A 72,089-nucleotide genomic window follows, 5' to 3' on the forward strand; every position below is an offset into this window, starting at 1 on the left:
CTAGAGAGTTTTACAGACGTATGAGAGGCGCAAAAACAATGCATTGCACACGGACCAATGATTCTCTATGGGGCAGCTTCTATCTGCCGTATATTTTGCAGCCGTATTTTACGGGCTGAGAAAATCGCAACATGCTGCGTTTGTCAGCGTATTGCGCAAAAAAATCCACCAATGAATGTCTATGGGGGTGAGAAAAATACGGATTACACACGGAGCACCAGTGTGACCTGCAAGAAATACACATCGGTGTTCTATAGAAAAGCCGGTAATTCAGCGCGGTGTACAGTAAAATCACAGTGACAGGTTAGGATAGTGTCAGTGAGAGACACACACATATATAAAGAATTATATATTTATATTTAATACAGAGCTAGATAGCTTAAAAGCCGATAATTCAATTGCCGGCTTTTGCTATCTCCTTATCAAACCCGACAGGATGATACATGGTTTACATACATAGACTACTTTTTATTTTTTTGTATAAACGCCTTAAGATATCATCTATTGGGGACAAAAAAAATATACAATAGAAGTGACAACACAGAAAATTATCTTATGAAAACAGAAATTTTTTTATTAATTCATACAAAAACAGTAATATTTTTAAAATTCAGAAAATAGGTACTGGAAAAACCGAGGTTAATCTATATACTATCCATCCATTAATCTAAATAGCATCTATACAAATATGTCAATTTTCATCATCAATCCATCTGAAATACATTTCATGATTAAATAAAGCAAGGAAAGTGCTTTGTGCTAATAAAGTGCAGATATAGAGTGTAATGCTTATAACAGACGCTAGATGGCGATGTTACTCCATTATTCAAATTACTATGTCACAGAATGAGATTTATTATAAAATACTAAATACTTGAACAGATGCTATCGATTCTAATTTATTAAATATTTTCTCTATGGAAATTAGGATATGAGGTCACCATAATAATCATTTCAAAGAAAATCTGTTATATAGTGTATATCAGTATCTCATCCTAATATAATATTTATAAAGATACAATCAGAGATAACATAGGTAATAATCACAAAAGTATCTAAAGAGTTAAGGGGTATTATCGTAGAGATCCAGTTAATGCCGCTGGTGGGATATAGAAAAAGGTTTTCTATATCCCACCAGCGGCATTAACTGGATCTCTACGATAACTTGGTAAATTATACCCCTTAACTCTTTAGATACTTTTGTGATTATTACCTATGTTATCTCTGATTGTAATGTAAAAGGTATCAACCACTGAGGACTCTCAATTCTAAATATTCTGTGACATAGTAATTTGAATAATGGAGTAACATCGCCATCTAGCGTCTGTTATAAGCATTACACTCTATATCTGCACTTTATTAGCACAAAGCACTTTCCTTGCTTTATTTAATCATGAAATGTATTTCAGATGGATTGATGATGAAAATTGACATATTTGTATAGATGCTTTTTAGATTAAGGGATGGATAGTATATAGATTAACCTCGGTTTTTCCAGTACCTATTTTCTGAATTTTAAAAATATTACTGTTTTTGTATGAATTAATAAAAAAATTCTGTTTTCATAAGATAATTTTCTGTGTTGTCACTTCTATTGTATATTTTTTTTGTCCCCAATAGATGATATCTTAAGGGGTTTATACAAAAAAATTAAAAGTAGTCTATGTATTCTGGAAGTGTTGCCCATTTTTGGTGGGTTAAATAATTTATGTAGGGACTTTTGGTCTTGATGGTTTACATACAGTAAACGATTTCATATCCGTTATATTTTTACATATTCCTCACTAATAATGTTAGAAGTGTGTGTGTGCAAAATTTGGGGGCTCTAGGTGATAAAATAAAGGGTTAAATCACAGAAATAACTGGCATGGGCTCCCGCGCAATTTTTTCCACCAGAGTGGGAAAGCCAGTGACTGAGGGCTAGAGAGGGACCATGGTTATTGGCCCCCCCTGGCTAAAAACATCTGCCCACAGCCACCCCAGAAAAGGCACATCTGTAAGATGCGCCTATTCTAGCACTTAGCTTCTCTCTTCCCACTCCCGAGTAGTGGTGGGATATGGGGTAATAAGGTGTTAATGTCACCTTGCTAATGTAAGGTGACATTAAGCCTGGTTAATAATGGAGAGGTATCAATAAGACACCTATCCATTATTAATCCAATAGTAGTACAGGGTTAATAATACACACACACATTATGAATAAAGTATTTTAATGAAATAAATACACATGAGGTTTTAAAATCTTTACTGTACGCTTAATCCACCTGAAGACCCTCGTTCTGTAAAAAAAAAAAAAAAAAAATCAATATCCCATACCTGTCCGTCTTATAGTCATGTCCCACGCTGTAAATCCATCTGAAGGGGTTAAATAATTTTACAGCCAGGAGCCTGCTAATGCAGCTGTTGCTCCTGGTTGTAAAAATTGGGTAATTAATGGAATGCAGGGGAATGTACTGTAGCTTCGTAGACTTGCGGTGATGCGCCCCCTGGTGGCATAAACTCATGAACTGTAGCATGGGAATTTTTCTGAATATATTCCCACACTAGAGTTCATATGAGTTTATGCCACCAGGGGGCGCATCACTGCAAGTCTACGAAGCTGCATTCCATTCATTCCACAGTTTTTTAATGGCCTTTTTTTAATCCTTTCGAGGCTGAAGTTATCCCAGTTGCTTGTGCACCTTTTTCTACCACACTTTTTTCTTCCACTCAACTGTCCATTAATATGCTTGGATACAGCACTCTGAACAGCTAGCTTCTTTAGCAATGACCTTTTGTGGGTTACCCTCCATGTGGAATGTGTCAATGACTGCCTTCTGGACATTTGTCAAGTCAGCAGTCTTCCCCATGATTGTGGAGCATACTGAAACAGACTAAGGAACCTTTTGAATCACTGTTTTTTGTTAATTATTCTAATTTACTGTGATAATGACCTTTGCATTTTCATTGGCTGTAAAGCCATAATCAACATTAACATAAACACTTGAAATAGTTCACTCTATTTGTAATGACTCTATATAATGAGTTTCTCTTTTTGTATGGAAGAAATTAAATTTACTTTTTGATGATATTCTAATTTAGTGAGAAGCACTTGTAGTACTACCTTGCTTACATGTACCATTGAAACAGCCACTAAAAATTGTATTTAAAAATGGTCTTCTATACACAGTATGCAAATTAAAAGGTGGCATGTGTAGCATTGTTCAACACATATTTTCCCCAAAAATGTGCTAAAAAAGAATAAAAAAGAAATCCTGTTGGTAACGTTTCCAAGTCATTTCCTTGTACTACTACATGAGGTTAAACATTTGCTTCAGTTTGAACAGTAAAATGGCTCCGCTTTTTATGTTGAACAAGAGTGGATCTATGATTGTAGCATTTCCCACAATCTGAACATGAAAATGGCTTCTCCCCTGTATGGATTACATGATGTTTAACAAGATCAGACTTCTGGCTAAAACATTTTCCACAATCCAAACATGAAAATGGCCTTTCCCCTGTGTGACTTCTCATATGTGTAACAAGGGATGATTTGTGACTAAAACATTTCCCACATTCTGAACATGGATAAGGCCTCTCTCCTGTGTGAATTCTCTGATGTTTGACAACATCAGATTTATGTCCGAAACATTTCCCACATTCTTTACATGAAAATGGCTTCTCCCCTGTATGGATTACGTGATGTTTAATAAGATTGGACTTTTGATTAAAACATTTTCCACATTCTGAACAGGAAAATGGTTTCTCTCCTGTGTGAGTACTCTGGTGTATAGCAAGAACAGATCTCTGGGTGAAACATTTTCCACACTCAGAACAAGAATATGGCTTCTCTCCTGTGTGAGTTTTCTGATGTGTCACAAGGGATGATCTCTGAGTAAAACATTTCTGACATTCAGAACATGAGTATAGCTTCTCCCCTGTGTAAGTTCCTTTATGTGCAATGAGATTGTATATTGGTAGGAAATCCCTATTGTATTCTGGACTAGAAAATGAATCTCCCTTCCCATGCTTATTTTGATGCACAAGAAGATCTGATCTCTGTCGGAAAAATTTCCCACACTTATAACAAGAATATGGAGTCACCCCTGTGTGGGTTCTCTGATGTGTAACAAGGGTTGATCTCTGGGTAAAACATTTTCCACATTCTGAACATGAAAATGGCTTCTCCCCTGTATGGATTACCTGATGTTTAACAAGATCGGACTTCTGGCTGAAACATTTGCCACATTCAGTGCATGAAAAGGACTTGTCCCCTGTGTGAGTAATCTGATGTATGGCAAGGACTGACCTCTGGGTGAAACACTTCCCACATTCAGAACATGAATATGGCTTTTCCCCTGTGTGAGTCCTCTGATGCGTGATAAGGGATGACTTCCGACTAAAACATTTGCTACATTCAGAACATGAATATGGTTTCTCTCCTGTGTGAGTTCTTTGATGTGCAAGAAGATCATATTTCTGTAGAAAAGATCTTTCACACTCTGGACACGAATATGGCTTTTCTCTTCTGTGCCGCCTTTGATGTACATTGAGATCAGATTTCTGGCGAAAACATTTCCCACATTCTGAGCATGGAAATGGCCGCTCATCTCTATGAATTCTCTTGTGAATGGACAAAATAGATTTCTTTTTAAAATATTTCCCACATTCTGAACATGGAAATGTTTTATCTTCAATCTCGCCTGTACTTTGCTTAACAATCTCTGATTGCCGAGGTTCAGGTTCCTTGAGATTACTGAGATCAGTAGCTAGACTTTCGCTGTGAAGTTCTGCTGGTATATTTTTTGTAAGGAGTAATATGGAATGTTCTTCAGGATAGTCTTCTGTGATACGGTTATATTTTACATCATGGTCTGGAGATATAAGTTGACTTTCCATATTCTTGGGGTATTCTTCTGTTAGGAATAGAAACAATTTTGATTACAATTTTTGCATAAAACAATTACTTGAATATTTTAAGACATGCCAAGGAACATCATATAAAATACTGCCAATGAATTATGCACAGTCATAACATCTTGATCATTTTGCATTTAAAGGGTTTAATCCAAGATTTTATGTTATCCCCCAATCCATAGAATTTGGGAATAAGTTACTGATCGATGAGTGTGTTATCACCTTAAATAGATTTTTTAGGGAAGTCTGATGACCTATGATTCACAATTCTGGCATTTCAATTTTTTTTCTCTTTATGAAGCATACTCTTTACATGTCAATTTTATGTTTTGATAGACAGGAATTTTATAAACACAGCGATACCAAATAAGCTTTTATTTATTCTTTTTTATTCCTTTCTTTACTTTTAACAAGGTAAAATGTTTACTTTATTCTTTAGTTTCCTTAGGGAACTCAAACCTGTGATTTTTGTTTGATTGCTTTTACTATATACTGCCATAGTGATGTATAGTAGTTTTGGCTATTTTGCAAAAAAGTAAAATATCTTATTTCTTTTAATTATAGTCTCTGTCTCCTGGCGTTCAGCAATAAACTTATCACAGGAGATTACTGCAACCACCAATGTGTTGCTATAACACAATGCCATCAGAAAGAATTGGACGCAGCACAAAAGTTAGAAAACAAATACAATGGTAATAGTAATGAAAATAAAAGGCATAATATAAATCAGTCCTTGCCATACAACAGTCAAAAATTAACCCCTTTCCGACATTGGGCGTAATAGTACGCCCACGTTGGAAACCCTCCATTTGATGTAGGCTCCAGCGTTGACACATCTTTCCCGGCACATGTCAGCTGTTTTGAACAGCTGACACGTGCCTTTAAAGGGACTCTGTCACCTGAATTTGGAGGGAACAATCTTCAGCCATAGAGGCGGGGTTTTCGGGTGTTTGATTCACCCTTTCCTTACCCGCTGGCTGCATGCTGGCTGCAATATTGGATTGAAGTTCATTCTCTGTCCTCCGTAGTACACGCCTGCACAAGCCAATCTTGCCTTACGCAGGCGTGTACTATGGAGGACAGAGAATGAACTTCAATCCAATATTGCAGCCAGCATGCAGCCAGCGGGTAAGGAAAGGGTGAATTAAACACCCGAAAACCCCGCCCCTATGGCTGAAGATTGTTCCCTCCAAATTCAGGTGACAGAGTCCCTTTAACAGCCGCGGGTGGAATTGCAATCCACCTGCGGCTGTTAACCTGTTAAATGCCGCTGTCAATCTCTGACAGCGGCATTTAACTCGCACACCAGATATCCCGCCCATCGGTGACTCTGTCATGTGATCGCGGGTCACCGATGGGTTGGCATGACAACCAGAGGTCTCCAGCAGGCCTCTATGGTTGTCATAGCTGGCTTGCTAGGAGCGCTGCCCGATGGTCAGCGCTCATAGGAAGTGAGCATTTCTGCTACATACAGGCGACCTGATCGTCGCCTGTGTGTTACAGAGGCAATCGGGTTATTGCAGCTTCTAGTCTACCATGGAGACCATTGAAGCATGAAAAAAGTAAAAAAAAAAAAGTTCAACCCCCCCTTTTTCACCATTCAAAACAAAACAATAATAATAATAAAAAAAAATACATACACATATTTGGTATCGCCGCGTTCAGAATCGCCCAATCAAGCTATAAAAACAATTCATTCGATCGGTAAACGGCATAGCGAAATAAAAAGTCAAAACGCCTAAATTACGTTTTTTTTGTTGCCTTAACATTGCATTAAAATGCAATAACAGGTGATCAAAAGATCGTATCCACATCAAAATGGTATCATTAAAAACATCAACTCTGCACACACAAAGAAAAAAAAAAAACACTCCCCTAGCCACAAATCGTCAACGAAGCTGTGGGCGAAACGCGCGTATGGGCGCGTGTTGACACACATGGACAAGGAGAAGGGTAAGAGGACAGCATGAGACTAGCTCTCTTATATTGTTAGGATGACGGTCACTGGACTATAGGGTATATCCCTTCCTACTTTGTAATTATACCTACTACTGTGGTATATTAAGCACTGGCACTTTAAATTATAGATTCCCCTCTTTGTCCATGGTGCAACACTGGTTCTGGTGCACCCAGTTCTCAATATTCATATGACTCTGTGGTAATTATTGCCTATTTTTCTGGATTGTAATTATTTTTTGTTTTGTTTGTTTTTTCCGTATATTAATTAATAAACATATATACTTTTATACTTTCATGAGTTATATACTTCGTGTCTTTTGGTTCTGGGCTGATATTCATAGCCTGGGAAACTCCATGGGTATTAACGCCTTCCCAGGCTACAAACATCGGTCCGCCAGTCGCTGGCTTTCCCTCTCTGGCGCAGAAAATTGCGCAGGAGCCCACGCCATTTTTTTTTCCAATTTTTTATTAAAATTAAACAGATATTGCTTTTAAGGCTGAGGTCACACTTACGAGAAACTCGCACCTCAATACCTGGCACTGCCGCCAGCACTCGGACCGGAGATTTCAGCTGCATAGAAATACATGCATCCGCACACTCGGCTCCCAAGTGCTGGCAGCAGTGCCGGATACGGAGTTGTGAGACTCGTGCGAGTTTCTTGCAAGTGTGACCCCAGCCTAAAGCGTGTCTTTATTTAAGGCCAGGATCACACATGCGAGAAACTCGGACGAGTCTCGCTTCTTAAAACCCGGCACTGCTGCTGTCACTCGGGAAATAAATGCAGCCGCAAGCTCCGCTCCAGAGTGCCGGCCGCAGTGCCGAGTATTAAGATGCGAGACTCGTCCGAGTTTCTTGCATGTGTGATCCCGGCCTAACTCTTTATGTACCATTTTATTATGTTTATTACTAAACAACGGGGTTGGTATTTTCTACAGATATATCTATTATCTATCGATATATCTATCTAGCCATCTATAGATAATAGACAGAAATATCGATAGATAAGATAGATTAGATAGATAGATACGATAGATCTATCTATAGCTATATCTATCTATTATCTATCGTAGCTATTATCTATAGATCTATCGTATCTATAGCTATATCTACCCATTACCTATAGATCTATCAATCACCTATCTATAGATGTATCTGTGTGTGTAAACATTCTTCAATGGAGTATGTAAAAGAAGAAGAGGTTGGACAAGCAAATTACAATCACAATTCTTCAATTCTTTTTGTATAAATCTGCATGAAAAAAACCGCATGAAAAACGCAGATGTACGCAGCGTCCAACCCACAGAGTTTACTGACTGTGGGAACATATCCCAATATATCTGCAAACAGGAAATCACATTTTTTTTTCCTTCCCAGAAGCCAACTTTCAATTAGCTTTATTTAAAGTGACAAAATGCATGCAATGAAAAAAACGCATGAAAAACACATGTAAAAAATGCATCAAAAACGCAGGTGACCTGCCAGTGACCGGAGATGCAGATTTAGTGCAGATTTTACCTGTGCCAAATCTTGAGCCATGCCTGACCATGGAAACATACCCTTGGGGTATGTTTCCACGTTCAGGAAATGCTGCGTGTTTGATGCTGCGTAGAGCCACAGCATCAAACACGCAGCGTCCAGAGTGGAGGGGATTTCAGGAAATCCTGTCACCACTATGCGGTAAAACACGCAGGCGGCAGACCCGCGTAAAAGGACATGCAGCGCGTCTTTTCAGAACGTAGCATGTCTGTTTACAATGCGGCGACGCTCCGTCGCCATGCCGTAAATTTATCATAGACTATCATTAGATGCGGTAAAACGGCATCTAATGATTAGTCACATGCGTAGAAACTGCATAACCGCAGCTTACTAGGCATGTCTGCTGGCTCACCTGTCCCGCCACCGGAAGTCCCTCGTCCACTGCAGTTCTCGCGATAACTTATGTTATCGCGAGAACTGCCGTGCACGTGACCAGGAGTTATCTCCGGTCACTAGTCTGGTTCTCACAAACAGCTGATCAGCTGATTGTGAGAAAGCTGTAGTGTAGGTGATCGCTGGAGAGTTATCTCCGGCGATCATCTACAGGTTCTGCTACATCTGGATGTCAGGCATCCAGATGTAGCAGAGCCGGACTCGTCTAGACTGTGTGCACATACACCATACGGCATACAACAGAAAACATACCACATACGACGGACAACGTGCGACGGACAACGTGCGACAGACAACGTGCGACAGACAACGTGCGACAGACAACATGCGACAGACAACGTGCGACAGACAACGTGCGAAATACCACATGCAACATACTGTACATACATACAGAACATGCAACATTCATAACATACATACAGTACGTACACGCATACATACATATAGACATACAGTACATTAAACATAGAGTACATACTCACCATCACCTTGTCACATTGATCCCGAAGCCATTGTCACCTGTAACAAATAATAAACAAACAATATACTCCCTGATCCGCAGATATCCAATTAAAACGAGTGTCCCACGACGATCTCCCGTGGAGAGCAGCCACATCAGCTGATGTGACCGCTCTCCAGGGGCTCCAGGAATACAATGGTGGAAGGTATCCTTCCACAATGTATTCCGCACAATGTAATCCTCCGCCCCTGTGAGAAAATAGTCCGTAGTCTCACTTGTGGCACTGCTGTATGGGAAAATTCCCACACAGCTTTGCCATAAAGTGAGCCTCTGAACTAAGGTAACCTCAATGATACACTGCAGGAGCCATTGTCTCCTGTCAGCGTGTCACTGGAGGGCCTATAGAGCGGTCACATCACCCGATGTCACTGTTCTATAGGGAAGATCGTCGTGGGACATTCATTATTAATTGGACTACGGCGGAAAGTAAGTATACGGTTGGTTTATTATTTTTACTGTTTTTGCAGGCTTTCAAGTATGGTAAGTATGGTTAAATTAAGAATAATAAAATACTTTTTTCTGGCTGTGTCTTTATTTATTTTTTTTACACTTTTATTACAATAGGATTAGTAATGGATAGACGTCTTATTGACGCCTCTCCATTATTAACCGGGCTTAATGTCACCTTATATTAGCAAGGTGACATTAACCCCTTATTACCCCATATCCCACTGCTACAGGGGAGTGGGAAGAGTGGGGCTAAGTGCCGGAATTGGCGCATTTTACAGATGTGCCATTTCTGGTGCGGCTGGGGGCTGGTATTTGTAGCCGGGGTGGGGGGGAAGCAATATCCATGGCCCCTCTCTAGGCTATGAATATCAGCCCGCAGCTGTCTGCGCAGCCTTTCTGGCTATAAAATATAGGGGGACCCAATGTCATTTTTTGAGGGGTCAGTAAAAGCTACGCAGACAGCTGCGGGCTGATATTCATAGCCTGGGAAGTTCCATGGGTATTAACCCCTTCCCAGGCTACAAACATCAGTCCCCCAGGCTTTCCCTCTCTGGCGCAAAAAATTGTGCGGGAGCCCACGTCAATTTTATATTTTTTTTTTTATTAAACATATTGCGTTTAAGGCCGGCGTCAATACCCGGCACTGACGTGGGCACTCAGGACAGGAGCGTTCAGCTGCATAGAAATACATGCAGCCGCATGCTCCCGAGTGCCGGTGGCAGTGTCGGGTATTGAAGCGAGAGACTTGTGAGTTTCTCGTGAGTGTGACCCCGGTCTAACGTAGATTTTGTGTGTGTGTCATTATTTAAGGCCGGGATCACACATGCGAGAAACTCGGACGAGTCTCGCATCTTAATACCCGACACTGGCACCGGAACTCGGGAGCGGAGCGTGCAGCTGCATAGAAATACATGCAGCTGCACGTTCCGCTCCCGAGTGCCGGAGGCAGTGCCGGGTATTAAGATGCGAGACTCGTCCGAGTTTCTCGCTTGTGTGATCCATCTATCATATCTATCCATCGTATCCATCTATCGTATCTATCAATCATCTGTTTATCTATTATCCCTCTATCGTATCTATCTATTGTATCCATCTATCTATCGATATATCTATATATAGATAGATATATTTATAGTTAGAAATATCGATAGATAAGATAGATGGATACAATAGATAGATAGATAGATATAGATGGATACAATAGATAGATACGATTAGATATCTTCCCTGATGAAGGAGTCAGCGACTCTGAAACGCGTAGGATTAGTTGGTCCTGTGTGCTATTTGTAGCTCCGTAGCTTTGTAGCTGGTCACGTGTACACATCACGTGACTGTGACGTCACACAAGGTCCTGCACCTTGTCGGCTTCAGCTCTATACACGCGGCCGCCACTGCCTGTGCACGGCAGTTACCAAGCTTTGGGGGAGTACGCTAGTCACCGGCTGGGACAGCGTCTCCTATACTACTATTTGCTCTGCAACACATTGGATATTTTTGGAACAGATTCAGAGAAGGCTTCAGACACCAACCTTTCAGCACATGAGTGAAGGACCTTTCCGCATGCCAGCACTGGACACAGATCTCCTTCTCTTTGATATTAAGGTAAATACATCTTGTTAATCCTGGTCCTGTATGAGGAACCTAGTTTATGACATTCCCCAGTATTTTAACTATTTATGGCTTAGGTGCATTTAGCGCAAATATCACATATAGTTTTCTACGATTTGATATCTATCGTATCTATTATCTATCTATCAATATATCTATATTTATCTAAATATTTATAGATAGATATAGATAGATAGATACCATAGATAAATACGATAGATAGATCCATAGATAGATATGATAGACAGATACGATAGATATGATACATATCTATCTATTGTATCCATCTAACGTATCTATCTGTGTGTGTATATTCTTCAATGGAGTATGTAAATGAAGAGGTTGGACAAGAAATGACATCACAATTTTTTTTTGTATATCTTTATTGAGCTTACAAAACACACAAATCCGCATGAAAAAAAAGCATGAAAAACGCATCAAAAAATGCGTCAAAAACGCATGAAAAATGCAGGTGACCTGCCAGTGACCTCAGGTGCAGATTTGGTGCAGATTTGACCAGCGTCAAATCCTGAACGTGGAAACATACCCTTAAGGGGATAATAAAGTGAAAAGTAAAGAAAAATTTTCTTAAAGTGAAAAAAATATATAAAAGTTCAAATCACCCCCCTTTTCTACAGATTCCTCATAAAGAAAGGTTAAAAATAAAGTAAAATTAAAAAAAAAGTGGTAACGTGTGCAGAAAATATGAAAATATAAAATTAACCCAATCTGTAAACACTATAAAGAGTTTAATAACATAATTAAAAAAAAAAAATAAATAAATTATATTATATATATATTCTTGCGAGAAATACGTGCGAGTCTCGCATGTTAAAACCAAGCTCTGGCGCCGCCACTCCAGAGCGGAGTGTGCAGCTCCATGTATTGCTATGCAGCCGCACGCTACACTCCGGAGTGCAGGCGCCAGAGCTTGGTTTTAACATGCTAGACACGCACGTATTTATCGCAAGTGAAAAGCAGCCCTTAAGGTACCTTCACACTAAACGACTTTGCAGCGATAACGATAGCGATCCGTGACGTTCCAGCGTCCTGGATAGCGATATCGTTGTGTTTGACACGCAGCAGCGATCTGGATCCTGCTGTGATATCGCTGGTCGTTGCTGAAAGTCCAGAACTTTATTTGGTCGTCAGATCGGCGTGTATCATAGTGTTTGACAGCAAAAGCAACGATGCCAGCGATGTTTTACAGTGGTAACCAGGGTAAATATCGGGTTACTAAGCGCAGGGCCGCGCTTAGTAACCCGATGTTTACCCTGGTTACCATTGTAAATGTAAAAAAAACAAACAGTACATACTCACCTTCTGCTGTCTCTCACACGTCCCTCGCCGTCTGCTTCCCGCACTGACTGTGAGCGCCGGCCGTAAAGTGAAAGCAGAGCACAGCAGTGACGTCACCGCTGTGGTGTGCCTTACGGCTGGCACTCTTTTTTACATTTACAATGGTAACCAGGGTAAACATCGGGTTACTAAGCGCGGCCCTGCGCTTAGTAACCCGATGTTTACCCTGGTTACCCGGGGACCTCGGCATCGTTGGTCGCTGGAGAGCTGTCTGTGTGACAGCTCTCCAGCGACCACACAGCGACGCTGCAGCGATCGGCATCATTGTCGATATCGCTGCAGCGTCGTTTAGTGTGAAGGTACCTTTACAGTTGTTGTAGAGATGTGTCGGCTGCTAGAACTCTGTGTGGCATTGACCTGGTCTCTAATCTGAGCTGCTGCTAACCTGCGATTTCTGAGGCTGGTGACTCGGATAAACTTATCCTCAGAAGCAGAGGTGACTCTTGGTCTTCCTTTCCTGGGGCGGTCCTCATGTGAGCCAGTTTCTTTGTAGCACTTGATGGTTTTTGCCACTGCACTTGGGGACACTTTCAAAGTTTTCCAAATTTTTCGGACTGACTGGCTTTCATTTCTTAAAGTAATGATGGACACTTGTTTTTCTTTACATAGCTGCTTTTTTCTTGCCATAATACAAATTCTAGCAGTCTATTCAGTAGGACTATCAGCTGTGTACCACCAGACTTCTGCAAAACACAACTGATGGTCCCAACCACATTTATAAGGCAAGAAATCCCACTTATTAAACCTGACAGGGAACATCTGTGAAGTGAAAACCTTTCCCGGTGTCTACGTCTTGAAGCTCATCAAGAGAATGCCAAGAGTGTGCAAAGCAGTCATCAAAGCAAAAGGTGGTTACTTTGAAGAACCTAGAAAATAAGACATTTTCAGTTGGTTCACACGTTTTTTGTTCAGTATATAGTTCCACATGTGTTAATTCATGGTTTTGATGCCTCCAGTTTGAATTAACAATTTTCATAGTCATGAAAATACAGAAAAAAATCTTTAAATGAGAAGGTGTGTCCAAACTTTTGGTCTGTACTAATATGTATGTATGTATGTATGTATGTATGTATGTATGTATACACACACACTCTGTGTGAAGAATTATTAGACAAGTTGTATGTTAGAGGATTACTTTTGTTATTGATCAACAACTATGTTCTCAATCAACCCAAAAAAGACTCATAAATATCAAAGCTTAATATTTTTGGAAGTTGGAGTGATTTTTTTTTTTTTAAGATTTGGCTATCTGTTTGTGCAGGTAACTATTACTGCTAAGAATTATTGGGCAACTTAATAAAAAAACAAATATATTCCCATCTCAATTGTTTATTTTCACCAGGTAAACCAATATAACTGCACAAAATTCACGAAATTTCTGACATGCAAAAACAAAACTCCCCAAAATTAGTGACCAATATAGCCACCTTTCTTTATGATGACACTCAACAGCCTTCCATGCATAGATTCTGTCAGTTTCTAGATCTGTTCACGATCAACATTGCGTGCAGCAGCCACCACAGCCTCCCAGACACTGTACCAAGAGGTGTACTGTTTTCCCTCCCTGTAGATCTCACATTTTATGAGGGACCGCAGGTTCTCTATGGGGTTCAGATCAGGTGAACAAGAGGGCCATGTCATTTTTTCTTCTTTGAGACCGTTACTGGCCAGCCACGCTGTGGAGTAGTTGGAGGCATATGATGGAGCATTGTCCTGCATGAAAAAGGAGATTTTTGTGTACTCACCGTAAAATCTCTCTCTCTTTTTGGGGGACACAGGACCATGGGTGTTATGCTGCTGTCCACTAGGAGGCGACACTATGCATAATCTGAAAAAGATTAACCATGGCTCCTCCTCAGCAGTATACACCCCTGGATGGCGTCAGCCTTCTCCAGTTTTGTGCAAAAGCAGTAGGAGGAATGGAACATGAATAACATAGACATGCCTATAAGAAGGCCACTATGTACGAGCTCAAAAGAACAATATGAGAACTCAAACAGTAACAACGGCCCGAAAAGGGCAACAGGGTGGGAGCCGTGTCCCCCAATTAGAGGCTAAGAGAAAGAGATTTTACGGTGAGTACACAAAAATCTCCTTTACTCTGTCGCCTCATTGGGGGACACAGGACCATGGGACATCCCAAAGCAGTCCCTGGGTGGGAAGCAATGGACGAATATTGTGCAGACAGGCCCCTATACTTGGGGCACCGCCGCCTGCAGAACACATCTACCCAGGCTCGCTTAAGCTGAGGACTGGGTATGAACCCTGTAGTGTTTAGTAAACGAGTGTGGGCTAGTCCAAGTGGCCGCCTTACACACTTGTTTTGCCGAAGCCTGGAGCCGAATGGCCCAGGAGATCCCTACCGCCCATGTAGAGTGTGCCGTAATACCGGCTGGAAGAGGAGAATTCTTAAGGCGGTAGGCCTCTTGTATGGTGGATGTGATCTTCCTGGCAAGGGTAGCTTTGGAAGCTGGCAGACCCTTGCGGCCGCCTTCCAGAAGAAGGAAAAGGGATCACACCTCCGGAAGGACGCAATGCCCTGACAAGGTCAAGCGCATGCAGAGTCTTCTCCACTCTATGAACCGGGACCGGACAAAGGGAAGGCAAAGAAATTTCCTCATTGAGGTGGAAGTTGGACACAACCTTCGGAAGGAAGGATGGGACCGTACGGAGAACTACCTTGTCCTGGTGAAAATCCAGGAAGGGCCGTCGGCAGAAGAGTGCTGTCAGTTCAGACACCCTGCGTAGCGAGGTGATTACCAGCAGGAAAAAAAACACCTTCTGGGAGAGAAGGCGGAGCGGGACCTCCTTAAGGGGTTCAAAGGGTGGTTCCTGCAACGCTGTCAGTACCAGGTTGAGGTCCCACGTTTCTAGTGGTCGTCTGTAGGGGGGAACCAATCGGGAAACCCCCTGAAGAAAAGTCCTTACTCGCGGCTTGGTAGCAATGCGCCATTGAAATTAAAGCACTAAGAGGGCTGACACCTGGCTCTTAGGCGAACCCAGGGACAGCCTGGCCTCCAGACCCGATTGGAGAAAAAAACAGGTAGTTTGGGGAGGGAAGAAGGGAATTGGGTCTGGCGGCGATATTCGCACCAGGTAAAGAGAACTTTCCAGGTATGGTCATAGATCTTGGCAGATTCTGGCTTCCGTGCCCTGATCATTGTCCTAATGACGTCCGTCGAGAGCCCTGCCTGGGTTAGAACCCAGGTTTCAAGGGCCACACCGTCAAATTGAGAGCCCCAGAGTTCTGGTGGTAGAACGGGCCTTGTGATAGAACATCCGGGTGGTCGGGGAGGCGCCAGGGGGCGTCTGCTGAAAGTTGTACGACGTCTGCGTACCATGTACGTCTGGGCCAGACCGGTGCGATTAAGATGGTTGGAACTCCATCTTGCTTGATCTTCCTCACCACTCTGGATAACAGGGGGAGAGGTGGAAAAATGTACAGAAGATGGAACTGGGTCCAGTCCTGAACCAGAGCGTCTGCTCCGAGCGACCGCAGATCGTGTGCTCTGGCCATGAAGTTGGAGACCTTGGCATTGAAGTGGGATGTCATTAGGTCCACATCTGGGGTCCCCCAGGGATGGCAGATCTGGCAAAAAAATTCGGGATGGAGAGACCACTCTCCCGAATCTATTCCTTGTCGTCTGAGGAAGTCGGCTTCCCAGTGGTCCACACCCGGAATTTGGACCGCCGAGAGAACCGAGCCTGTGTCTTCCACCCAGTGAAGGATGTGTGACACTTCTCGCATCGCCTGGGTACTGCGGGTCCCCCCTTGGTGATTCACATATGCCACAGTGGTGGCATTTTCCGATTGTATTCTGATGTGAGAGGCTGCCAGTAAGTGATGGAAGGCCCTCAATGCCAGGAGGATGGCACGAATTTCCAGGATGTTGATGGGCATGGTCGCTTTCACTTGGGACCACTTGCCCTGTGCCCTGTGGTGTAGGTGCACAGCACCCCAACCCATCAGGCTCGCATCAGTGGTCAGACCCTTCCATTGACCTGTGAGAAAGGATTTCCCCTCACTTGGCTTGAGCAACCAGTGCAGGGACCTCCTGGTTGACGACATTAGCTGGAATTCCCCGTCGAGAGGAAAAAAGGATTCCTGTCCCAGGACTTGAGAATGGCTAGTTGGAGAGGCCTGAGGTGAAACTGGGCCAAATGGGACAGCTTCTATTCCTGCCTCCATCCTGCCGAGGACTCTCATGGCAAACCGGAGAGATCGAGGGGGTTTGTGGAGGAGGATGCGAACTCCTAGGCGGAGAGCCAGTGCATTGTCCCTGGGAAAGAGCACTAGACCCCTGGAGGTGTTGTATAGCATTCCCAGGAAAGTCAGAGACTGGTGATGACCTTTGTAGGTTGACTAACCAGCCCATGCGACTCAGAGTGTCGGTTGTGATTGAGACGCTGAGCTTGCAGTCCTTGAAGGTAGGAGCCTTGAGGAGTAGATCGTCCAGGTATGGAACGACTACTATGCCTCTGGAGTGCAGGACGTCCATGGTGGCTGCCATGACCTTGGTAAACACTCTGGGAGCCGTGGCGAGTCTGAACGGGAGATGTTATGAACTCTATTTTTAGGCTCCCTCTAGTGGTCACAAGCGGTACTGTGTAGTGTTGTCTTTCTGCAGGTTGGCTGCATCAGCTGGTTTGTTATCCTTGGTGGGTTTCCTATTTAACTCACCTGGATACTCAGTTCCTTGCCTGCTATCAATGTATTCAGTGCTCTTCAGATTCCTTGTGATTACCTTGCTCCCAGCCTCTCCAAGACAAGCTAAGTTTTTGTCCGTTCATTTTTGATTATCAGCATTCATCATGTTTCTTGTCCAGCTTGCTAAGATGTGATCTCCTCGCTTGCTGGTTGCTCTAGGGGACTGAGTTTCTCCCCCCACACCGTTAGTTGGTGCGGGGGTTCTTGAAATCTCAGTGTGGATATTTTGTAAGGGTTTTTTACTGACCGCACAGACCCCTTTACTATTTTCTGCTATCTAGTATTAGTGGGCCTCATTTGCTGAATCTGTTTTCACCCCTGTGTATGTGCCTTCCTCTTACCTCACCGTTATTATTTGTTGGGGGCTTCTATATCTTTGGGAATTATTTCTCTGGAGGCAAGAGAGGTCTTTCTTTCTCTCTAGGGGTAGTTAGTTCCTCAGGCTGGCTCGAGACGTCTAGGATTTTTAGGCACGTTCACCGGCTACTTCTAGTGTGTTTGGGTAGGTTCAGATTTGCGGTCAGTCCAGTTTGCCACCTCCCTAGAGCTTGTCCTATGTTTGTTACTTAGCTGGAGTAATTCGTGATCCTCAACCACTAAGGATCATAACAGGGAGAGCCACGAACTGGTAGTGGTCCTGGTTGATTGTGAACCTGAGAAAAAAACTCTGATGAGCAGGTGCAATCGTTATATGCAGGTATGCGTCTTGTATATCTATAAAGGCGAGATATTCTCCCATCTCCACTCCATGGACGCAATGATGGACCGAAGAGACTCCAGCGGAAGTGACGAACCCATACGTATTTGTCGAGTTGTTTTAGGTCCAGTATGGGCCGTACTCTGCCTCCTTTCTTGGGGACTACGAATAGATTGGAGTAGAACCCTCGGAAGCACCTGGCCGCGGGAACCGGTACTATGACTCCTGCTTGAAGAAGCGAGGAAACCGCTTGGTGGAAGGCACGAGCCTTGGCTGGCGGTTTTGGGGGAACAGAGAGGAAGAATCGGTTTGGTGAGTTGGAAGTTGAACTCTATCTTGTATCTGGAAGACACTAGTTCCCTGACCCACCTGTCTTCTGTAGTAGGCATCCAGACTTGCTGAAAAGAGCAGTCGCCTACGGGTGGGATGTCTTCCGGGGTCCGTGAGTCATGAGGAAAAAAGTCTGAGGTTTTCCTCCTTTGGGCTTTGACTGGCCTGCTTTTAACTGCCAGGTCTTGTCTGACCTTTGCGTCGACGGTCTTGTCCGACCTTTGCGTCGACCGTGAGTTGTCCCTGTGTGCGGAACGGTTACGTGCTGGACGCGAGACGGACCAGCCCGAGGAATTCCGAAAGGATCGGAATCGGGTTTGTTACACTTCTTGTAAAGTGCGTATAGGTTTCAGTTGAGGGAGAGAGGTACTCTTACCCCCAGTGGCGTTGGATATCATTGTGTCCAACTCTTCACCGAAAGTCACCCACTGAGATACGGGAGGTGCATGAGGGACTTCTTTGAGGCTGCGTCCGCTTTCCATTCCGCAGCCAGAGGATACGCCGAATCGTGATGGCGTTTGAGGCTATCCCCACTACGCCCCTTGCTGAATCCAGAGCTGCATGAAGCATGCAATCTGCTACAACTGCTATTTGAACCGCTTGGTCCGACAGCTCAGGAGCAGATGCTTGGAGGCCAGCTTGTAAATTTTTGGCCCAAGCCAGGATGGCCTTGGCAGCCCAAACTGAAGTGAATGCGGGAGCCAGGGAGGCCCCTGCCGCCTCGAAAAATTGAATGAGCCATGCGTTCTACCTGCCGGTCTGCTGCGTCCCTGAGGGTTGAGCTATCTGGCAGTGAAAAGAGGGTCTGTGCTGCTAGTCTAGAGACTGTGGGGTCCGCTTCGGGTGGATCTGTCCATTCCTTGGTGTCCTTCTGTGGGAAAAAGGTACTTTGCCTCCAGATATTTGCGATTAGTGAATTTTTACTCAGGCTGTGAGAGCTGCTTTTTAAGGATCGCTTTAAACTCTGGGTGGTTAGAGAAAACCTTAGGCGGCTTCAGAGGTCCTTCAAAGGAAATCTTGTTCTGGGGCCTCTGGTGGCAGATTAGAAACCGGCCCCCCCCCTGGATTTAAAGGCAGGATAGCGATGGGGCTATAAGCGGAAGGGGGGCCCTGTGAGGGGTCCCCCTGAGGCAGTATAGAGCTGGTGCTGCCGCAGAGACAGGGGCGCAGGGAGCCCTGTGTCTGTGTGTGCCATGCCTGCCTGCACTCCCCCCGGCCCCGACAGGAGCCCGCAGCTGGGCTGGGGTCCCTGGATGCAGGCGCAGTGTGCTGGCCCATTGCTGGGAGCTGCAGAATGCTGCCTGTACAGGCCCTACCTGAGGCGTCTCAATCTAATGCCCCCAGAAGGGGAATAGGGAGGGTGCTGTTATCACCTTCAGGGGCCTTTATCCTCGCCTCGACCTCAACCCAGAAACCAAGAGGAATTGGGGAAGGAGGGGGGGTCTCGACTTCGAACCAGCACCCGAGGGACTGGGGAAGGAGCGACATGGGGAATAGCCATCTCTACTTCAACCGGGCACCCCATAATAGGGGGCCGAGGAAGGAGCCATGCCGGGAGTCTCACAGGAGACCCACTTTTCTTCATCTGTAATCCGTCGGAAAAAAAAACGGAGTAAAAAAATCTTAGGTGAGCCTCCTATGCGACACTAAGCAAAAACTGGAGAAGGCTGATGCCGTCCAGGGGTGTATACTGCAGAGGAGGAGTCACGGTTAATCTTTTTCAGATTATGCATAGTGTCGCCTCCTAGTGGACAGCAGCAGCATAACACCCATGGTCCTGTGTCCCCCAATGAGGCGACAGAGTAATAATGGTTTTTCTTGAATGATACCGACGTCTTCCTGTACCACTGCTTGAAGAAGTTGTCTTCCAGAAACTGGCAGTAGGTCTGGGAGTTGAGCTTCACTCCATCCTCAACCCGAAAAGGTCCCACAAGTTCATCTTTGATGATACCAGCCAATACCAGTACCCCACCTCCACCTTGCTGGTGTCTCAGTCAGAGTAGAGCTCTCTGCCCTTTTCTGATCCATCCATCTGGCCCATCAAGAGTCACTCTCATTCATCATTCCATAAAACCTTTGAAAAGTCAGTCTTAAGATATTTCTTGGCCCAGTCTTGATGTTTTATCTTATGTTTCTTGTTCAAAGGTGGTGGTTTTTCAGCCTTCCTTACCTTGGCCATGTCCCTGAGTATTGCACATCTTGTGCTTTTTGTTACTCCAGTAACGTTGCAACTGTGAAATATGGCAAAACTGGTGGCAAATGGCATCTTGGCAGCTTCACACTTGATTTTCCTCAACTCATGGGCAGTTATGAAACGCTTGATTGTTCGGTGATCACACTTCAAAAGTTTGACAATTTCAAGACTGCTTCATCTCTCTGCATGACATTTCACAATTTTGGACTTTTCAGAGCCCGTCAAATCTCTTCTGACCCATTTTGCCAAAGGAAAGGAAGTTGCCTAATAATTAAGCACACCTTATATAGAGTTTTGATATCATTAGACAACACCCCTCCTCATTACAGACATGCACATCACCTGATTTACTTAATTGGTAGTTGGCTCTCAAGCCTGAATAGCTTGGAGTAGGACAACATGTATATATAATTAATGAGCCCTCACACAGCTCCATCAATCGAAAAATAAAAATGTCACAGGCTTTGGAAAATGGCAACACTAGCTAATTTTTGTTTTCCCTCAAATTTTAGATAGAAAAAAAAATATGCAAGTTTGATATCATCATAATTATATTGACCTTGAAAATCTATCCAGGTCAAGTTTACTGCAGAATGAACACCGAAAAAACAAAACCAAAAAAACAATTGTGGATTTGTGTTTTTTTGTACCGTATATACTCGAGCATAAGCTGAGATTTTCAGCCCAAATTTTTGGGCTGAAATTGCCCCTCTCGGCTTATACTCGAGTCATGATCGGCGGTGGGGTCGGCGGGTGAGGGGGAGAGAGGACTGTCGCATACTCACCTAGTCCTGGCGGTCCTGGCGCTCCCCCTGCCCGTCCCAAGGTCTTCGGTGCCGCAGCTTTTCCCCTGTTCAGCGGTCACGTGGGACCGCTCATTAAAGTTATGAATATGGACTCCACTCCCATAGGGACGGTAACGGTGACCGCTGACAGAGGAAGAGGCTGCGGCACCCGGAGACCAGCTGTCCGGCAAAAGGAGCCAGGGACGCTGGGAGCAGGTAAGTATGTCATAGTTACCTGTCCGCGTTCCACACGCCGGGCGCCGCTCTGTCTTCCGCGTCCTCTTGCTCTGACTGTTCAGGTCAGAGGGCGCGATGACGTACTAGTGTGCGCGCCGCCCTCTGCCTGAACAGTCAGTGCGGAGAGGCGCCGAGACGGGACGCTGAGGAGCTGCGGGCAGCAAGAGAGGTGAGCATGTCATTTTTTTTTTTTATTGCAGCAGCAGCATTATATATTGCACAGATTTATATGGAGCATCTATTGGGCCATAATGAACAGTGCAGAGCATTATATATGGCACAGCTTTCTATGGAGCATCTATGGGGCCATAATGAACGGTGCAGAGCATTATATATGTGGCACAGCTTTATATGGAGCATCTATGGGGCCATAATGAACGGTATGGAGCATCTATATTTATTTTTGAAATTCACCGGTAGCTGCTGTATTTTCCACCCTAGGCTTATACTCGAGTCAATAAGTTTTCCCAGTTTTTTGTGGCAAAATTAGGGGGGGGGGGGGGGGGGGTCGGCTTATACTCGGGTCGGCTTATACTCGAGTATATACGGTAATTTGAACTCACTTGGAATTTTTTTTACCCACTTTCCAGTAAACCATATGATAAAATGGATGGAGTCATGCAAAAATACTAGTCCCTCAAAAACCATCCTTTACATGACTTTGTAAGCGGTAGAATAAAAGATACTTGGAAGAAGGAGAGGAAAAAACAAAAACTTGTTTGGTCCTTAACAGGTTAAAATAAAAACAAAAAAGCTAACACCATACAAAACAAATTGTTCTAAATCTTTTTTTAAGTGAGGACAAGGAAGTAAAGACAACTGAATCTGTGAGAGTCAAATTAAGTAGCTCTTGAATTTTGTAACGAAATCCAATTTGTATCAAATGAATCCATTGTTCCTTATTATTCTCTGTGGTCTTTCCAGATCCCAGAACATAATAAAGTTTGGTGAAATTAACAGATAATACTCAACTTGCTTCTTATCTGCCCCCCTCCCGCAGCTCGCCATCAGGTACTCAGTGGGTCTTCTCGTATCTGATTCTTCATTACCCCTGTGCCTAGTGGGCCTCAAACTTCATAGTGGGATAATGTTATGACATGTGTCATGATATCACAACACACATCGATGACTTTTTCAACGATGTGCACTGTGACACCTGTTGTGGAGGCAAAAAAGAGCGCAAAGCATTGGACAAAGGGATAAACAGTGAGTTAGTTATTTTGTCTGCCATTTTGCTCGCTACAATTCATCGATTTTGCACAAAGCAAATCATCCCAAAAAATTTAATTCTAGAGAATTTACATTAAAAAAAAAAAAAAATCAGGTGTATTACCATAAATTATCTTTGAGTAGATGCACTCAACTCTACACAGAAGGTTTCTCTTACCCGATAATGTAAAAATCTCATGATTCTCCATTATGGTTGTGTACTGATCCTTATGTCCTTCTATGTAATCCCACTCCTCCATGGAGAAATAGACGGTGACATCCTGACACCTTACAGTAACCTGAGCAACACAAAGATAAAAACTCAGAAGGGAAATTGGTCAACCATACAGTGTCTGAGCTATCCTGGCTTCAGTAGTATAAATAAACACATCAGGTGTGATTACAGCCCATCAATTACTGCTTTCTGACACATAATTCTACACTTTCACTGGTGTTTGTTTGGTGCTGTCGGCAAGTATGTTACGATTTCAAGATGGCATGAGTACTGTCCGATTTTTTTAAAAATTTTTTTACTGATTCTTAGACTTTCACTGCCAACGTTGATCAGACTTGGATCAATATAGGACAGGTCTCTGAGATTTTGCATGGACCACTCGGTCATCAAAAACTCCTCTCACATGTAAACAGCCCCTGAATCTCATAGGTCCAAAAGGGTCATAAGTGTTGGGCACTTCAAAATTCATAAAACAAAACAAACTAAGTCAGGTAGGGGGGTCACCCCAGCTGACAATCCAAAGTTAAAAGAATATTTATTAGTATTACCAAAGGTAACATTTTTTATGGGGAAAAAAAAAAAAAATACTAGAAAACACACAGGTCCAAAGGTTAAGTCAGAACAAGAGGCTAGATCCAGCCGATAGTGATTATAAAAAGGTAGAACGTGATGACCAAGTGGCAGCCTTACAAATCTGCTCTATTGATACCTCCGACCTTTACCCCCAGGAGGTTGCCACTGCTCTCATGGAATGAGCTCTCAGACCCTCCGGGGCGACATTCCCACTAGATGAATTGGCCAACGAGATCGCATCTCTTATCCATCTTGCCAATGTACTTTTTGAGGCCTTAAGTCCCTTCCTAGTTCCCTGAAAGCACACAGAGACCCATCCTTCCTACACCCCTGGGTGGATGCTATGTACTGAACCAAACACCTTTTTATGTCTGAGTGGAATTTCTTTTCTCTTGTATTTTTGGGGTTAGAGCAAAAGCAAGGAAGAAATACCTCTTGGGACCTATGGAACCGAGATGCTACCGTGGGCAAGTAAGCAGGGTCAGGTTTTAAAATAACTCTGTCCTCTTAAGATCCTAGTGAAGGGAGGGCCTGCAGATAGAGCCTGAATGTCGCACACTCTATAGGCTGATGTTAGAGCCACTAGAAGGACCATTTAAGGGACAGAATCTTGAGCGAGGCAGAATCTAAGGATTCAAAGGGGGGACCCGTTAGGGCTGATAAGATTAAATTTAAATCCCATGGTGGCAATTTTCGGCTAGTAATGGGCCTAGATCTTGAGGAGGCTTTAATGAATCTTGCTACCCAAGGATTGCCTGCTACATCATGTCTGTACAGAGCCCCCAGAGCACCCACCTGAACCTTTAGGGCGTTAGTAGCAAGGCCTTGTTCCAACCTTTTTGTAGAAACTCCAGGATGGCCGTATGTGGGACTCCATTCTGGACTCTGACCCCCAGGGTAGATAGGAATTTATTGCAGGTTTTACCGTAGGCTTTTGTAGTGACGATTTTTGTACTCTGAAGTAGGGTGGAAACCAAGTTTAGGGAAAAACCTCTGTACCTCAAATGCACCCTTTCAAATTCCACGCTGTTAAGTGTAAATTTGCTGCCTGAGAATGATATACCGGTCCCTGGGAGAGAAGGTCCTGAACTTCTGATAGTACTCAAGGGTCGGTGATGGACATAATACTCAGCCAAGAGAGCCAAGTTATTCTTGGCCAGAAAGGGACCATCAATAATACGCTTGCCCTGTCCTCCCTGATCTTCCTTAGAATGGCTGGGATAAAGATGACAGGGTGGAAGGCATAGGCCAGGCTCTGTTTCCACAGGATCATAAAGGCATCTAGAGCCTGAGGATTCCCTCTGGGATCTATGGAGCTACTTTTGTGTTGTCAACGCTGGCGAAGAGAACTATGTCCGGGAGACCCCACATTTCCACAATCTTGTTGAAAATGGACTCTTAGCACCCATTCCCCGTTTCAACTGAGTGAAGCTCAGAAAGTCTGCCTTGTGGTTTTCTACCCCAAGAATGTGGAATGCCGTCAGTGAGAGGAGATTGCTTTCCTCTGACCAGAAAATCTGAGTTATGTCCATCAAGGACCTTGACCTAGTTCCCCCCTGATGGTTCAGACAGGCTACCATTACCGAATTGTCTGAAAATACTTGCACGTGATGACCACAAAGGGCATCTATGAACTATCAGGGCATAACTGACTGCAAATAGTTCCTTTTGGTTCGAGGATACATACAACTGCTGGCCCGTCCAGACCCGTGAGTAACCCTGTTGTCCAGATGAGCCCCCCCCCCACCCTGTGAGGCTTGCATCCATGGTGACTACACAAGACACTGTGGTCACCCAAGGGATCCCCTTGGTCAGATTTTCCATCTCTTTCTACCAACTCAGGAAACCAATAGTTGTTGAAGACTCTTACGACCCTCTAATTGACACTTTAGTTTTTTAAGATGTCCCACTGGAGCCTCCTAATGTGTATTTGGACCCACTGCAGGGACATGGCCTTCCTCAAAGTCATGGATGGGTATTGTGATGCCCTCAACACCTGCCCTGAGTATTGTGATGCCCTCAACACCTGACCCGCAATTATTTCCCCTTTGTGCTCCGGAAGGCAACACTCTTGCTTCTGGGAGTCCAACATATGCCTCAGGAACTCTGAACAGTGCTTGCCTCGATCTTTGATTTTTTTTTTTTTTAGATTCAATAGCCACCTGCAATGTTGGACCGAGTTGACTATCACTAAGTAGTCGTCCAAATAAGGGTGATCAAAATGTCCTGTTGTGTCAGGTAAACCATTGATTTTGCCACTAGTTTGGTAAACAGACGAGGGGCTACCGACAAGCCGAAGGTTAGGGCCTTGTATTGAAAAAGATTTATTTCTCGTTTTATGTTGACTTCTACCCTGAGGGACTTTTGAGAGTCTTTGTGTATGGGAACGTTCTAATATGCATCCTTCAGATCCAGGACTGTTATAAAGCACTTGGGAAACAATATTTGACGGCTGATTTTTATCGATTCCATCTTGAAAGTTTGAGTTGTTACATACATTTTTTTAAAAATTTATAGTTGTCTGGAAGGACCCGTCTGGTTTGTTTACCAGAAACAATGGAGAGTTGAATCCTTCCGTCCTTTCTGAAGGAGGGACCTCCTGGAGGACAGCTTTGACCACTAATTCCAACACCTCATGTTCCAAGGCCCTTTGTTCCTCCGGGGAAGATCGTTTGGGAGTTACTACAAAGGTCTGGGGAGGGAATGAACAAAAGTCTATCTTCAGGCCTGACTTGATTAGGCTTATTATCCAGGGACCGTTGGAAATCTTTTCCCAAGCCAGAGGGAAGCGGGATAGTCTGCTCCACACCTGGGAAGGACCATCACTTGGAGGGCTTCCAATCGTGAAAGGAGCTTCCAAAGAGAAAACCTTTATCTTTCTTTTTCCCCTTTTCCCATCTATTCTGCTCCCTCAGAGGTCTCCTACGGAAAAATTTTCTTCTCCGAAAGGACCGTTTATATGCAGGGGTGGGCAGGTAAGGGAAACCCTTTTTCTTATTCCCTGCCTTCTGAAGGAGGTCATCAAATGTCTCCCCAAATATAAAATTTCCTTCACAGGAGATGGAGCATAGTTTTGATTTAGTCTGTATTTCTGCCGGCCAGCATTTAAGCCAAAGTGCTCTACGGGCTGCGTTAGAGAGAGCTGCAGACTTGGCCGCTAGTCGAACAGAGTTGGCTTATGAATCCGCCAAAAAAGCTGCAGCCTCCCCACATTAAAGTTATGGACTCTAGAATCCTGTCTCCCGATACTCTTCCTAGAGCTGTTTTTCCAACTGGTCTAGCAATATCATTAGGGATCTAGAGGTGCAGGTTGCTGCTATAGCAGGTCTTAAACCCCCTCCTGATGCTTCCCATGCGCCTTTAAGGAAGGAATCTGCCTTTTTATCTAGAGGTTCCTTTAAATCCTCCATGTCCTTAAAGTGGAGGGTACATTTTTTGTAGGCCTTTGCTACTGCTACATCCAATTTTAGGGCTTTATCACAGGATGCTGATGATACATCCTCAAAGGGATATTTACGCTTGAGGGAAGGTAGAGAAGAGTTCTTCCTATCTGGTTTATCCCATTCCTTTTTAATCAGGGCTTGTATGTTTTCATTTAGGGGAAATTAACTCCGCTTTTTTTGTGCTAATCCCCCAAACATCACAACTTGCACAGTTTTTTACAGGCGAGGGTCCATTACTCCCATAGTGGATCTCCCTGCTTTAACTAGACGTTCTATTTCTTCTAAAGGGAAACAATGGCGCCCCCCTACTTTCTCCACAGAGCTAGCGGACTCAGATTGGGGGTGCTTACTGGCTTTCTGTTCCATGACACTATTCCCCCCTCCCCCTTGTGAGAGGGATCTAAAAAGCTTCTTTCAACCTCCAACTTGATTACTGATCTTAGTTCGGAGGCAAAATTTGGGGTCTCCTCACATAGCACTTGTTATATGCATGAATGGCAAAGTCTTTTATCCCAGGTTATATCTAAATCTTCCTTACACATTGGGCAACTTCTGTGTTTGGTCTTAGCCAAACTTTTTCCTCCCTGAATAATGAAAGAGAAAGGAAACCCCAATTACAAAGTGATCTTTCACAAACAACACTCACCAATCAGAGGCAGCCGCGGATATCGGTTTTGGTGGAGGAGTAAGGTCCAGTGATGGGCCTTTTGAGGTTGGAGACTTGTCCACTGTGCCAGAGCGCATGCTGTGCTGGGTGGAATGGCTGCTGGATCGTCCACTACGCTTGCCTGAAGAATCATGCTGTCTTCTCCTTGGCTGTTGCTGCTGCTGCGGTTTGCTGTCCTGTGCCTCCATCCTACAGAGGACCGACAGCTGTAAGGAGTGTCTCACCCAGCTCCCTTTTGAAAAAAAAAGGCCAGGCATCCCCTGCACTACTTCAGGTTCCATACCGGAAGTTCCTCCTTGTCATGTGACCCCTAGCCGCGTCATCAGGGGTCAACTTCGGAATGTCCCACGCATACGCAGTCCGGACGTCCAGAGGTCCAGCACCGGAGTATGGTGCGGTGGACGCGCTCCCCCTGCTCACCCTGAAACACTGCTTGGTCCCAGCAGTGGCGGCTTCAGGACACCGAACCAGACGTGGCAGGGGCATCCAAGCTCTCTGTACCTGTCTGGCCAAGCCCAGACACCCTCTGGTCTTCTTGTCTTCTGACTTCAGGTACGCCTGAACTGAAAGTTCCCTGTCAGGGACAGGAAACTAAACTGATGTGAGGGAGAGGTACCGCCCTTTTTATCCGTAGGTTTCATGTCCCTGAAGGGAGGATCCCCTCTCTCTCCGTGATGCTGTCATGGGGGGTGGAGAAATTGTGAGCACTGAGCAGCTCATTGGAGCGATTCCTGGATAATTTGTGGACCCCGCTAAATCTGCTGGACCATGTGTGAGCCTCCTGAAAGAAGCTGAATTTGCTGCTTTCTGAACCATATGTGAGCCTGCTGTGGAAACTGACTGTAGTGCTTTCTGGACTTCATTAATTCTCCTGAAGAGCCTTTAACCATTGTTGCGGGAAATGCATTGAGAGGAGAACACTAATCTGAATACCATGATCCTTTTAATTGCCGCAGTCTCTTCCTGAGCTGAGCACCTTTCTGAATTTGTACATACTGTGATAAGAAAAACCCTGACTTTGTATGGGAACTAGTAGCAATAAACCTGTCACTCAAGATAGTTTGAACGTATAACAGATTTATTTGGCAATCCACAAATTAACATTTCAGTCTGTGTTGACCTTTAAATAGAACTGATTGCCATGTGGGAAATGTCAGAGAACAATGCTGAAAAGGTTGATCAGAACTGCTGTAGAAAGGAGCTCTTTGTATGGGAACTAGTTCTGTTCTACAGGCCCATCATGTTGCATCTGTGGTTATCGAGAGGTTAATAGTATGTGGAGTTAGTTATCGTTGAAGGGCCAGTATAGGGCACATTAAGGCTAGCCTGTGAATGGTGGCACCATTTGCTGTTTATTTTAGGGTGACCACTTCTGTAGCAATACCAGGACAAAGATTAGGAAGTTTGAACACTTCTATAGTTCTGACATACTGATAAATCTCACACTATGTAATAGAAAAGCCGGATTACTTACCGGTAATGCTCTTTTAATGAGTCCACGACAGCACCCACATGAGAGAGGATTCGCCCACAGGAACAGGAAACCTACAGAATAAAAAGAGGCGGTCCCCCTCTCCTCCAGTTTAGTTTTCAGAGTACGAGAGGAACCACAAGGTTTTAGTCCAATTCATATCAGATAATGTCAATGCCTTAAAATACTCTATACAGCAATTTGTCAGTTTAAAAGGAAGAAACCATGTAGGACTAGGGAGGGTAGTGAATGGATGCTGTCGTGGACTCATTAAAAGAGCATTACCGGTAAGTAATCCGGCTTTTTACCCTTCGCCACGACAGCACCCACATGAGAGACTTTCAGAGAACCATCACCTGGGTGGGATTACTGTGCTAAGGACAGCTCTACCAAAGGCCAAGTCAGAAGATATGAATAGATCAAGTCTATAATGGTTGTAAAAAGTAGAAGGTGTCGACCAGGTTGCGGCCTTACATATTAAATCAATTGGCACGTCTGCTTTCTCCGCTCAAGAGGATGCCATGGCTCGCGCAGAATGTGCTTTTATGCCCTCCGGAGGAACTTCGCCTTTTGACGAATAAGCCAAGCAGACAGCTTCTCAGATCCACCGGGATAAGGTAGCTTTTGCGACCCCACGTCCTTTCCTTTGGCCCTGAAAGGACACAAACAGAGCCCTACTGTCTCCATGCCCGAGACCTTTCTATATAGGTCAAGATGGCTCTTTTAACATATAAGGTATGGAACTTTTGTTGTTCTGGAGTTACTGGAGCCTCAAAGAAGGAAGGAAGAAATATTTATTGTGACCTATGATAGCTAGATGCGACTTTTGGAAGGTATGAGGGGTCTGGTTTAAGGATTACCCGATCTTGGAATACTAACAGGAAGGGTGGGTCTATGGAGAGGGCCTGGATATCACTGACCCTTATGGCTGATGTTAAAGCTACCCACAGAGCTACCTTATATGTCAAGATATTTAAGGGAATAGAATCTAGCGGTTCAAATGGAGAATTAGTTAAGGCATTGAGGACTAGATTCAAATCCCATGGAGGTAAACGTGGAATGTGGCCCGGGTTACTTCGCTCACATGCCCTAATGAATCTTGCGACCCATCTATCTCCTGCTATATTGCACCCATACAGGGCCCCTAAGGCTGAAACCTGTACTCTTAAGGTGTTTACTGATAACCTCAGCTCTTGGCCTTTCTTTCAAAATTCTAAGATGGCCAAGATTGGAGCCTGTCTAGTGAAAGGTTCAGTATGAAAATTTAAGAATTTTTTCCACACTCTGCTGTATATTAACGTAGAAGATAATATCACTGGCAAGCATAGTTTAGAAAAAGAGTTGAAGGAAAACCTCCACTAACCATACGAAAAAAGGTAAATATAATTACTTCTACATCTTCTCCTATGGACTATAATAGGGGCCAACTGCAACCACAATGTGCAAACAAACCAAAGAACAAAACAACAGTCCTAAAGCCCATAAAGCGTAACAAAGTCTAAATCTTTATTAATAACATTGAAACAGGAAAAAAGGGGCCAGTAGGGCTAAGCACAAATAAAATCAGATATTAACAGCAACCAGAAGAAACGCTAAGGGCGGGCATGTCACAGGCATAAGATATATATATATATATATATATATATATATATATATATATATATATATATATATAATCTTATGCCTGTGACATGCCCGCCCTTAGCGTTTCTTCTGGATGCTGTTAACATCTGATTTTGCTTGTTTAGCCCTACTGGCCCCTTTTTTCCTGTTTCAATGTTATTAATAAAGAGTTAGACTTAGTTACTCTTTATGGGCTTTAGGACTGTTGTTTTGTTCTTTGGTTTGTTTGTATATTAACGTAGAAGATTTTTTCCAACTTAATAACAGAGTGTTTACAAGGTCCCCAGAGAAGCCTCTTAAACTTAATAGTTGCCTCTCAAATTCCACGCCGTCAAGTGTAGTCCCGTCACCTGAGAGTGGAAGAATGGCCCTTGAGATAGCAGCTTTGGGTCTGATGGAAGAATCCAAGGGTTGCATAGTGACATGGCTCGGAGACAAGAGAACCACGGTCTATTCGGCCAAAAGTGTGCAATAAGGATCACCCTTGCTTTCTCCCTCCTGATCTTCCTGAGCACTAGCGGAATTAGCGTCATCGGAGGAAAAGCATACACTAGATCGAACTTCCAGGGGTGCTAAAGTGAGTTCAAAAAGTCCGGATGGTCTACTTTGCTCAGGGAAGCGAACATTTGTACTTGTCTGTTCTCTCTGGTGGCGAATAAATCTATTTGTGGAATACCCCATAATTTTACTATTTTTTTTTTTAATATATGAGCGTTGAGAGTCCACTCTCCCTGGCATAGCATGTTTCGACTGAGAAAGTCTGCTCGTGTTATCTATTCCTTTGATATGAAGGGCTGTTAGGGATGAAAGATGGTTTTCTGCTAATTGAAAGATATCCGCTGCTATGGACATCAGATTTTTCGATCGTGTTCCCCCTTGACGGTTCACGTATGCCACTGTGGTGGAATTGTCCGACAAGATTCTTACATGTGTTCCCTGAATCTGTGGAAGAAAATGATTTAAAGCATGATCAACTGCTTTTAACTCTTAAGGTACCTTCACACGAAGCGACGCTGCAGCGATAGCGACAACGATGCCGATCGCTGCAGCGTCGCTGTTTGATCGCTGGAGAGCTGTCACACAGACCGCTCTCCAGCGACCAATGATGCCGAGGTCCCCGGGTAACCAGGGTAAACATCGGGTTGCTAAGCGCAGGGCCGCGCTTAGTAACCCGATGTTTACCCTGGTTACCAGAGTAAAAGTAAAAAAAACAAACAGTACATACTCACCTGCGCGTCCCCCAGCGTCTGCTTCCTGACACTGACTGAGCTCCGACCCTAACAGCACAGCGGTGACGTCACCGCTGTGCTTTCACTTTCGGGCCGGCGCTCAGTAAGTGTCAGGAAGCAGACGCTGGGGGACGCGCAGGTGAGTATGTACTGTTTGTTTTTTTTTACTTTTACGCTGGTAACCAGGGTAAACATCGGGTTACTAAGCGCGGCCCTGCGCTTGGTAACCCGATGTTTACCCTGGTTACCAGTGTATAACATCGCTGGTATCGTTGCTTTTGCTTTCAAACAACGATACACGGCGATCGGACGACCAAATAAAGTTCTGGACTTTATTCAGCGACCAGCGACATCACAGCAGGATCCTGATCGCTGCTGCGTGTCAAACTAAACGATATCGCTAGCGAGGACGCTGCAACGTCACGGATCGCTAGCGATATCGTTACAAAGTCGTTTCGTGTGAAGGTACCTTTACCAATTGGAAGAGTAGAGTGACTCTGCAGGATTCCAGAGACCCTGTGCTAAATTATCCCCCATGTGGGCTCCCCATCCCAAGGGGCTGGCGTCAGTGGTGATTACTCTGGAAGGCTCTATTACCCAGGGTACTCCTCTGGAAAGGTGGTCTATATCCAACCACCAGGCCAGGGATTCTATTACACTTTGGGAAATTGTTAATTTCCTTTCCAGATGACCCTGCGAGATATCCTGAACATATAGGATCTCATGTTGTAAGGGTCTAATATGATACTGGGCCCATGAAACTGTTGAAATACACGAGGTTAGGGATCCAAGTAAAGACATAGCCTCCCTTAGTGACATCTTAGGATTTTTCCTTGCTAGCGCTATCTTCGATATTATAGTCAATTTTTTATGGACTCTGGAAGAAAACACCTCTGACTTACGGAGTCTAGATGTAGTCCTAGGAAGGACTGGAAGGTTTCTGGAACCAATCTGGATTTTTTGAAATTGACAATCCATCCTAACTCTTGCAGGGATGAAATTGTATTAGATAGACTGTCCTCACACTGAGAGGCAGATCTTCCTACTACCAGAAAATCATCTAGGTAGGAGAATCATCTAGGTAAGAGAACATTTTTTTTTCCCCCATTGACAATAGTTTTATACTGAAGGAATTCATAGACTTCTGCATATGGCAATCACAATGCTGTAGATAAGCCCCTGATGCCGGTGGTCGCAGCTTATAGGCGAATTTTGGGGTGACAGATTCCCTTTAACTGCCTACAGTCTTACCAGAACGTCTCTTGATGATACAGTATTGGCTCCCAGCAGTGCTCACCTCTCCAGTCAGCAGCTCTGTGATCTCGCTTGCCAGTTTCAGGATCTCCCGATAATCCCTTCTCTCATGTCTTAATGAGTGTGGTGTAGACATCCTAATAGGATCCTGGGTTCTGCTCCATTCTTCACCCTCATCACTTATGTTCTTCACCACTATGTAATCCTGTGCATGGAGGGAGACATTGATCACACATTCCCATCACCTCTCCGGTCATATCCATGCATTATAGAAAGATACATGATATGACTTCCAGATCCCCTCACCTCTCCGGTCAGCAGGTAGATTATCTCTACGGTGAGCCTTAATATTCTCTCCGTCACCTGTTTCCCGTCTTCATCCATCCTCAATACATCAGTCAAAAAAAATGCCTATTTTTTGTTTAAGGAACCAAAGGGAGAGCAAGTCCAATATGAGCCATGTAGTCAGAACATCCAGTTTAGCCAGTCAGGTTTTGTGGCGACCTTAACTAGATCATAACCGAGCTGGGTTATTTAACCCCTCACTTGCCACTGGCATCAAGATTAAAAGCGGGGGCTCCCTTCCTCTTTTAACCATCTAGATGCCACTGTTGCATTCGACAGTGGCATGTAAGGGGTTAAATAGCCCTGCTTGGCTCTAGAATCGATCAAGAGCAGTGTAACCGGGTATCGGCTATCATATACAGCTGACAACTGCTATGTTTTGGCTTGTTAAAGGGGGACCCTATATACTTAATTCTCAACATAACTTTTGTATGGCCCTGAGGAATAAGACCCCTTAATGACCACCATTAAAAGGAATATCGGCAGCCATTAAAGGGGCTGGTAATGGTATAACAAAGGTTAAAGAATAAACCTGTTGTCGTTAGGGCTCATATTCACTTGCGTGAAATACGTCTGAGTCTCGCAGGTTAAAACCCGGCTCTGCCGCCTGCACTCCAGAGCGGAGCATGGGGCCGCACAGCAATACATGGAGCTGCACGCTCTGCTCCCAAGTGCCGGCGGCAGAGCCAGGTGTTACCATGCGAGACTCGGCCGTATTTCACGCAAGTATGAGCCCTTATGGTGTCTAAGAGATGGTCTTTGCTGGACAGAATTGTACTGTCTGCACCGATTACTCAAGCCCCATCAGACACTGACTGCCGCTGGCCACCGTGTCAGATGTGCTGTAGAGGGCTGTGCAGCTGACTGGTGCCGCATGTTACTAGTATACTGACTCTGCTATAGCTAGAGATACATGCGGTGATGCTGCTATAAGGCTATGTGCACATGTTGCGGATTTTGCTGCGGTCCGCAGCAACTTTCCATGCGTGTACAGTACAATGTATACCTATGGAATCTGCAATGCCCATGCTGCGGAAAAAAACGCGCGGAAACGCTGCGGGTTACATTCCGCAGCATGACAATTTTGTGCAGACTCCGCTGCAGTTTACACCTGCTCCTCAATAGGAATCCACAGGTGTAAAACCGCAGTGGAATCCGCACAAAAAACGCGGTAAATCCGCAGGTAAAACGCAGTGCCTTTTACCTGCGGATTTCTAAATTCCGCTGCGGAAAAATCCACAGAGGTCAATTCTACGTGTGCACATAGCCTTACAGGACCGGGTACACAGCACCGGAATTACACTGCAGCAAGTCCCACTGTTCCTGACCGTCACTCACCAGTGCTGTCACCTACTGCTCAGCCCGGCCCTGCTCACTCAGCTGGAAGATCTAAAGGACCTTTCATATCATGCTCAGGTGATCAGTCACGTGTGGGCGGAGCCAGGCTCAAGTACGTGCCGCTAGAGGAGAAGGGCCTTCCGTGATGTCATGCGCACGTGATCGGTCACGTGTGTGAGGAGGCTGTGTGTCATGCTGCTGGCAGCGTGTGGTGGCGCTCTTGCTCGTGTCGCAATGTTGTGTGCAGATAGCAGAGCCTCATTCCCATGTAGATGTGCTGCGGGTTTCATGGTTAAAAAACGCAGCCGTTAGTCTGTGGGCTTGTTCACATCTTGGCCTTTTTTTTTTTTTGCTGGCCCGTATTTTTGCTCTGAGTGAGTGCGCATGACGTATTTTTCAGGCAGGCGCTCGCTGTAACCCACCTGAGAGCGCTACATGAGCGCAGGTGCTGCCTTGTACGCTGCTGTGCTGTGGCCCCTTCACGCCACGGCCGGTTTCACTGTGGTTAGTTTTTCCCCTTCCTTGTTCCCAGAGCCATAACTTCAGTCCACATAGGTGGGTGTATCAGTGCTTGTGTATTGCGGGACAAGTTGTACTATGAGTGACACCATTTTACCTGATGCACTAAAAGCAAGGAAAAATGCAAGTGCTATTCCATATTTTTTTTAGAGGTTAGACTGTTTTAACCCTTAGGCTGCTTCCACACTAGCGTTGGCCCGACGTACCGACGCATACTGTGAAAAAAATGCCCAACGTTGGCAGCGGAAGCAGTCTTACGACGCTTCCGCTGCCCCATTGCAAGGTCCAGGGAGGAGGGGGCGGAGTTTCTGCCGCGCATACGCGGTCGAAAATGGCGGACTAGACGCACAAAAAAAGTTACATGTACATTTTTTTGTGGCGACGGTCCACCAAAACACGTCGCAATGCGTCGGTAATGTTAGTCTATGGGGAAAAGACTTTGCAGGATGCGTTTTTTCTCCTAAACGACGCATTGCGACGTGCAGCCAAAAACGCTAGTGTGAAAGTAGTCTTAAGGACCAGGGGTATTTCCGTTTTTGCGTCTCCATTTTTTTGTTGCCCCTCTTCCCAGAGCCATACCATTTTTATTTTTCTGTCAATACGGCCATGTGAGGGCTTGTTTTTTGCAGGACAAGTTGTCCATTTGAATGACGCCATTGCTTTTACTGGAAAACGTGAAAAATCATTCAAAGTGCAATAAAATTGCAAAAAAGAGCGATTCTACAAATTTTTTCTACAGTGTTTAATAAATGCTAAAACTGACCTGCCATTATGATTACACCAAACATGTCTAGGTTCTTATTTTTCCAAGACCCATAGCATCTCCATTTTGGGGGGTCTGGGTGAGCTCTTATTTTTTGCGTGTCGAGCTGGCATTTTTATTGACACCGTTTGGGGGCAGATACAATGTTTTGAGCGACCGTTATTGCTTTTTAATGCAATGTTGCAGTAACCAAAAAAAAACACGTAATTCTGGCTTTTTTTTCTTGTTATGCCATTTAATAATAATCTTTATTTTTATATAGCGCTTACATATTCCGCGTCACTTTACAGTTTGCACACATTATCATCGCTGTCCCCGATGGGGCTCACAATCTAAATTCCCTATCAGTATGTCTTTGAATTTAACGATCAGATTAATTATTTTTATATATTGATAGATCGGGCTATTTTGAACACGATACCAGTATTTTTTTTATTATTGTTTTATTTTGAGTGAGGGGGTGATTTAAACTTTTATATATATTGAAAAACTAGGAGAACATGAGTCTTCATATATTAAAAATAATGTGATTTATTAGTATCAAAAACATGATGAATTTTTTTTTAATAATAAATAAATACAGATTCAATTAAATATTGCATTCATATGGGTGGTCGCCCCCTGGACTGCACTGAATCGGAGACATTACCATGGGTAATTAACCCCATACATATTCTATGTTTCTTACATTTCTCTGAACAGCGCTGTATGTTGACTGACATATGATGCTTCTCTAGTTTAGATTTGCCATATAATCTGGTTTGGTTCACAGCAGTTACCTTTGCCCCACTATATGTGGAGCATGCACTTATAATTTCTTTCAGGGTCAAATCTTTCGGCTATTTATATTGTCCATTTTTTGTCAGTGCTGTATTACATGTGTTCAGTTCGGCGGCCACTTATCATTGTGACCTTTAGGGCCCCTTTCCACTTGCGAGATAACAAACGGTCCGTAATCTGGACCGAAAAAACGGATGGAACGTATGCGATTGTCATGCGAGTGTTATGCGAGTGCCATGCGATTTTTTAATCGCACCATCTGTATGACATCAGTATGAGATCCGTATTGCTGTCCGATTTTTACGCACCAGTGTCCTTTGAAAAGCCGGCAATTCAGCGCCGTGTACAGTAAAATCACACTGACAGGTTAGAATAGAGTAGATATATGCACATAGAATGTGTATATCAGGGGCGGACACAGACAGCTTGGGGCCCCTGTGCAGGAACTGTGCCTGGGCCCCCCTCCTTTTACTGCGACAAAGCTAAGGGACTGTGCTATACATAAGTGAGTACACTTTATACTAAGGGACTGTGTTAGACATAATAATCGATAATAATGTCTTCCTTTACCTCCCCCTGTTCTTAAGCCCATTATAAATCCCCCGCATCCCATTATTGCCCTCTCCCCCACCCCCATGATTGCCATCTTCACCACCTCCATTATTGCTTTCTCCCCCACCACCCCATATCATTGCCCATTCCACCACCTCCATCATTGCCTCCTCCCCACCACCCCGATCATTGTCCTTTCCACTGCCACCATCATTTCCTCCTGCCCCACCACCCCTATCATTGCCCTCTCCATCAACCCAATCATTGCCTTCGGCCCCATCACCCCGATCATTGCCCTCTCCTCCACCTACACACACACACACACACACACAGCACCATTCACCTCTCTGCACACACACACACACACCCCTCACCTCTGCTCGCATGGTATCCTGAAGCTGCACCATTGCCGGCAGCTTCCGGTCTCACACAGCCGCAGCGCTGAATGATGATGTCATTCAGCCGCTGCTGTGTGACAGGAAGCGCGGGCAGGAAGCAGGATGGATCCATTCCCTGCAGCTCCGCTCCGCTGCCATTTTCTCTTGCAGGCAGCGGAGCTGCAATCCCATAATGGCAATCTGGCCAGGGGCCCCCCGGAGCCGCATAAACTGACCAGTTTGCCCTCATTATTAGCCACCCTGCAGGCAGGGCCGGTTTTAGGCAAAGTGGGGCTCTAGGCAAAGTTTAAAATGGGGCCTCAAATCCTAACATATTGCACATCACACAGAAGCATTTCTGTTGTATTTACAAGCGCTGAGTTCAGGCCACTAAAGGAGTGTGATCGACAATATTGAACTTGTTCAACGCTTGATCCTGGCCTCTTTACACCTTCTGAGAAAGAATGATGGGACAGAACAATCACTAATAGATCACTAACAGATCACCATACAGTATCCTGTTACCAGCAGCAAACCTACAGTTTACACCGGCGATGTGCTGCTGAGAACAATGATTTCTGTTCCGGCATAACCAATCCAATCACTCGATGAATAGGCAGCATTTTACTTGTTTAGTATAATACACCCCATAGTCCTCCATATATTATAATGTGCACCACAGTCCTCCATATTGTAAAAATGCACACCGCAAAGTCCTACATATAATATAATGTGCCCTATAGTCCTCTATATAGTATAATACACTCCTCAGTCCTCCATATAGTATTATACACTTCCCATAGTCCTCAATATAGTATTATTATACACTCCTCAGTCCTCCATATATTAAAATACACTGCTCAATCCTCCACATAATATAATACACTCATAGTGCTCCATATAGTATAATGCACCGCCATAGTCATCCATGTAGTACAATTCACTTTTCCATAGTATAATGCAGCCCATAGTTCTTCATATAGTATAATGTATTCCCCAAAGTCCTTGATACAGTATAATGCAGCCCACATAGTATAATGCAGCCACCCAATAGAGCATAATGCAGCCACCCCACAGAGTATGATGTAACCCCCATAGAATATAATGCAGCCCCCCTCAAATAGTATAATGTAGCCCCCTCATAAAGTATGATGCAATCACCCCTCATAGAATATAAATATAATACAGCCCCCATAGAATATAATACAGCCCACCTTCCCATAGAATATAATGTAGCCCCATCAAAGAGTATGATGCAATCCTCCCTCATAAAATCTAATACAGCCCCCCATAGAATATAATGTAGCCCCCCCATAGAATATAATACAGCCCACCTCCCCATAGAATATAATACAGCCCACCTCCCCATAGAATATAATGTAGCCCCCATAGAATATAATGCAGCCCCCATAGTATATAACACAGCCTTCCCCATAGAATAAAATGCACCCCCCATAGTATATAACACAGCCTCCCCCATAGAATATAACGTATAATGTACCCCCCATAGTATACAACACAGCCCGCATAATACACAGCACTGCCCGCATAGTATACAGCACTGCCCGCATAGTATACAGCACTGCCCGCATAGTATACAGCACAGCCCGCATAGTATACAGCACAGCCCGCATAGTATACAGCATAGCCCGCATAGTATACAGCATAGCCCGCATAGTATACAGCACTGCCCGCATAGTATACAGCGCAGCCTCATAGTATACATCGCAGCCTCATAGTATAAGCATTGCCCGCGTAGTATACAGAGCAGTCTCATAGTATACAGCACTGCCAGCATAGAATACAGCGCAGCCTCATAGTATACAGCCCAGGCTCATAGTATACAGCGCAGCCTCATAGTATACAGCACTGCCCGTGTAGTATACAGCACAGCCTCATAGTAAACCGCAGCCTCATAGTATACAGTGCAGCCTCATAGTATACATCACTGCCCGCGTAGTATACAGAGCAGCCTCAGTATACAGCACTGCCCGCATAGTATACAGCGCAGCCTCATAGTATACAGCGCAGCCTCATAGTATACAGCGCAGCCTCATAGTATACAGCGCAGCCTCATAGTATACAGCGCAGCCTCATGGTATACAGCACACAGCCTCATGGTATACAGCACACAGCCTCATGGTATACAGCACACAGCCTCATAGTATACAGCGCAGCCTCATAGTATACAGCACACAGCCTCATGGTATACAGCGCACAGCCTCATGGTATACAGCGCACAGGCTCATGGTATACAGCACACAGCCTCATGGTATACAGCGCAGATCCCCCCAGAATGGCCCTACAGTCCAGTACTCACTGTTATAGAGTAAAAAAAAAACAACACACTCCTCACCTCTCCTCGTGCCCGCGCTGCTTCCACTTCCTGCTCCTGTCGGCACACAGTGAGTGCGCGGCAGTGTCTGTCAGAGGCAGAGCGGGGAATGATGGGAGAGGGAGCATCAGGTGACGCTCTCTCCTCCATCATTGCTTTGAACTGTACAGGCAGACGCCGGTATAGTTCAATGCGGCGGGGAGTCGGCGCTGGCCGCAGGCGGGCCCCCCTGCCTCACAGGGGCCCCATAGCAGCTGCGTGATGTGCCGCTAGCCGGGGGCCCCTGGGGGAGCGGGGACCTAGGCAGCTGCCTGCCCCTAACACCGGCCCTGCCTGCAGGGGCCCCCTGGAGCCTCCGGGCCCCTGTGCAGCCGCACAGTTTGAACAGGCGGTATGTCCGCCCATGGTGTATATATACATGTCAGTGAGACACCTATATATGTATATTTATATTTAATGCAGCGCTAGATAGCTTAAAAGCCGCTAATTCAATTGCCGGCTTTTTATTTCTCCTTCACAAACCCGACAGGATATGAGACATGGTTTACATACAGTAAACCATCTCATATCCCCATTTTTTTTTGCATATTCCCCACTACTAATGTTAGTAGTGTGTATGTGCAAAATTTGGGCGCTGTAGCTGCTAAAATAAAGGGTTAAATCGCAGAAAAAATTGGCATGGGCTCCCGCGCAATTTTCTCCGCCAGAGTGGTAAAGCCAGTGACTGACGGCAGATATTAATAGCCTAGAGAGGGTCCATGGTTATTGGCCCCCCCGGCTACAAACATCTGCCCCCAGCCACCCCAGGAAAGGCACATCTGGAAGATGCGCCTATTCTGGCACTTGGCCACTCTCTTCCCACTCCCGTGTAGCGGTGGGATATGGGGTAATGAAGGGTTAATGCCACCTTGCTATTGTAAGGTGACATTAAGCCAGGTTAATAATGGAGAGGTGTCAATTATGACACCTATCCATTATTAATCCAATTGTATGAAAGGGTTAAAAAACACACAAACACACATGATTAAAAAGTATTTTAATGAAATAAACACACAGGTTGTTTTAGTATTTTATTGCTCTCTCAATCCATCCGAAACACCCTCGCTTGGCAAAATAATAAACCCACAATATACATACCCTCTGATGAACCGTCACGTCCCACGAAGTAAATCCATCTGAAGGGGTTAACTCAATTTACAGGCAGGAGCTGTGCTAAAGCACTTGCTCGTGCCTGTAACCCCGTGGAATGAAGGAAAGCTGGGTGATCTGTACTCACATTGAGTTGCGGTGAGGCGCCCTCTGGTGGATGAACTCATGAACTGGAGCCTTGGAAAAGTTCCCACGCTCGAGTTCATATGAGTTCTTCCACCAGAGGGCGCCTCACCGCAACTCAATGTGAGTACAGATCACGCAGCTTTCCTTCATTCCACGGGGTTACAGGCACGAGCGAGTGCTTTAGCACAGCTCCTGCCTGTAAATTGAGTTAACCCCTTCAGATGGATTTACTTCGTGGGACGTGACGGTTCATCCGAGGGTATGTATCTTGTGGGTTCATTATTTTGCCAAGCGAGGGTGTTCCGGATGGATTGAGAGAGCAATAAAATACTAAAACAACCTATGTGTTTATTTCATTAAAATACTTTTTAATCGTGTGTGTGTGTTTTTTAACCCTTTCATACAATTGGATTAATAATGGATAGGTGTCATAATTGACGCCTCTCCATTATTAATCTGGCTTAATTTCACCTTACAATAGCAAGGTGGCATTAACCCTTCATTACCCCATATCCCACCGCTACAGGGAGTGGGAAGAGAGTGGCCAAGTGCCAGAATAGGCGCATCTTCCAGATGTGCCTTTTCTGGGGTGGCTGGGGGCAGATGTTTGTAGCCAGGGGGGGCCAATAACCATGGACCCTCTCTAGGCTATTAATATCTGCCCTCAGTCACTGGCTTTACCACTCTGGCGGAGAAAATTGCGTGGGAGCCCACGCCAATTTTTTCCGCCATTTAACCCTTTAATTTAATAGCTAGAGCCCCCAAATTGTGCACACAGACACTTGTTACATTAGTGAAGAGGAATATGTAATAAAAAAAAGGGATATGAGATGGTTTACTGTGTGTAAACCATGTCTCATATCCTGTCGGGTTTGTGAAGGAGAAGGAAAAAGCCGGCAATTGAATTAGCGGCTTTTAAGCTATCTAGAGCTGCATTAAATATAAATATACATATATAGGTGTCTCACTGACATAAATATATGTATATATACCTATTCTATGTGTATATATCTTCTCTATTCTAACCTGTCAGTGTGATTTTACTGTACACCGCACTGAATTGCCGGCTTTTCAAAGGACACTGGTGCGTAAAAATCGGACAGAACTCGCATGGTGCGAGTGCTGTGCGATTTTTTTCTCGCACCCATTGACTTGCATTGGCGAGTCTCGTCCGAGAATCGCAGCAATAGGCAGCATGCTGCAAATTTTTTCTCAGCCGATCCAGATTTTGCTCAGTCCGATTTCGGCTGAGAAAAAAATCGCAAATGAAAAGACACCTATTAAATAACATTGGTCCGAGTGCAATCCGATTTTTTATCGGATTGCACGCATCCGTTTTCCTCGCAAGTGGAAAGGGGCCCTAAGGATCACAATCCTATCCATATGAATGCAATATTTAATTGAATCTGTATTTATTATTATAAAAAAAATGTTTCATCATGTTTTTGATACTAATAAATCACATTATTTTTAATATATGAAGACTCATGTTCTCCTAGTTTTTCAATGTAATGTTTGAGTCAGTATATTGGTTACTGTTGTAGTAGCATTTGGCTGATTTTTTGTTGTGTGTATATATATATATATATATATATATATATATATATATATATATATATATATATATAATTTTTATAAATATTTTTAAACTTTTCTCATTTTACTTGCTTTAACCCCTTCATGACCTTGGGATTTTCCGCTTTCCCGTGTTCGTTTTTCACTCCCCTCCTTCCCAGAGCCATAACATTTTTATTTTTCTGTCAATTTGGTCATGTGAGGGCTTATTTTTTGCAGGACGAGTTGTACTTTTGAACGACATCATTGGTTTTACCATGTTGTGTACTATAAAACGGGAAAAAAAATTCCAAGTGCGGTGAAATTGCAAAAAAAGTGCAGTCCCACACTTGTTTTTTGTTTGGCTTTTTTGCTAGGTTCACTAAATGCTAAAACTGACCTGCCATTATGATTCTCCAGCTCATTACGAGTTCATAGACACCTAACATGACTAGGTTATTTTTCACCTAAGTGGTGAAAAAAAATTCCAAACTTTGCAAAAAAAAAAAAAAAGCGCCATTTTCCGATGCTAGTAGCGTCTCCATTTTTCGTGATCTGGGGTCAGGTGAGGGCTTATTTTTTGCGTGCCGAGCTGGCGTTTTTAATGATACTATTTTGGTGCAGATACGTTCTTTTGATCGCCCGTTATTGCATTTTAATGCAATGTCGCGGCGACCAAAAAAACGTAATTCTGGCGTTTCACATTTTTTTCTCATTACGTCATTTAGCGATCAGGTTAATGCTTTTTTTTTTATTGATAGATCGGGCGATTCTGAACGCGGCGATACCAAATATGTGTAGGTTTGATTTTTTTTTTTATTTATTTATTTTGATTGGGGCGAAAGGGGGGTGATTTAAACTTTTATATTTTTTTATTTTTTTCACATTTTTTTTTACTTTTTTTTTTAACTTTTGCCATGCTTCAATAGCCTTCATGGGAGGCTAGAAGCAGGCACAGCACGATCGGCTCTGCTACATAACAGCGATCATCAGATCGCTGCTATGCAGCAGAAAATCAGGTGTGCTGTGAGTGCCGACCACAGGGTGGCGCTCACAGCTGCCGGAGATCAGTAACCATAGAGGTCTCAAGGACCTCTATGGTTACCATTCTAAAGCATCGCCGACCTCCGATCATGTGACGGGGGTCGGCGATGACGTCATTTCCGGCCGCCCGGCCGGATGCGGTAGTTAAATGCCGCTGTCTGCGTTTGACAGCGGCATTTAACTAGTTAATAGCGGCGGGTGAATCGCGATTTCACCCGCCGCTATTGCGGGCACATGTCAGCTGTTCAAAACAGCTGACATGTCCCGGCTTTGATGCGGGCTCACCGCGGAGCCCTGCATCAAAGCAGGGGAGCTGACCTCGGACGTACTATCCTGTTGTGAATTTGGATTCTGGGCTCCCCCGGTGGCTACTGGTGGAATTGAACTGGTGTCTTCATCTTCTCTGTTCACCTGTTCCCATCAAGATGTGGGAGTCGCTATATAACCTTGCTGTTCTGTTAGTTGCTTGCCGGTCAACAATGTTATCAGAAGCCTCTCTGTGCTTGTTCCTGCTCCTAGACAACTACTAGATAAGTTGGACTCTTGTCCATGTTTGTTTTTGCATTTTTGTTCCAGTTCACAGCTGTAGTTTCGTTACTGTGTCTGGAAAGCTCTTGTGAACAGGAATTGCCACTCTGGTGTTATGAGTTAATGCCAGAGTTTTAAAGTAATTTCTGGATGGTGTTTTGATAGGGTTTTCAGCTGACCATGAAAGTGTCCTTTCTGTCTTCTGCTATGTAGTAAGTGGACCTCAAATTTGCTAATCCTATTTTCATACTACGTTTGTTATTTCATCTTAACTCACCGCCAATACATGTGGGGGGCCTCTGTCTCCTTTCGGGGTATTTCTCTAGAGGTGAGCTAGGACTAATATTTTCCTCTGCTAGCTTTATTTAGTCCTCCGGCTGGTGCTGGGCATCTAGAATCAACGTAGGCATGCTACCCGGCCACTGCTAGTTGTGCGTTAGGTTTAGTTCATGGTCCGCTCAGTTTCCATCTTCCAAGAGCTAGTTCCTATATATGCTGATGCTATGTTCTCTTGCCATTGAGATCATGACAGTTTGACCGGCCCACAAAGTGTTAATTGTTTGGGCTGAAGCAGGAGATAGAGAAGTGTTTAAGGGAAATTTTTTTTTTTTTTTTTTTTCCCTTCAGAGTTTTGCTGCCTAGCCCTTAATTGCTGTCTAGCTGCTTCTTACCTCCTCTTAACCCTTGAATGGCTCTGTGTCCACCTGTTTGTAATGGATCTTCAGAGTGTAACTGCAGGTTTGAATAATCTCGCCACGAAGGTACAAAAATTGCAAGATTTTGTTTGTCATGCACCTGTATCTGAGCCGAGAATTCCTTTGCCGGAATTTTTCTCGGGGAATAGATCCGGGTTTCAGAATTTTCAAAATAATTGCAAATTATTTTTGTCCCTGAGGTCTCGCTCTGCCGGAGACCCTGCACAGCAGGTCAGGATTGTGATTTCCTTGCTCCGGGGCGACCCTCAAGACTGGGCTTTTTCATTGACACCAGGGGATCCTGCGTTGCTCAATGTGGATGCGTTTTTTCTGGCCTTGGGGTTGCTTTATGACGAACCTCATTTGGAGCTTCAGGCAGAAAAAACTTTGATGTCCCTATCTCAGGGGCAAGATGAAGCGGAAATTTACTGCCAAAGATTCCATAAATGGTCTGTGCTTACTCAGTGGAATGAGTGCGCCCTGGCGGCGACTTTCAGAGAGGGTCTCTCTGATGCCATTAAGGATGTTATGGTGGGGTTCCCTGTGCCTGCGGGTCTGAATGAGTCCATGACAATGGCTATTCAGATCGATAGGCGTCTGCGGGAGCGCAAACCAGTGCACCATCTGGCGGTTTCCATTGAGAGGTCGCCAGAGAGTATGCAGTGTGATAGAATTCTGTCCCGAAGCGAGCGGCAGAATTTTAGACGGAAAAATGGGTTGTGTTTCTATTGTGGTGATTCTACTCATGTTATATCAGCATGCTCTAAGCGCACTAAAAAGCTTGGTAAATCTGTTTCCATTTGCACCTTACCGTCTAAGTTTATTCTATCTGTGACCCTGATTTGCTCTTTGTCATCTATTACCACGGACGCCTATGTCGACTCTGGCGCCGCTTTGAGTCTTATGGATTGGTCCTTTGCCAAACGCTGTGGGTATGATTTAGAGCCTTTGGAGACTCCTATTCCTCTGAAGGGGATTGACTCCACCCCATTGGCTAATAATAAACCACAATACTGGACACAAGTAACTATGCGTATTAATCCGGATCACCAGGAGATTATTCGCTTTCTGGTGCTGTATAATCTACATGATGATTTGGTGTTAGGATTGCCTTGGCTGCAATCTGACAACCCAGTCCTCGACTGGAGAGCTATGTCTGTGTTGAGCTGGGGATGTAAGGGGGCTCATGGGGATGTACCTGTGGTTTCCATTTCATCATCTATTCCCTCTGAAATTCCTGAGTTCCTGTCTGACTATCGTGACGTCTTTGAAGAATCCAAGCTTGGTTCGTTACCTCCGCACCGAGAGTGCGATTGTGCCATAGATTTAATCCCGGGTAGTAAATACCCAAAGGGTCGTTTATTTAATCTGTCTGTGCCTGAACATGCTGCTATGCGAGAATATATAAAGGAGTCCTTGGAAAAGGGACATATTCGTCCATCGTCATCTCCCTTAGGAGCCGGTTTTTTCTTTGTGTCAAAAAAAGACGGCTCTTTGAGACCATGTATTGATTATCGGCTTTTGAATAAAATCACTGTTAAATATCAATACCCATTGCCGTTGCTGACTGATTTGTTTGCTCGCATAAAGGGGGCCAAGTGGTTCTCTAAGATTGACCTTCGGGGGGCGTATAATTTGGTGCGAATCAGGCAGGGGGATGAGTGGAAAACCGCATTTAATACGCCCGAGGGCCACTTTGAGTATTTAGTGATGCCTTTTGGTCTTTCAAATGCTCCGTCAGTTTTCCAGTCCTTTATGCATGATATTTTTCGCGATTATTTGGATAAATTTATGATTGTGTATCTGGATGATATTCTGATTTTTTCGGATGACTGGGACTCTCATGTCCAGCAAGTCAGGAGGGTTTTTCAGGTTTTGCGGTCTAATTCTTTGTGTGTGAAGGGTTCTAAGTGTGTTTTTGGGGTACAGAGGATTTCCTTTTTGGGATATATTTTTTCCCCCTCTTCCATTGAAATGGATCCTGTCAAGGTTCAAGCCATTTGTGATTGGACGCAGCCCTCTTCTCTTAAGAGTCTTCAGAAATTTTTGGGCTTTGCTAACTTTTATCGTCGATTTATTGCTGGTTTTTCGGATATTGCTAAGCCATTGACCGATTTGACTAAGAAGGGTGCTGATGTTGCTGATTGGTCCCCTGATGCTGTGGAGGCCTTTCGGGAGCTTAAGCGCCGTTTTTCCTCTGCCCCTGTGTTGCGTCAGCCTGATGTTGCTCTACCTTTTCAGGTTGAGGTCGACGCTTCTGAGATCGGAGCTGGGGCAGTGTTGTCGCAGAAAAGTTCTGACTGCTCCGTGATGAGGCCTTGTGCCTTCTTTTCCCGTAAATTTTCGCCCGCTGAGCGGAATTATGATGTTGGGAATCGGGAGCTTTTGGCCATGAAGTGGGCTTTTGAGGAGTGGCGCCATTGGCTTGAGGGGGCCAGACATCAGGTGGTGGTATTGACTGACCACAAAAATTTGATTTATCTTGAGACCGCCAGGCGCCTGAATCCTAGACAGGCGCGCTGGTCATTATTTTTCTCTCGGTTTAATTTTGTGGTGTCATACCTACCGGGTTCTAAGTATGTTAAGGCGGATGCCCTTTCTAGGAGTTTTGAGCCTGACTCGCCTGGTAACTCTGAGCCCACAGGTATCCTTAAGGATGGAGTGGTATTGTCAGCCGTTTCTCCAGACCTGCGGCGGGCCTTGCAGGAGTTTCAGGCGGATAGACCTGATCGTTGCCCACCTGATAAACTGTTTGTTCCTGATGATTGGACCAGTAGAGTCATCTCTGAGGTTCATTCTTCTGCGTTGGCAGGTCATCCTGGCATTTTTGGTACCAGGGATTTGGTGGCAAGGTCCTTCTGGTGGCCTTCCCTGTCACGAGATGTGCGAGGCTTTGTGCAGTCTTGTGACGTTTGTGCTCGGGCCAAGCCTTGTTGTTCTCGGGCTAGTGGATTATTGTTGCCCTTGCCTATTCCTAAGAGGCCTTGGACGCACATCTCGATGGATTTTATTTCAGATCTGCCGGTTTCTCAGAGGATGTCTGTCATCTGGGTGGTGTGTGACCGTTTTTCTAAGATGGTCCATTTGGTTCCTCTGCCCAAGTTGCCTTCTTCTTCCGAGTTGGTTCCTCTGTTTTTTCAAAATGTTGTTCGTTTGCATGGTATTCCTGAGAATATCGTTTCTGACAGAGGGACCCAATTCGTGTCTAGATTTTGGCGGGCATTCTGTGCTAGGATGGGCATAGATTTGTCTTTTTCGTCCGCTTTCCATCCTCAGACGAATGGCCAGACCGAGCGGATTAATCAGACCCTGGAGACATATCTGAGGTGTTTTGTGTCTGCTGACCAGGATGATTGGGTTGCTTTTTTGCCATTGGCGGAGTTCGCTCTCAATAATCGGGCCAGCTCTGCCACTTTGGTGTCCCCGTTTTTCTGTAATTCGGGGTTTCATCCTCGATTTTCCTCTGGTCAGGTGGAATCTTCGGATTGTCCTGGAGTGGATGCTGTGGTGGAGAGATTGCATCAGATCTGGGGGCAGGTGGTGGACAATTTGAGGTTGTCCCAGGAGAAGACTCAGCTTTTTGCCAACCGCCACCGTCGTGTTGGTCCTCGGCTTTGTGTTGGGGATTTGGTGTGGTTGTCTTCTCGTTTTGTCCCTATGAGGGTCTCTTCTCCTAAGTTTAAGCCTCGGTTTATCGGCCCGTATAAGATATTGGAGATTCTTAACCCTGTTTCCTTCCGTTTGGACCTCCCTGCATCCTTTTCTATTCATAACGTTTTTCATCGGTCATTATTGCGCAGGTATGAGGTACCGGTTGTGCCTTCCGTTGAGCCTCCTGCTCCGGTGTTGGTTGAGGGTGAGTTGGAGTACGTTGTGGAGAAAATCTTAGACTCTCGTGTTTCCAGATGGAGACTCCAGTATCTGGTCAAGTGGAAGGGATACGGCCAGGAGGATAATTCTTGGGTTAATGCATCTGATGTTCATGCCTCTGATCTGGTTCGTGCCTTTCATAGGGCCCATCCTGATCGCCCTGGTGGTTCTGTTGAGGGTTCGGTGCCCCCTCCTTGAGGGGGGGGTACTGTTGTGAATTTGGATTCTGGGCTCCCCCGGTGGCTACTGGTGGAATTGAACTGGTGTCTTCATCTTCTCTGTTCACCTGTTCCCATCAAGATGTGGGAGTCGCTATATAACCTTGCTGTTCTGTTAGTTGCTTGCCGGTCAACAATGTTATCAGAAGCCTCTCTGTGCTTGTTCCTGCTCCTAGACAACTACTAGATAAGTTGGACTCTTGTCCATGTTTGTTTTTGCATTTTTGTTCCAGTTCACAGCTGTAGTTTCGTTACTGTGTCTGGAAAGCTCTTGTGAACAGGAATTGCCACTCTGGTGTTATGAGTTAATGCCAGAGTTTTAAAGTAATTTCTGGATGGTGTTTTGATAGGGTTTTCAGCTGACCATGAAAGTGTCCTTTCTGTCTTCTGCTATGTAGTAAGTGGACCTCAAATTTGCTAATCCTATTTTCATACTACGTTTGTTATTTCATCTTAACTCACCGCCAATACATGTGGGGGGCCTCTGTCTCCTTTCGGGGTATTTCTCTAGAGGTGAGCTAGGACTAATATTTTCCTCTGCTAGCTTTATTTAGTCCTCCGGCTGGTGCTGGGCATCTAGAATCAACGTAGGCATGCTACCCGGCCACTGCTAGTTGTGCGTTAGGTTTAGTTCATGGTCAGCTCAGTTTCCATCTTCCAAGAGCTAGTTCCTATATATGCTGATGCTATGTTCTCTTGCCATTGAGATCATGACACTATCCCGTCCGAGGTCAGTAAGGGGTTAATAGTCTCCATGGGAGACTAGAAGCACAATCATCCGATCGCTTGTGCTCAGGGCCTCCATCAGGGCATTACTGCTCTTACTGCTGTATGGGGCCCGGTGAGCAGCAGTACACAGAGGGGCCCGCAGGTCGAGGACCCTGCTTGTGCGCGTCTGCTCACCGGGCTTGATCGTGCATTACAATGGTGCACGCCCAGGAGCTTTCTCAGAGCTGTGCGTGACTGTCTAACCTTGACAGCTGTGCCACTCCCTCCCTCCCTCTTCTGTGTACTTCCTGTCAGGTGACATCGGCGGCGCGTACGCGCCGACATGTACCGGACACTGGAAGCAGAGCTGCGCTGCTCGGGTACGTCTGTGAGGTAAGTTTCAAACAATATTTTTGTTTTCTTTATAAAATTAATTAAATGGGTTAGGGAAGGAGGGGGAACTACAAATGATAAAGTGTGGGGGGGGGTTAAAGGGGACTGCACATGATGAAGTGGGGGAGGGGACGGGAGACTGCAAATGATTAATTGAGAGTGAGGGATGGGACAGCAATTGAATTGAAGGTGAGGGGTGGGGAGAGCAAATTATGATCTGGGGGAGAGCAAATAATGAATTTTGAGGGTGGGGGAGTAAATGATATATTGAATGTGAGGGGAGAGCTGTTGACAATGAATAGAGGGTGGGTGAGAAGACATGACAACAAATTGGGGCAGAAGGGGCATGTAAATATAATTAATCGAGCGAGAGGGGGGCACATAGTGGAGGGTGTTGAGTATGCCATGACTGGTAGTGAATTGGAGGAAAAGAGTACAGGTGCTGATTTATATATTTATTAGGTGGGGAAAGTGACAATGTATAGTCAGTTGGGAGAAATGGAGACTCCAGCTCAACGTGGTAGTGAAAAAACCTTTAACCTTTTAGAGGATAAAAACATCAGCGTAGACTGAATAAAATGCGATATCATAGTTACATAGTTACATAGTTACATAGTTATTAAGGTTGAAGGAAGACTGTAAGTCCATCTAGTTCAACCCATAGCCAGGGGCGTAACGACCGCGGTCGCAGCGGTCGCCATTGCGACCGGGCCCCGCAGGTCAGGGGCCCCGGGCCGGCAGGTCAGGGCAGGGCCGGGCTGGACATCGGGCACTTCTGGCAAATGCCAGAAGAGCCGATGCCAGTAGTGGGCCGCTGCACTGTTCCTCCCCCCCGCCGCCGCCGCCGCCGCCGCCGCCGCATTTAACTATACCGGCGTCTATGACACCGGTATAGTTCAATGCAATGATGGAGGAGAGCGTCACCTGACGCTCCCTCTCCCATCATTCCCCGCTCTGCCTCTGACAGTACACTGCGGGTGCGCGATGACGTCATGTCATCGCGCACCTGCAGTGTCCTGGGCAGACTGCAGCCACCAGGAGCAGCGCGGGCAAAAGGAAAGGTGAGGAGAGTTTTTTTTTTTCTTTTTCACCGGACTGTGGGGCCATTATCGGGGGGGGGGGGGGGGAGATGAGATGCGGGCTGTGCTCTATATACCCCTGCGCTGGCTGTGCTCTATATACCCCTGTGCTGGCTGTGCTGCATATACCCCTGTGCGGGCTCTGCTGTATATATCCCTGTGCGGGCTGTGCTGTATATATCCCTGTGCGGGCTGTGCTGTATATATCCCTGTGCTGGCTGTGCTCTATATACCCCTGTGCTGGCTGTGCTCTATATACCCCTGTGCTGGCTGTGCTCTATATACCCCTGTGCTGGCTGTGCTGCATATACCCCTGTGTGGGCTCTGCTGTATATATCCCTGTGCGGGCTGTGCTCTATATACCCCTGTGCTGGCTGTGCTGTATATACCCCTGTGCGGGCTCTGCTGTATATACCCCTGTGCGGGCTGTGCTCTATATACCCCTGTGCGGGCTGTGCTCTATATACCCCTGTGCGGGCTGTGCTCTATATACCCCTGTGCGGGCTGTGCTGTATATACCCCTGTGCGGGCTGTGCTGTATATACCCCTGTGCGGGCTGTGCTGTATTTACCCCTGTGCGGGCTGTGCTGTATTTACCCCTGTGCGGGCTGTGCTGTATATACCACTGTGCGGGCTGTGCTGTACATACCACTGTGCGGGCTGTGCTGTATATACCCCTGTGCGGGCTGTGCTGTATATACCACTGTGCGGGCTGTGCTGTACATACCACTGTGCGGGCTGTGCTGTATATACCACTGTGCGGGCTGTGCTGGATATACCACTGTGCGGGCTGTGCTGGATATACCACTGTGCGGGCTGTGCTGGATATACCACTGTGCGGGCTGTGCTGGATATACCACTGTGCGGGCTGTGCTGGATATACCACTGTGCGGGCTGTGCTGGCACCCAACACCATGTTGCAGTGCAGGAGATTCCTGCAACAGTCCGAGGCGTATCTAGGGGAAGGGGGTGGGGGGGCGTCACGGAGGTAGGGGGGGGGGCCCCATTTGGAAGTTCGCACCGGGGCCCATAACTTTGTAGTTACGCCACTGCCCATAGCCTAACCTAACATGCCCTAACATGTTGATCCAGGGGAAGGCAAAAAAACCCCATGTGGCAAAGAGTAACTCCACCATGGGGAAAAAAATTCCTTCCCGACTCCACATACGGCAATCAGACTAGTTCCCTGGATCAACGCCTTAGGGAACTAGTCTGATTGCCGTATGTGGAGTCGTGTTTCTGGTGACCAAGCTCCCTTAATCATGATATCCAACATATTACTTGCGTAACACTTTTATGCTAAGATCCGGTGAACACACCGATGTGATGATTAACCCCTTAACCGCCGATACGAGTTTTAACGGCGGTAGGTAAGAGTACTTAAACCACAGCGCCGTTAATTAACAGCACTGTTGAAAAAATGTATAACGCGATTTGCCATTTAATTTTTGTCTTTCGATGTGATCACACATCGGAGGACAGAGAAATAGGGTCCCCGATACTTACCAATGTATCCCGGTGCTCCTTGGCCCTCGTGCTTCCCCCCATGGGTGCCGCCATCTTCTCCCAGGAAGAAAATGGCGGGCGTAGTGCGCCTGCCGGATCTGCCGGCCAGCACCTGGCAGATTTTGGGGTCTCGGCTGCTGGGGGTAGCCGAGACCTCAAAGAACATGATTCGGGTCGGTTTTTACCGACCCCAGTTTTGCGATCGCCGTTACTAACCGTGTAATGGCAGCCGCAAAAAAAACAGTCCGATGTGCCATTTAATTTCTCTCTCCTCTGATGTGATCACACATCAGAGGAGAGAGAAATAGAGTCCCCGATCCCCCCCGGTACCTCCGTTGTCCCTCCTTGGCCCCCTAAAGTCCCCCGTGCCTCCGGCTTCTTCCTGGAGAAAATGGCGGGGGCATGCGCAGTGCGCCCGCTGAGATCTGCCGGCCGGCACCAGGCAACAATAGGAAGCTCTTTCCTATAGGTTCATTTTGGTCACCGTGATAGACCCTATCACAGTGATCAAAATAAAAAAATTGTAAATATACCCCCACTTTATCACCCCCTTAGGAAAAAATAATAAAATAAAGAAAATGTATTTATTTCCATTTTCTAATTAGGGTTACAGTTGGGCTAAAGTGACCTGGGCTAAAGATAGGGTTAGGGTTGGGGCTAAAGGTTGGGATTAGGGTTAGGATTAGGGTTATGGTTAGGGTTGGGATTAGGGTTAGTGTTGTATTGGGATTAGGGTTGTGATTAGGGTTATGGTTAGGGTTGGGATTAGGGGTGTGTTGGGGTTAGGGTTGTGATTAGGATTATGGAAAGGGTTGGGATTAGGGTTTGAGTTAGAATTGGGGGGTTTCCACTGTTTAAGTACATCATGGGGTCTTCAAAAGCGACATGGCTTCACCATTGATTCCAGCCAATTTTGCGTTCAAAAGTCAAATGGTGCTAAGGGGATGCTTGTCCTCCACAATTTCTTATATCAAAAGGGTAACAGCGAGAAAGGATGATGAGATAGAGCAACGGTTGAAAAACTCGGAGGCCGCATATATAGCTAATCAAACTAGTGGTAACAGGGTTGAATGGCTTACTTCCAAGAGGTTGTATGCCCAACACGCAGATGTTAAGTCGAAACGCAAATTATTTTTTCCCCTTCAATTCTACTTTGAGCTGGGGAATCAGGCCAGCACGATTCTGGCTTTCTTAGTACGCCAACATAACGCCTCTAATACAATATTGCAGATTCGTACACTTAGTGGCTCATTAGTATCTTCCACTGACGAGATACTTCGGTGTTTCCATCATTATTATAAATCATTATATGAATCTAGTAGTGATCTTGATGTTTCTGAATGTTTAGATTACTTATCAGATATCACGTTTCCCTCATTGACCGCAACCCAGCGGACCTTTATGGATGCCGAGTTTACTTTAGAGGAAGTAGAACACGCTATAGTGGATATGGCCACTGGGAAGGCCCTTGGGCCTGATGGTTTTCCCATTGAGCTATATAAGAAATATCGAGATAAGCTGGCACCACTCTTATTGAAGGTACTCAGGGGAATATGTGAAGGAGGGTCTATACCCGAAACATTTTATGATGCAAACATTATTGTGCTTAAAAAAGAGGGAAAGGACCCTTTGGATTGTGGATCGTATCGACCCATATCTCTAGTAAACGTAGATTATAACATTTTTACCAAAATTCTGGCTACTAGGCTGAATATGATTATACTGGACCTTATACATCCAGACCAAACGGGTTTTATGCCTGGAAAAAGTACTTCCATCAATATTAGGCGGGTTCAGTCAGTCATTCAATACAGCTCTCTAGAACCAGATAATAATTGGGCACTGGCATCGCTGGACGCGGCTAAGGCTTTTGATTCTCTTGAGTGGCCCTTTCTTTCTGCATGTTTGCGGAAATATGGTTTTGGGGAAAAATTTCTGAGAGGGATAGATATATTGTATACGAAACCCAGGGCACCTGTGGTTGTGAATAATTCTATTTCTGAGCCTTTTTCCTTACACAGGGGAACTCGCAGGGATGTCCTCTATCCCCGGCTCTATTTGCTCTAGCGATAGAGGCTTTGGCAATACGTATAAGATCTTCCATTAATATTAAGGGCATACATATCGCGGATTGAGTAGACATTATTGGTCTCTACGCTGATGATATGGTGATATTTATGGATAAAACAGAGGAAACGCTGCCGCAAGTAATAACGACTATAGATAAATTTAGTAAATTCTCCGGTCTTTATATAAATTGGGATAAATCTGCTCTGATGCCTCTTTCTCATACCCCAATGTCATGTCTTGAAACTCTTACGCTGCTGTCCATTGTCTCTAACTTTAAATATCTAGGTATCCACATGTCTCAACATAGTCTGTTGGATTTACAACTTAATATCTACGCATTATTGGATCTGGTTAAATCTAAATTTGCAACCTGGCACAAACTCCCGCTCTCTGTTGCTGGTCGTACTAATCTAATCAAAATTATATTACTCCCCAAACTAAGCTACTGCTTCCAACATAGTGCGGTGCCAATACCTAAATCCCTCTTTGCGACTTTAAACTCCTTAATTACGTCCTTTATATGGGGGAAGGCTAGTCCTAGACTTAAGCTATCTGCTCTGCAGAGCCCGAAACAGGGGGGTGGGGCGGCTTTGCCGGACTTTTACTTATATTATCTTGCCGGGCAAGCTAAGGCGCTAACTAAATGGATGCCTAACAGTTTTTTGCCTAACTCTGAGAGCCATCTGCTACACTCTGTCCGAGCTGATTGTCCATTGGGGTTTCTGGAGCAAGAGAAAGTCAATGCCCCTCGGTTGTTACCTTTACTCCGGCTGGCACGCTTGATATGGAGACAAATTAAAAAAGTCACTAAATTTGTAGATATAGTGGCTGAAATGCCACTGTGGAACAATAGTTATTTTCCGGTATTGTTGAACCATCCGTCCACTGTTTTTTGGATTCAATATGGGGTTCTCTCGGTGGGCAATGTACATAACCAGGGGATCTTTATATCCTTCGAACAAATACAAAATACTTATAATATCCTGAGATCTCAATTCTTCCGTTATCTACAGTTAAGATCAGCTTTCCAATCGCACATGCGGAATGTGGGTACAGGTCGAGCTATTTCATCTTTACCTTTAATAGGAATTCTCAATTCGCAAGGTCCTCAGGGACTTATTTCTTCTTTATACACTTATTTGTTATCCCCAGGTATGGGGTCTACTATAAACTATATTAAGGGGAAATGGGAGGGACTTCTTCCTGATGCACTGGGAGAAGAATGGGAAGATATTTTGGAATCTCCAACTAAAGTCTCCCCGTCAATTAACAATAGGATGACCCAGTTATATATTATATACCAGTCCTATCTGACTCCGACTCGTCTTTTTAAAATGGGTCGCCTCCACTCATCGGATTGTTTGAAGTGTCACTCACGTGATGCAGATTTCATTCATATGATTTGGAGGTGTCCTGTTATTCTTCATTATTGGAAAGAGGTGACGACACTATTAACATCTTTACTGTCGATCCCTGTCCCACTTGAGCCACTGATCTGCTTATTCGGGGTATGGGATGCGGAGGCTTGGGACCATTACACCGAGATTTTTCTACGGGAGACACTCTTCATGGCACGGAAGGTGATAGCGTTACGGTGGATGGGTGGTTCTTGCCCATCTCTTAGAGCTTGGGTTGACTTGGTGAACTCAATTATCCCATATGAACGAACACTATACCAGAATAGAGGGTGTCTGGGCAAATTCGAGAAAATCTGGGGCAGCTGGAACTCCTCCTATCATGCTACAGTGGGGCAAAAAAGTATTTAGTCAGTCAGCAATAGTGCAAGTTCCACCACTTAAATAGATGAGAGGCGTCTGTAATTTACATCATAGGTAGACCTCAACGATGGGAGACATACTGAGAAAAAAAAATCCAGAAAATCACATTGTCTGTTTTTTTATCATTTTATTTGCATATTATGGTGGAAAATAAGTATTTGGTCAGAAACAAACAATCAAGATTTCTGGCTCTCACAGACCTGTAACTTCTTCTTTAAGAGTCTCCTCTTTCCTCCACTCATTACCTGTAGTAATGGCACCTGTTTAAACTTGTTATCAGTATAAAAAGACACCTGTGCACACCCTCAAACAGTCTGACTCCAAACTCCACTATGGTGAAGACCAAAGAGCTGTCAAAGGACACCAGAAACAAAATTGTAGCCCTGCACCAGGCTGGGAAGACTGAATCTGCAATAGCCAACCAGCTTGGAGTGAAGAAATCAACAGTGGGAGCAATAATTAGAAAATGGAAGACATTCAAGACCACCGATAATCTCCCTCGATCTGGGGCTCCACGCAAAATCCTACCCCGTGGGGTCAGAATGATCACAAGAACGGTGAGCAAAAATCCCAGAACCACGCGAGGGGACCTAGTGAATGAACTGCAGAGAGCTGGGAACAATGTAACAAGGCCTACCATAAGTAACACACTACGCCACCATGGACTCAGATCCTGCAGTGCCAGACGTGTCCCACTGCTTAAGCCAGTACATGTCCGGGCCAGTCTGAAGTTTGCTAGAGAGCATTTGGATGATCCAGAGGAGTTTTGGGAGAATGTCCTATGGTCTGATGAAACCAAACTGGAACTGTTTGGTACAAACACAACTTGTTGTGTTTGGAGGAAAAAGAATACTGAGTTGCATCCATCAAACACCATACCTACTGTAAAGCATGGTGGTGGAAACATCATGCTTTGGGGCTGTTTCTCTGCAAAGGGGCCAGGACGACTGATCCGGGTACATGAAAGAATCAATGGGGCCATGTATCGTGAGATTTTGAGTGCAAACCTCCTTCCAACAGCAAGGGCATTGAAGATGAAACGTGGCTGGGTCTTTCAACATGACAATGATCCAAAGCACACCGCCAGGGCAACGAAGGAGTGGCTTCGTAAGAAGCATTTCAAGGTCCTGGAGTGGCCTAGCCAGTCTCCAGATCTCAACCCTATAGAAAACCTTTGGAGGGAGTTGAAAGTCCGTGTTGCCAAGCGAAAAGCCAAAAACATCACTGCTCTAGAGGAGATCTGCATGGAGGAATGGGCCAACATACCAACAACAGTGTGTGGCAACCTTGTGAAGACTTACAGAAAACGTTTGACCTCTGTCATTGCCAACAAAGGATATATTACAAAGTATTGAGATGAAATTTTGTTTCTGACCAAATACTTATTTTCCACCATAATATGCAAATAAAATGATAAAAAAACAGACAATGTGATTTTCTGGATTTTTTTTTCTCAGTTTGTCTCCCATAGTTGAGGTCTACCTATGATGTAAATTACAGACGCCTCTCATCTTTTTAAGTGGTGGAACTTGCACTATTGCTGACTGACTAAATACTTTTTTGCCCCACTGTATATAATCTATAATAATTTAATTTAACACTTGTATAAGAAGCTGGGCGTGTGGTCTCGGGGGCATTACTTCAAAGGTGAAATTTATCTGGAATTTTCTTTTTGGGCGGCGTACTATTAGTAGCTAATGTAGTTAATGTTATATAATAAGAGTTTTATAAGGCATTAGTGATTAACATACACCATTTGTTATCCTTTCAATATTTCAGACGTGATGATGCATTGTAATTGTTGTACTTCATGCTCTGGCTGTTAATGATAGACACAAATGCAAATGTGTGTATTTCTTGATTTATTCTGAAACTAATAAACAAATTAAAAAAAAAAAAGAGTCAAATGGTGCTCCATCCTCTGAGCTCTGCCGTGGGCCCAAATAGTGGTTCACCCCCACATATGGGGCATCAGCGTACTCCAGACAAATTGGACAACAACTTTTAAGGTCCAGTTTCTCCTACTACCCTTGGGAAAATAAAAAATTGTGGGCTAAAGAATCATTTTTGTGTAAAAAAATGATTTTTTATTTTCACGGCTCTGTCATAAACTTTTGTTAAGCACTTTGGGGTTCAAAGTGCTCACCACACATCTAGATAAGCTCATTGGGGGATCTAGTTTCCAAAATGGGGTCACTTGTGGGGTGTTTCTACTGTTTAGGTAGATCAGATGCTCTGCAAATGCAACATGACACCCGCAGACCATTCCATCAAAGTCTGCATTTTAAAACATCACTACTTCTTTTCCGAGCCCTGATGTGTGCCCAAACAGTGGTTCCCCCCACATATGGGGTGTTGGCGCACTCAGGACAAATTGCACAACAACTTTTGTGGTCTAATTTCTCCTGTTACCCCTGTGAAAAAAAGAATTTGGGAGCGAAAAGATAATTTTTGTGGAAAAAATACGATTTTTTATTTTCACGGCTCTACGTTATAAACTTTTGTGAAGCACTTGGGGGTTCAAAGTGCTCACCACACATCTAGATAAGTTCCTTGGGGGGTCTAGTTTCCAAAATGAGGTCACTTGTGGGGTTTTTTTACTGTTTAACCCCTTCATGACCCAGCCTATTTTGACCTTAATGACCTGGCCGTTTTTTGCAATTCTGACCAGTGTCCCTTTATGAGGTAATAACTCAGGAACGCTTCAACGGATCCTAGTGGTTCTGAGACTGTTTTTTCGTGACATATTGGGCTTCATGTTAGTGGTAAATTTAGGTCAATAATTTCTGAGTTTATTTGTGAAAAAAAAAACGGAAATTTGGCAAAAATTTTGAAAATTTCGCAAATTTTCACATTTTGAATTTTTATTCTGTTAAACCAGAGAGTTATGTGACACAAAATAGTTAATAAATAACTTTTCCCACATGTCTACTTTACATCAGCACAATTTTGGAAACAACATTGTTTTTTGCTAGGAAGTTACAAGGGTTAAAATTTGACCAGTGATTTCTCATTTTTACAACAAAATTTACAAAACCATTTTTTTTAGGGACCACCTCACATTTGAAGTAAGTTTGAGGGTTCTATATGGCTGAAAATACCCAAAAGTGACACCGTTCTAAAAACTGCACCCCTCAAGGTGCTCAAAACCACATTCAAGAAGTTTATTAACCCTTCAAGTGTTTCACAGCAGCAGAAGCAACATGGAAGGAAAAAATGAACATTTAACTTTTTAGTCACACAAATGATCTTTTAGCAACAATTTTTCTATTTTCCCAATGGTAAAAGGAGAAACTGGACCACGGATGTTGTTGTCCAATTTGTCCTGAGTACGCTGATACCTCATATGTGGGGGTAAACCACTGTTTGGGCGCACGGCAGGGCTCGGAAGGGAGCGCCATTTGACTTTTTGAATGAAAAATTGGCTCCAATCTTTAGCGGACACCATGTCGCGTTTGGAGAGCCCCCATGTGCCTAAACATTGGAGCTCCCCCACAAGTGACCCCATTTTGGAAACTAGACCCCCCAAGGAACTTATCTAGAAGCATAGTAAGCACTTTAAACCCTCAGGTGCTTCACAAATTGATCCGTAAAAATGAAAAAGTACTTTTTTTCACACAAAATTTTTTTAGCCTCAATTTTTTCATTTTCACATGGGCAACAGGATAAACTGGATCCTAAATTGTGTTGGGCAATTTCTCCTGAGTACGCCGATACCTCATATGTGGGGGTAAACCACTGTTTGGGCGCACGGCAGGGCTCGGAAGGGAAGGAGCGCCATTTGACTTTGAATGAAAAATTGGCTCCAATCTTTAGCGGACACCATGTCGCGTTTGGAGAGCCCTTGTGTGCCTAAACATTGGAGCTCCCTTACAAGTGACCCCATTTTGGAAACTAGACCCCCAAGGAACTTATCTAGATACATACTGAGCACTTTAAACACCCAGGCGCTTCACAGAAGGTTATAACGCAGAGCCGTGAAAATAAAAAATAATTTTTCTTTCCTCAAAAATGAATTTTAGCCCGGAATTTTTTCTTTTCCCAAGGGTAACAGGAGAAATTGGACCCCAAATGTTGTTGTCCAGTTTGTCCTGAGTACAATGATACTCCATATGTGGGGGTAAACCATTGTTTGGGCGCACGGCAGGGCTCGGAAGGGAAGGCACGCCATTTGGCTTTTTGAATGGAAAATTAGCTCCAATCATTAGCGGACACCATGTCACATTTGGAGAGCCCCTGTGTGCCTAAACATTGGAGCTCCCCCACAAGTGACCCCATTTTGGAAACTAGACCCCCCAAGGAACTTATCTAGATATATGGTGAGCACTTTGAACCCCCAAGTGCTTCACAGAAGTTTACAACGCAGAGCCGTGAAAATAAAAAATCATTTTTCTTTCCTCAAAAATTATGTATTAGCAAGCAATTTTTTATTTTTGCAAGGGTAACAGGAGAAATTGGACCCCAATATTTGTTGCCCAGTTTGTCCTGAGTATGCTGGTACCCCATATGTGGGGGTAAACCACTGTTTGGGCGCACGTCAGGGCTCGGAAGGGAGGGAGCACCATTTGACTTTTTGAACGCAAGATTGGCTGGAATCAATGGTGGCTCCATGTTGCATTTGGAGACCCCTGATGTGCCTAAACAGTGGAAACCCCTCAATTCTAACTCCAACACTAACCCCAACACACCCCTAACCCTAATCCCAACTCTAGCCATAACCCTAATCACAACCCTAACCCCAACACACTCCTAACCACAACCCTAACCCTAATCCTAACCCTAATGACAACCCTAACCCCAACCACAACTTTAACCCCAACACACCCCTAACCATAACCCTAGCCACAAGCCTATTCTTAACCCTATTTCCAACCCTAGCCCTAATTCCAACCCTAACTCTAATTCCAACCCTAAGGCTATGTGCCCACGTTGCGGATTCGTGTGAGATTTTTCCGCACCATTTTTGAAAAATCCGCAGGTAAAAGGCACTGCGTTTTACCTGCGGATTTACCGCGGATTTCCAGAGTTTTTTATGCGGATTTCACCTGCGGATTCTTATTGAGGAACAGGTGTAAAACGCTGCGTAATCCGCACAAAGAATTAACATGCTGCGGAAAATACAACGCAGCATTTCCGCGCGTTTTTTTCCACACCATGGGCACAGCGGATGGTACTGTAAACCTGATGGAACACTGCTATGAATCCGCAGCAGCCAATCCGCTGCGGATCCGCAGCCAAATCCGCACCGTGTGCACATAGCCTGTTGTTAATTCTGTTGTGGGTTCTGCTCTTGGGCTCCCTCCTGTGGTTATAAGTGGTAGTGCTGCTGTTTGTCCTTCACAACAGTCATCAGCTGCTTCCACTTTGGACGGGGCTATTTAGTCTGGCTCCTTCCTTTATTGAGTGCCAGTTGTCCATTGTTTTCTAGGGATCCACATCTCTGCTTGGTTTCTCCTTCTGGATTGTCCAAATCATCAAAGATAAGTACTGGCTCTGTTTTTGCAGTCCACATGCGGTGGACTTAATAGTTCTGTGAATTGCTATGTTTTTTCTTGTCCAGCTTTGTCTGTGTTAAGATTTACTCAGCCAAGTTGGAAGCTCTGGAGTCACAGAGTTACCCTCCATGCCTTTAGTTAGGTGTGGAGATTTTTGTATTCTCTGTGGTGGATTTTGTAGTATTTTTTATACTGACCGCACAGTACTCTTTCCTGTCTTTTCTTTCTAGGTAGCGTGGCCTCCTTTGCTAAATTCTGTTTTCAGTCTGCGTTTGTAATTTCCCTCTCCTCTCACAGTCAATATTTGTGGGGGGCTGCCTTTCCTTTGGGAATTTTCGCTGAGGCAAGATAAGTATTCCTGTTTCTTTCTTTAGGTGTAATTAGTCCTCCGGCCGTGACGAGGTGTCTAGGAAGTGACAGGAACATCCCACGGCTACTTCTAGTTGATGTGTTAAGTTCAAGGTCTGCGGTCAGTATAGAGGCCACCTACTCCAGAGCTCGTCCATGCTGCTCCTAGGCCACCAGTTCATAACAGAACTCAAAAGAAGGGAAAGAAAGTGCTGAGCCATTTTTTTTTCTATACTCTGTTGTGTTTTTTTTTTCCCTCTTCACTTCTGGGTGGCTCAGGAGTTAGGCGTTGACATGGATGTTCAGGGACTTGCTTCTCGGGTGGATCAGCTTGCTGCTAGAGTACAGGGTATTTCTGATTATATCGTGCAGACTCCTGTTTTAGAGCCTAGAATTCCTACCCCCGATCTGTTCTTCGGGGACAGGTCCAAATTTTTGAGCTTTAAAAATAACTGTAAACTGTTTTTTGCTCTTAAGCCCCGTTCCTCTGGTGATCCCATCCAGCAGGTAAAAATTGTCATTTCTCTGTTGCGTGGTGACCCGCAGGATTGGGCATTTTCCCTGGAATCTGGGAATCCGGCCTTGCTTAATGTAGACACCTTTTTTCAGGGGCTTGGGTTATTGTATGATGAACCTAACTCTGTAGAGCATGCTGAGAAAACACTTTTGGCCCTGTGTCAGGGTCAAGAAGCGGCAGAGTCATATTGCCAGAAATTCAGAAAATGGTCTGTGCTTACTAAGTGGAATGAGGATGCTTTGGCGGCAATTTTCAGAAAGGGTCTTTCTGAATCTGTTAAAGATGTTATGGTGGGGTTCCCCACGCCTGCAGGTCTGAGTGATTCTATGTCTCTGGCCATTCAAATTGATCGGCGCTTGCGTGAGCGCAGAGTTGTGCACACTATGGCGTTGTCTTCCGAGCGGAGTCCTGAGCCTATGCAGTGTGATAGGATTGTGTCTAGAGCGGAACGCCAAGGATTCAGACGTGAGAATAGGTTGTGCTTTTACTGCGGCAATTCTGCTCATGTTATTTCTGATTGCCCTAAGCGTGCCAAGAGAATCGCTAATTCCGTTACTATCAGTACTGTACAACCTAAATTTCTGTTATCTGTGACCCTGATTTGCTCATTATCGTCATTCTCTGTCATGGCATTTGTGGATTCAGGCGCCACTTTAAATTTAATGGACTTAGAATTTGCCAGACGTTGTGGTTTTTCCTTACAGCCTTTGCAGAGTCCTATCCCTTTGAGGGGGATTGATGCTACACCATTGGCTAAAAATAAACCTCAGTTTTGGACACAGTTAACCATGTGCATGGCGCCAGCCCATCAGGAAGATTGTCGCTTCCTGGTGTTACATAATTTGCATGATGCTGTTGTGCTGGGGTTTCCATGGTTACAGGTACATAATCCGGTGTTGGATTGGAAATCTATGTCTGTGACTAGTTGGGGTTGTCAGGGGGTTCACGATGACGTTCCTCTGATGTCAATTTCCTCCTCCCCCTCTTCTGAAATTCCTGAGTTTCTGTCAGATTTCCAGGATGCTTTCGATGAGCCCAAGTCCAGTTCCCTTCCACCGCATAGGGAATGTGATTGTGCTATTGATTTGATTCCAGGCTGTAAGTTTCCTAAGGGCCGACTTTTCAACCTGTCTGTGCCAGAACATGCCGCCATGCGGAGCTATGTAAGGGAGTCTTTGGAGAAGGGGCATATTCGGCCATCTTCTTCTCCATTAGGAGCAGGTTTTTTTTTGTTGCCAAGAAGGATGGCTCCTTGAGACCCTGTATTGATTATCGCCTCTTGAAAAAGATCACGGTCAAATTCCAATACCCTTTGCCTTTGCTTTCTGATTTGTTTGCCAGAATTAAGGGGGCTAGTTGGTTTACTAAGATTGACCTTCGAGGGGCATATAATCTGGTTCGTATTAAGCAGGGTGACGAATGGAAAACTGCGTTTAATACGCCCGAGGGCCATTTTGAGTATCTTGTGATGCCATTCGGACTCTCTAATGCCCCATCTGTGTTTCAGTCCTTCATGCATGATATTTTTCGGAATTATCTTGATAAATTCATGATTGTATATTTGGATGATATTTTGATTTTTTCAGATGATTGGGAGTCTCATGTGAAACAAGTTAGGATGGTATTTCAGGTCCTTCGTGACAATGCCTTGTTTGTGAAGGGGTCTAAGTGCCTCTTTGGAGTACAGAAGGTTTCTTTTTTGGGCTTCATTTTTTCTCCATCATCTATAGAAATGGATCCGGCTAAGGTTCAGGCCATTCATGATTGGATCCAGCCCACATCCGTGAAGAGCCTTCAGAAATTTTTGGGCTTTGCTAATTTTTATCGCCGTTTCATTGCCAACTTCTCCAGTGTGGTTAAACCCCTGACCGATTTGATGAGGAAGGGCGCTGATGTAGCTAATTGGTCCTCTGAGGCCGTTTCTGCCTTTCAGGAGCTTAAGCGCCGATTTACTTCTGCCCCTGTGTTGCGTCAGCCGGATGTTTATCTTCCTTTTCAGGTTGAGGTTGACGCTTCTGAGATTGGGGCAGGGGCCGTTTTGTCTCAGAGGAATTCTGATGGTTCCTTGATGAAACCGTGTGCCTTCTTTTCTCGAAAGTTTTCGCCTGCGGAACGCAATTATGATGTAGGCAGTCGTGAGTTGTTGGCTATGAAGTGGGCATTTGAGGAGTGGCGACATTGGCTTGAGGGGGCCAAGCACCGTATTGTGGTCTTGACCGATTATAAGAATCTGATTTACCTCGAGTCTGCCAAACGGCTGAATCCTAGACAGGCCCGATGGTCCCTGTTTTTCTCCCGTTTTGATTTTGTTGTCTCGTATCTTCCAGGTTCTAAGAATGTTAAGGCTGATGCCCTCTCTAGGAGTTTCTTGCCTGATTCCCCTGGGATTCTTGATCCGGTTGGTATTCTTAAGGAGGGGGTGATTCTTTCTGCCATCTCCCCTGATTTGCGACGGGCTCTTCAGGAGTTTCAGGCTGATAAACCTAATCGCTGTCCAGCGGGGAAACTGTTTGTTCCTGACAGATGGACTAGTAAAGTGATTTCTGAGGTTCACTGTTCTGTGTTGGCTGGCCATCCTGGGATTTTTGGTACCAGAGATTTGGTTAGTAGGTCCTTTTGGTGGCCTTCTTTGTCACGGGATGTGCGTTCTTTTGTGCAGTCCTGTAGGACTTGTGCGCGGGCCAAGCCTTGCTGTTCCCGCGCCAGTGGGTTGCTTTTGCCTTTGCCGGTCCCTGAGAGGCCTTGGACGCATATTTCTATGGATTTTATTTCGGATCTTCCTGTTTCCCAGAGGATGTCTGTTATCTGGGTGGTCTGTGACCGATTTTCTAAGATGGTTCATTTGGTACCTTTGCCTAAGTTGCCTTCCTCTTCTGAGTTGGTTCCGTTGTTTTTTCAGCATGTGGTTCGTTTGCATGGCTGTTGTGAATTTGCTCTTTGCTCCCTCTAGTGGTTACTAGTTTTTTGACTCTGGTTTTTCTGTCATTCCTTTTATCCGCACCTGGGTCGTTAGTTAGGGGTGTTGCTATATAAGCTCCCTGGACCTTCAGTTCTATGCCTGGCAACGTAGTTATCAGAGCTAGTCTGCTGTGCTCTTGTCTACTGATCCTGGTTCCAGTTATATCAGCTAAGTCTGCCTTTTGCCTTTTGCTATTTGTTTTGGTTTTGTATTTTTGTCCAGCTTGTTCCAAATCTATATCCTGACCTTCTCTGGAAGCTCTAGGGGGCTGGTGTTCTCCCCCCGGACCGTTAGACGGTTCGGGGGTTCTTGAATTTCCAGTGTGGATTTTGATAGGGTTTTTGTTGACCATATAAGTTACCTTTCTTTATTCTGCTATCAGTAAGCGGGCCTCTCTGTGCTAAACCTGGTTCATTTCTGTGTTTGTCATTTCCTCTTACCTCACCGTCATTATTTGTGGGGGGCTTCTATCCAGCTTTGGGGTCCCCTTCTCTGGAGGCAAGAAAGGTCTTTGTTTTCCTCTACTAGGGGTAGCTAGATTCTCCGGCTGGCGCGTGTCATCTAGAATCAACGTAGGAATGATCCCCGGCTACTTCTAGTGTTGGCGTTAGGAGTAGATATATGGTCAACCCAGTTACCACTGCCCTATGAGCTGGATTTTTGTATTCTGCAGACTTCCACATTCCTCTGAGACCCTCGCCATTGGGGTCATAACAGTTTGCCAGGCCAGTATTAAATGTTTAATGCATTGCAGAAGAGGGATTATAAGAAAGAAGATTCTGAGTTTTTTTTTTTTTTTTTCTTCTTCCCCTTTACCTCAGAGTGGCTATGCTTGCTGCAGACATGAATGTCCAGACCTTGATTACAAGTGTGGACCAGCTGGCTACTCGTGTGCAGGGCATACAAGACTATGTTATCAGAAATCCTAGGTCAGAACCTAAAATACCGATTCCTGAACTGTTTTCCGGAGACAGGTTTAAGTTTAGGAATTTCGTGAATAATTGTAAATTGTTTTTGTCCCTGAGACCCTGTTCATCTGGAGATTCTGCTCAGCAAGTAAAAATTGTTATTTCGTTCTTACGGGGCGACCCTCAGGATTGGGCTTTTTCGCTGGCGCCAGGAGATCCGGCATTGGCTGATCTTGATGCGTTTTTTCTGGCGCTCGGTTTACTTTATGAGGAACCCAATCTTGAGATTCAGGCAGAAAAAGCCTTGCTGGCTATGTCTCAGGGGCAGGACGAGGCTCAAGTGTATTGCCAAAAATTTCGGAAATGGTCCGTGCTGACACATTGGAACGAGTGTGCACTGGCCGCTAATTTTAGAAATGGCCTTTCTGAAGCCATTAAGAATGTTATGGTGGGTTTTCCCATTCCCACAGGTCTGAATGATACTATGGCACTGGCTATTCAAATTGACCGGCGGTTGCGGGAGCGCAAAACCGCAAATTCCCTCATGGTGTTGTCTGAACAGACACCTAATTCGGTGCAATGTGATAGAAAAACCGCAAATTCCCTCATGGTGTTGTCTGAACAGACACCTGATTTAATGCAATGGGATAGAATCCTGACTAGAAATGAGCGGAAAATTCATAGACGCCGGAAAGGCTTGTGCTACTACTGTGGTGATTCTACACATGTTATCTCAGCATGCTCTAAACGTATAGCTAAGGTTGTTAGTCCTGTCACCGTTGGTAATTTGCAACCTAAATTTATTCTGTCTGTAACTTTGATTTGCTCACTGTCATCTTATCCTGTCATGGCGTTTGTAGATTCAGGTGCTGCCCTGAGTCTCATGGATCTCTCATTTGCTAAGCAATGTGGTTTTACTCTTGAACCATTAGAAAATCCTATTCCTCTTAGGGGTATTGATGCTACACCATTGGCAGCAAATAAACCGCAGTATTGGACACAGGTTACCATGTGCATGACTCCTGAACACCGCGAGGTGATACGTTTCCTGGTTTTACATAAAATGCATGATTTGGTTGTTTTAGGGCTGCCATGGTTACAGACCCATAATCCAGTCCTGGACTGGAAGGCTATGTCAGTCTCAAGTTGGGGCTGTCGTGGTATTCATGGGGATTCCCTGCCTGTGTCTATTGCTTCTTCTACGCCTTCGGAAGTTCCGGAGTATTTGTCTGATTATCAGGATGTCTTCAGTGAGTCTGAGTCCAGTGCACTGCCTCCTCATAGGGACTGTGACTGTGCTATAGATTTGATCCCGGGCAGTAAATTTCCTAAGGGAAGACTGTTTAATCTGTCGGTACCTGAACATACCGCTATGCGTTCATATATCAAGGAGTCTCTGGAGAAAGGACATATTCGTCCGTCTTCTTCCCCTCTTGGTGCGGGATTCTTTTTTGTGGCAAAAAAGGACGGATCTTTGAGACCTTGTATTGATTATCGGCTTTTGAATAAGATCACTGTCAAATTTCAGTATCCTTTACCGCTGTTGTCTGACTTGTTTGCCCGGATTAAGGGTGCCAAGTGGTTCACCAAGATAGACCTTCGTGGTGCGTACAACCTTGTGCGCATTAAGCAAGGTGATGAATGGAAAACCGCATTCAATACGCCCGAAGGTCATTTTGAGTACTTAGTGATGCCTTTTGGGCTCTCCAATGCGCCTTCAGTTTTTCAGTCCTTTATGCATGACATTTTCCGGAAGTATCTGGATAAATTTTTGATTGTTTATCTGGATGATATTTTGGTTTTTTCTGATAATTGGGATTCGCATGTGGAGCAGGTCAGGTTGGTCTTTAAAATTTTGCGTGAAAATTCTTTGTTTGTCAAGGGCTCAAAGTGTCTCTTTGGTGTACAGAAGGTTCCCTTTTTGGGGTTCATTTTTTCCCCTTCTGCTGTGGAGATGGACCCAGTCAAGGTCCGAGCTATTCTTGATTGGACTCAGCCCTCGTCAGTTAAGAGTCTTCAGAAGTTCTTGGGCTTCGCTAACTTCTACCGTCGTTTTATCGCTAATTTTTCTAGCATTGTGAAACCTTTGACGGATATGACCAAGAAGGGCTCCGATGTAGCTAACTGGGCTCCTGCTGCCGTGGAGGCTTTCCAGGAGTTGAAACGCCGGTTTACTTCGGCGCCTGTTTTGTGCCAGCCTGACGTCTCACTTCCCTTTCAGGTTGAGGTGGATGCTTCGGAGATTGGGGCAGGGGCCGTTTTGTCGCAGAGAGGCCCTGGTTGCTCTGTTATGAAACCTTGTGCCTTTTTCTCTAGGAAGTTTTCGCCTGCCGAGCGAAATTATGATGTGGGCAATCGGGAGTTGTTGGCCATGAAATGGGCATTTGAGGAGTGGCGTCATTGGCTCGAGGGTGCTAAGCATCGTGTGGTGGTCTTGACTGATCACAAAAATCTGATGTATCTCGAGTCTGCTAAACGCCTTAATCCGAGACAGGCCCGCTGGTCATTGTTTTTCTCCCGCTTTGATTTTGTTGTCTCGTATTTACCAGGTTCAAAGAATGTGAAGGCCGATGCTCTTTCTAGGAGCTTTGTGCCTGATGCTCCTGGAGTCACTGATCCTGTTGGTATTCTTAAAGATGGAGTTATCTTGTCAGCTATTTCTCCGGATCTGCGACGTGTGTTGCAGAGATTTCAGGCTGATAGGCCTGAGTCTTGTCCACCTGACAGACTGTTTGTCCCGGATAAGTGGACCAGCAGAGTCATTTCCGAGGTTCATTCCTCGGTGTTGGCAGGTCACCCGGGAATTTTTGGCACCAGAGATCTGGTGGCCAGGTCCTTTTGGTGGCCTTCCTTGTCAAGGGATGTGCGGTCATTTGTGCAGTCCTGTGGGACTTGTGCTCGAGCTAAGCCTTGCTGTTCTCGTGCCAGCGGTTTGCTCTTGCCCTTGCCTGTCCCGAAGAGACCTTGGACACATATCTCCATGGATTTCATTTCTGATCTTCCGCTATCTCAGGGCATGTCCGTTATCTGGGTGATATGTGATCGCTTCTCCAAGATGGTCCATTTGGTTCCTTTGCCTAAGCTGCCTTCCTCTTCCGATCTGGTTCCTGTGTTTTTCCAGAACGTGGTTCGTTTGCACGGCATCCCTGAGAATATTGTGTCAGACAGAGGATCCCAGTTCGTTTCCAGGTTCTGGCGATCCTTTTGTAGTAGGATGGGCATTGATTTGTCGTTTTCGTCTGCTTTCCATCCTCAGACTAATGGACAGACGGAGCGAACCAATCAGACTTTGGAGGCTTATTTGAGGTGTTTTGTCTCTGCTGATCAGGACGATTGGGTGACATTCTTGCCATTGGCTGAGTTTGCCCTTAATAATCGGGCTAGTTCCGCCACCTTGGTTTCGCCTTTTTTCTGCAACTCTGGTTTCCATCCTCGCTTTTCTTCGGGTCATGTGGAGCCTTCTGACTGTCCTGGGGTGGATTCTGTGGTGGATAGGTTGCAGCAGATCTGGAATCATGTGGTGGACAACTTGAAGTTGTCACAGGAGAAGGCTCAGCGCTTTGCCAACCGCCGTCGCGGTGTGGGTCCCCGACTACGCGTTGGGGATTTGGTATGGCTTTCTTCCCGCTTTGTTCCTATGAAGGTCTCCTCTCCCAAATTTAAACCTCGTTTTATTGGGCCTTACAAGATATTGGAAATCCTTAATCCTGTATCTTTTCGTCTGGATCTTCCTGTGTCGTTTGCTATTCACAATGTATTTCATAGGTCCTTGTTGCGGCGGTACATTGTGCCTGTAGTTCCTTCTGCTGAGCCTCCTGCTCCGGTGTTGGTTGAGGGCGAGTTGGAGTACGTGGTGGAGAAGATCTTGGATTCTCGCCTCTCCAGGCGGAGGCTTCAGTACCTGGTCAAGTGGAAGGGCTATGGTCAGGAGGATAATTCCTGGGTGGTCGCCTCTGATGTTCATGCGGCCGATTTAGTTCGTGCCTTTCATGCCGCTCATCCTGATCGCCCTGGTGGTCGTGGTGAGGGTTCGGTGACCCCTCACTAAGGGGGGGGTACTGTTGTAAATTTGCTTTTTGCTCCCTCTAGTGGTTACTAGTTTTTTGACTCTGGTTTTTCTGTCATTCCTTTTATCCGCACCTGGGTCGTTAGTTAGGGGTGTTGCTATATAAGCTCCCTGGACCTTCAGTTCTATGCCTGGCAACGTAGTTATCAGAGCTAGTCTGCTGTGCTCTTGTCTACTGATCCTGGTTCCAGTTATATCAGCTAAGTCTGCCTTTTGCCTTTTGCTATTTGTTTTGGTTTTGTATTTTTGTCCAGCTTGTTCCAAATCTATATCCTGACCTTCTCTGGAAGCTCTAGGGGGCTGGTGTTCTCCCCCCGGACCGTTAGACGGTTCGGGGGTTCTTGAATTTCCAGTGTGGATTTTGATAGGGTTTTTGTTGACCATATAAGTTACCTTTCTTTATTCTGCTATCAGTAAGCGGGCCTCTCTGTGCTAAACCTGGTTCATTTCTGTGTTTGTCATTTCCTCTTACCTCACCGTCATTATTTGTGGGGGGCTTCTATCCAGCTTTGGGGTCCCCTTCTCTGGAGGCAAGAAAGGTCTTTGTTTTCCTCTACTAGGGGTAGCTAGATTCTCCGGCTGGCGCGTGTCATCTAGAATCAACGTAGGAATGATCCCCGGCTACTTCTAGTGTTGGCGTTAGGAGTAGATATATGGTCAACCCAGTTACCACTGCCCTATGAGCTGGATTT

At 44.9% G+C, this 72,089-nt stretch overlaps 1 protein-coding gene across 6 annotated transcripts; it reads right to left on the minus strand.

The window, feature by feature from the left end:
- Positions 1-1,998: 1,998 nt before the first annotated feature.
- LOC143764847 (uncharacterized) lies at positions 1,999-35,158 on the minus strand. Of its 6 annotated transcripts, none has more exons than XM_077250858.1 (5): positions 35,061-35,155; positions 33,684-33,788; positions 33,421-33,582; positions 23,061-23,181; positions 2,002-4,895 (listed from the first exon to the last, which is right to left on the minus strand). In XM_077250858.1, exons 2-5 carry the CDS (start codon positions 33,759-33,761, stop codon positions 3,301-3,303), a joined length of 1,956 nt encoding a protein of 651 aa, XP_077106973.1. In that variant the 5' UTR covers positions 33,762-33,788; positions 35,061-35,155; the 3' UTR covers positions 2,002-3,300. The 6 variants fall into 6 exon arrangements, with proteins under 6 accessions (XP_077106979.1, XP_077106973.1, XP_077106975.1 ...); XM_077250860.1 differs by lacking the exons at positions 33,684-33,788; positions 35,061-35,155 and adding exons at positions 29,275-29,345; positions 29,746-29,923 and having other exon boundaries at positions 33,421-33,555; XM_077250859.1 differs by lacking the exon at positions 33,684-33,788 and having other exon boundaries at positions 35,061-35,158.
- Between the last annotated feature and the right edge of the window lie 36,931 nt (positions 35,159-72,089).

The sequence above is a fragment of the Ranitomeya variabilis genome, chromosome 4 (genome assembly GCF_051348905.1).
Source record: "Ranitomeya variabilis isolate aRanVar5 chromosome 4, aRanVar5.hap1, whole genome shotgun sequence".
NCBI classification, from domain to species: domain Eukaryota; kingdom Metazoa; phylum Chordata; class Amphibia; order Anura; family Dendrobatidae; genus Ranitomeya; species Ranitomeya variabilis.

Excerpts from the sequence above, each read along its gene's own strand:
- LOC143764847 (XM_077250858.1), bottom strand. The coding sequence starts at position 33,761 with ATGGATGAAGACGGGAAACAGGTGACGGAGAGAATATTAAGGCTCACC. Across the intron at positions 23,182-33,420 it reads CAGAGCTGCTGACTGGAGAG|GTTACTGTAAGGTGTCAGGA; the intron begins GTGAGCACTGCT and ends TGTGTTGCTCAG. Across the intron at positions 4,896-23,060 it reads TGAGATTTTTACATTATCGG|AAGAATACCCCAAGAATATG; the intron begins GTAAGAGAAACC and ends TATTCCTAACAG.